Source organism: Phacochoerus africanus, chromosome 3 (genome assembly GCF_016906955.1).
Source record: "Phacochoerus africanus isolate WHEZ1 chromosome 3, ROS_Pafr_v1, whole genome shotgun sequence".
In the NCBI taxonomy this organism is placed as follows: domain Eukaryota; kingdom Metazoa; phylum Chordata; class Mammalia; order Artiodactyla; family Suidae; genus Phacochoerus; species Phacochoerus africanus.
Genome location: NC_062546.1, coordinates 172,871,170 through 172,943,258, shown reverse-complemented (window position 1 = coordinate 172,943,258; position 72,089 = coordinate 172,871,170). Strand labels below are relative to the sequence as shown.

Sequence of the window (72,089 nt, the reverse complement as noted above, 5' to 3'; positions counted from 1 at the left end):
GAAGATGGCCAAAGCCTTCACAGAACCAGGAACCTAGAGGATTTTGAAGGGGTGACTAAGATGTTGCACATGCCCGAAGGAATGCCAGTCTGCTGCTGCATGAGAATGGGCTACATGCTTACCCAGAGAAGTGCCAAGACTTTAATGAAGACATTCATAAGCTAATGCTACTGAAGAGACACATTCTTTCTAAGATAAGATGTCTAGAGGAGTTGCCACAACTGGCAGCAACTTGAAGACAGACAATCTCAAGAACAGAATATGCTTCTCTGGAGCTTAATTGGGAGGAGCCAAGCTGAACTCCTTCTCAAGACCACTACCTGTCTGTTGTGAATGGTTACAGCATTCACAAAATGTCTCCAAGTGGCTAATGGGTAATTCATGGCTTCTCCAGTACAGCTGCAGTTAAGGAAAAATTTACTTCAGTTTGGGCACAATAAGAATTTCAAGACAGAATCTCTGTTAGTCCTGAGTATCTGAACTATTGCTTTGTATGGTAACAGGTGGTTTCTGGGTGGAAACTTGGCAGAGTCTATGCTTCTCTGCCCTGGTGGGCTTCTCATTCTACCCACACAGCCAAGACCACCAACTTCATGTTTCCATGATAAACATGGGGGAAATGGAAAATCATAGCCCATCACCACCATCTATCCCTTGCTTTGCTAAGAACATTTATGAAGACGATTTGAACTCAATCTAAGCCTTTGCCCTTACTCATCCTTGAACCTGAACCACTTTCATGGGCTAATGAAAAGACAAAGCACTCACTAGCGAGGCAAAATATTCAGTGGTTAGATATAGGTACAATTAGAGATCATCACCAAGGTAGTATCATTTATTCATAAGTCACACTCTAACTCCCAGGCCCATCCTATGGCTTGCAATGGGGAATAAACAAGTTCTAGTGTGATTCACTTTCTAGCATAGACTTAAAGGAGGACAGTAAATAACACTCATATTCTACTTTAGGAAATAACTGTTCTCATATAGTGAGCCAGAATTGGGCCCCTAATCATATACTGTGTAAGCTATATGTTGGTTCAGACTAATATCTTCATGGGTATAACTCAACTCTTCACTTTGTGGCAAATAAAGAAAACTAAGCAGTATTTTCTTCTTCATGTGAAACATGCTAACATAAAATATAGCCATAGTCATTTTTAATGGCATCTCTGTTTCTGATAGTTTAGCGTTTCAAGCTTCATTCTTACCCAGACACACACACAAAAATCCCTGAAAATAATTAAAGTTAGTCTTTTAAATTAAAAAGAGGGGGGGTCTGAGAAAACTGGGGCTTAAAAATACTACAAAATGGTTCTTCTCCACTTTTTTTCACCTCCTTCCAGCGTCAGTCTCACATTAACCACTGTAGTTAGTTGACAAGACTACAGTGATTAAGACTGTGTTTCATCTGCAGTAAATTCCAATTTAATCTCACCTTTCCTTTTCACAAATATGTTGGCAATAGATTTCTCTCTCAAAAACTGTACCTCCTATAAGGTGAATGAAGCACAAGTGAGGGCACATGCATGGCCTAAGTGCTGAATACACCCTTGAATATGATTGACAGTTCATATCATTTCAAGGCATCTCAAGCATCATACTTCCTCCAAATCCTCTCAGGTCTTATATGCCTTGCAGATCAAACATGAAAGTAAAATATCCAGATAATTTGGCCACTCTGTGACCTGTGCTGCTGTATCTCTTTATAAGCCTAGACCTATGTACTAACAAAAATGGCAGACAAATTTACCAAACTGAAGAGGGAAAGGAGTGATTTGGGGGTAAATTACCATCAGACAGAATTGGTAATATTATAAAAGATGTTTTGACTCATTAATAAGTGATGCAACTTGGCAAATGCTGAAGGAAATGTAAGAGATTGATGATGAGTTGGTTTATGCATAGTGAGGACAGAATGTTGAGCTGAGAAGCAACACTTGACTGCTTCCACCAAAGAGTCTGGCTCCCAGGGGCCCAGCAAGTCATTATGGTAGGATGTAAAAGTTGTAGCTATGTACCTTTCCTTCCTGCTTCCTGGTGACAAGAAAGAGACTACAAGTTGGAGGACCAAGAAGGAATTTGCAAATAGGAGTTTACTTGTGACTTCTGGCCTCAGCTACAACCTGTACAGAGTTTGGAAGTCATTAGTATTATTCTTATGATAAATAGAGAAGAGGAAAGAATACAAATGCCATGTGTAGTATGTAACTGGACATAAATCATAAGAATGTGTCTCCTGGGGCTGGAGGGGTTCTCTGGGTAGTCAATCCCATCTCTCATCCCTCCTACAAGGAAATTCTCCCTTGGCCTTGAACACCAAGCCTCTCTGAGGAGTATTCTGGGGTCTCTTTAGCAGCCCAAGTCCCAGTGTGTTGCTATGGGGTCCTGTGCACTGCCTTCAGAGTAGAAAACACAAATCCCTTACTAGATCGGGAGTTTCTCAGCTAGCATAACTCCTTAAAACTCTAGTGAGCTGTGAATGCAATCAATTCTGGAAAATTCCATTAGCTCAGAACCAGTGCCAGAAATCTTGGCTAGTAATAATTGGTAAATCTGAGTCCTAATTTTCAGTTTCTATCTCTTAGCAACAAGCTTTGGTCCTCTGCCCAAGCCCCCAACTCTATTCTATGTGTTCATTTTGGTGTCTGCTTGTAAGACTATATGAGACAATTAACTGAAGCAAAGAGGCAGAGCTAATCCATCTCTGGCCATATCCCATTGGAGGAAGCCTTAGTATAGGGCTAGTTGTTACCTTTATTTAGCAGGAGTGACACAAACAGGAAGTATTCAGAAGAGGTTTTCATATTCTTTGGCCTTTCCCTGGTTCTTTATATTGAGAATGAGACAGATATTTTGGCATCTGCAATTACACAAAATACATGATGATCTGAATGTTAGTGGTCTTGGCTTTCTGGATATCCACATATAAACACTATACTTTCTCTTTTTTCAACCCACCAATGTGTCCCTTTCTTTCAGGGCAATAATGAAGCCTGCAAAAGTAACCAATACCCTCCATCATTCTGATAATTCTCTAGCATATTCTCTGAGGCTCCAGGCTTGGTAGGTTCAGAGTCTGAGTCTCAAAATCTCCAAGCCGATCTTTGCTATGCATTGCTTGATCTTCCAGCCCAGGATGGGGAACTTGCCACAGTTCCTTACTCCACCTCACCTCAGGTAATTTCACATTGTGGGGTCCCTCACTGGCAATGACATACTTCTAGATGCCAATTTCTGTGCTGGCCAAACCCCTTTTGCTTCCAAGTAACAGAAATCTAATGCAAACTAGCCTAAGCCAAAAGGAGAATTTACTAGCTCACATAACATGAGTATAGAAAGTTTTGTCACAATCAGATCTGGGGAGCAAAGAGGTTCTTGGATCTCCACCTCTTAGCTCTGCTTCTCTCTGAGAATTGTTTTTATTCTCTTCTAGAAGTTGACCTTCCCCTGTGTGGTGGGGAGAAGGGACTTGGCAATCCCAAAGCCCTAGCATCTGGGAGCCAATATCCCAGCAGAGGGAGAGCCAACTTTCTCAAAGCATCCAGGTATCTGTCCCATAAAAGTTATCTGGTTGACCCCTTCTGGTCATATTCCCAACTCATGAACTCATCCATCTTTCCAGGTGAGTTGCTTACCGTAAAGTGACAGGTCTGAGTAGTATATCCTGCCCATGGCTGAGGGTGAAAAAACAGGTGAAAAATGGGTGAAAAAACAGGAATTTGTGACTAGCAGCCCCCCATCACCATACAGAAGGGGGCAGGAGAGAGTGTCCTGTCTCTGGAATAAGCAGGAAGAGGACACAAGGAAGACAAAAATGACATTAATTCCACTACAATGACTTCCATGCCTCCCTGGGGCTGAGAGTCCTAAACTCACTCATGCACTACCTTGATGGAAAACCCAAGACTCAGAATCCAAAGTATATCAGCTTCTTTAAAAAAAAAATCAAAAGAAAAAATGAGGGAGTTCTCATTGTGGCTCAGAGGTTTAACTACCTGACAGAATAACCATGAGGATGCAGATTCGATCCTGGGTCTCACTCAGTGGGTTAAGAATCCGGCATGGCCCCCAGCTGAGGCATAGGTCACAGATGCAGCTTGGATCTGGAGGTGCTGTGGCTGTGGTGTAGGCCGGCAGCTGCAGTTCAGATTAGACCCCTAGCCTGGGAATTTCCATGTGCTTCAGGTGTGACTATTAAAAAAAGAAAAAGAAAAGAAAAAATAGTCGTGTTACTCACAAAGATGTCTGATGCAGATATTTACATGTGAAGCCTTTGGGGAGATGATGCCAGACCTAGGAGTGTCTGGACACATTGCCACTGCGGGATCTTGCCCTTCTCAGAGGTGGCCTTCTCTCTTAGTGCCAAGTTGGCAAAACACAGGTAATGCATTTCGATCCTTGAGTCCCTCAGTTCACTTTTGCACTGATCTTGTAACTCCTAAGGGGCCCGGGGAACTTGCACCAAGTGAAAGTTTCTATGGGCAGGATCAGATGGAAAGGAATATCACACTGGAGGCAGTGTAGACAAAGGAGAGGCTTTACCCTAGCAAAGTTTACTCAAAGCTCATAGTGGGACAGATGACAGACTGCCAGATCCAAGGAGTTGGCAGGTGACAAGACATAAGTAAAGGCAAGTGGTTCAGGACAAAGGACATGAATGACCCACAAGTCTTGAGACTTGCTGTCTTGCAATTCCAGAAACCTCCTGGGAGGTTAGGCTTAAAGATATAGGGAATTGGAGGCAAAAGTAGGACAATGATTATGCATCGAAGTCATTTTCTAAGTGTCCATTTGCTTTGCACGTTAAAGGTTTTTATGCATACTTCATAGAATATGATTTTTAAATGAAGAAAATGTATTTTGCATAACAGTCTAGAATATTCTTGCCTTAAGCTTATATATTGCTTATTTTTAAACAACTGACACTCTAAATTTCATAGAGGTAATTCTAGTTAGAGCTAGAGGGCTTTATAGAGCACCTAATCCAGTGGTTTTTACACTCTTTTTTTTCCACTTTAAAAAAAAAAAAAAACCTTTTTTCCCCCTCAAATAAAGTATCACAAGAAATTCCAATCTGTAAGATAGTGTCATTCCTTCAACAAATATCTACATTGCAGACACTGGGATAAGCACTAAAAACAGGGATCAAACAAACTCTGTCCCTGGTGGAGCCCAGTGTCCAAGGAGTCCCCTCTCTTGACTCCTGTGCCCAGCCTGTCACCTCCTGCCACAGCTTTGGTTCCCCCTGAGCAGATCCCTGATCTCAGCCCACTCCCTTATTCAGAACTAGGGCACTAAGGTCAGAGGGCAAATCATTCTTATGGCATTTTACAACTTAAGTATCAGAAGCTTTAATTACATCCATTACTTTCCTCTTGCTTTAGACTAAAAAAAAAATCACATTATCTACTTTCCTCTTTAAAAAAAAGGAAGATTCCTCCTACATCTGCCTTCATAATTCTGTTGCTTCAAGTGGAGGCACACAATCCCTTTTTTTTTTCTTTTTTGTATTCTCTTCACGCTGTCACCTTGCTTCTGGAAGAAAATCTGTGTGGGAGAATGAGAGCAGAGTTAAGCTGGCAGAATGAAGAAAGCAAATAATGGTCCTTGGGGTGTAGCAGAAGACTTGGGGGCAAGAGTAAGAGATGCAGGAATGAAATTACAATAAAATTACCAAGAAAGAAACGCTAAGGGGTGAAGGTCAAGGGAAGAAGAAAAAGCCACTCACTGAGAGTTCTACATGGATAATCGGAACATAGGGCATCAGGAATGGAAGGGCACTGTCAATGAGGGCAAGCTAGAGAGGCTGTGGGGTAACGGAAGGAAATATTTGAAATACAGACATGTCCATGGGAACACATTTTCTTCATGGATGGTCTCTTGTCTTGTCATCTTTATGATCAAAGAACAACATTTGCTAATCAAATTTGAGACTGTGACATTGAAATAGAATATGCGGAAATTTAAAATACATTAACTGAGCACCTACCATGTGCCAGTTACTATGGCACACACTGAGGGTCTAAAGGACTAAGAGCTACAGCCCTGCCTCCAAGGAGCTCTCTATCTGCAGAATAGAAGACCCATAATCAAATAAATATGACATCAATGTTGACCATTACACACTCAGTGCCTACTCTGAGCCAGGCACTCTGCTGGACACCTGGGAATACAGGACAGCAACCCCAGACACAGCTTTGCAAGTCCTGATATATTGGTACATGGGAGAGACAGCTAATCAGATAATCACAAAAGCAGTTATGGAATTTCCTCTGTTACAGGGCTGTGACAGTGAGATCCAGAAACTAGGAGAGTTCTGCAAGGGGGCATTTGATCAAGTCAGAACTCAGGGAAAGCTCTCCCCAGCAAAAATCTTAAAGAAGACCAGGGATTGACTGGGCAAAGAGAGGTAAAAAGAGTCTTCCAAGCAGAAGAAATAGCTCCATCAAGGTCAGGGAGTGATGGGAGGCAGTTGAGTGCAAGATTGGTGAGGTGGGGTGCGATCCATGCAAGAACTTGAAAGCCACACATAGAAGTTTTGTCCTTATCCTGAGAGCAATGGGGAGCTGTAAGTCCGTTATGAAAATTCTAGGTAAGAAGCACTGTAGGTACAGAGAGGATGGACTTAAGTCTTCCTAAGAGGTGGAGGGGTCTGAAAAAGTTACTGAGAAGATGTGAAACTTGGGTTGGACATTATCCAATGAATGGGTAGTTTTCTAGGTGATGTAATTGGGTAAAACCATCCCAAACAGTGCCAATGGTATGAGACAAGGAGAAAGGCAATGGGAAACTTGGATACACTTGGGAAACATGGGGCAAGGCACATGATGTTCTGGTTGTGCTGCCATCTGGGGGGTCGTGGGGCTTGAGGGTTGATGAAGTGAGCATTATAAAGGACGGCAAGAAGCCAAACTTGGGCAGTTGAGGCACATGTCAGAAATATGAAGAAAGAAGAGGTCTGAAGGGACAAACAAAACCAGTAGGCCCAAAGAGGCATTGAATGGGAGTCTTATTAGTTTTCTTATTCCTACCAAGAAGTGTCTTCTCTCTTTCCTCTAGGCATCCAGGTAGACAAAATTGACTCAGCAGAATTAGATGTCTGCATTCTGAGAATTTGGCTCTGGCTCTGGGCTAGGGTGAGGGTCAGGGGTGGGGTCCTCAGAATGCCAAGTTCCTGGCTAACTACATTCTCATTTCTGCACCCTGTAGATCTTGTCTCATACTCTTTGCCTTGATCCCAATACTTGGTTGCCTGGGTTTTTAATCTAGGGTTCTCTTGATCCTGTGTCACATGGACTCTGGCTTCTTATTTTCATTTTCTATTTTCCTGTTCCTGGTTTTTTGATCTTTCTCCTTGACTTCCCAAATTCCTGGCCTGTCATTTTCTCACTACCAAATCTGACCTCTTTAGACATTTGGGGCCAGTCAGTACCCTCTGGATCCTTTCAATGCTCTCTCTACTACTTCCCCCACTAATTTCCCACTTTGGTTCCTTCTAGTCAATTTTCCCCTTTTTCCTCCAAGGACCCTGCCCTATGGTGCCATGCTTGAACCATATAATATAGGAGCCACCACAAATTTTTACTACTTTCCAGTGATCCCATGGCTACCCTATCCTGTCCTATACTAATCCATTCACCACTGCACCTGAAACATGTCAAATATGAATTGTCACCACGCACTATCATCCAGTTAATGACTAAATCAAAGAAACAGAAAGCTGATGCTGACGTACAGAGCTCCACACCAGCTTCATGATTCTGGGAAACTGAGTTAGGCTGAATACTTTCTTTTTAAAATGGGCCCTCTTTCTTTTTTATGAAGTAATATCAGTAACATGCTCATTTTACTGGAAGTGCTCATTGAGGAATTGCTACTATTAAAAATTTTAGCAGTATTAGAAATTTACTAAAATTTTAGTAAATTTTAATGTATATTAAAAATATGCTCAACCTACTTAATGTAACTAATGTCGTAAATGTAATGAAAGTACAGAAGAAGGCAATTAATGTGCTCTTTCATTGTTTTTTTTTCCTGATTATTTGGAGTTGTGAGGAATAAAAATTCTGGTATTTTCTTGCCCCGCCCCCCAAAAAAAACAAAAACAAAATAAAAATATATATTCACTTTTTTTGTTTTATATTTCCTGGGATCTTATGGCCACCAGCTAATAAGCCAAACAAGAAGTATATGATAGATCAGAAGTCGGCAGCTTTTCTATAAAGGGCAAGAGAGTATTTTAGGGTTTGTGAGCCACATGCTCTCTGTCACAAATACTTGATGCTGCCTTAATAGAGATAAATCAGCTACAGCAAATAGTGAATGGGTGTGGCCTTGTTCCCATGAATTGTTTTTAATATTACTTTTATTATTATTATTTTTGGCCACCCATGGCATATGGCATTCTGGATCCACAAGCCACAGTGTCATTGGCACCGCAGCTGCAGCAATGCTGGATCCTTAACCCACTGTGCCAGGCTGGGGATCAAACCTGTGTCCCAGTGCTCCAGGTTCATGTTCAATCCTGTTGCACTATAGCAGGTACCCCCCATAAAACATTATTTACCAAAAAACAGGTGATAGGAGCAAGAGTCTGTTGATCTCTGATGTACATGGTGCCCTGTAATATTAACTAATGAATTCATGAATTTATTAATTTTACAAATAGTGATTGAGAACTTACTATGCTGGGTGCTGGGCACACAATGCTAAGACCAAAAAATACACTTCCTGTTCTATAGAGATGACAACTAAGTGGAGGAGATGGATATTAATCAAATAAACATGTGTATAAACATAAAGTGACAAATGTAAGCAGAACTATAAAGAAAAGATATATGGTGCCATTAGACAATTAGACAAAGAAACATCTGTTCACTTGTGTGTTTGGTGGATTTGGGTAGAGAAGTTTCTCGAAGGAAGTGTTGTTTCAACTGAAATCTGAAGGATGAGAATAATTTGGCTAGATTGCAGAATTGTGGAAAGTTTTCCCAGACAAAGGATAGAATATGTACAAAGCCCTGTGATGTGGGAAACATGGAATAGCTAAAGAATTGAGAGAAGACTGGTGTGGTTGAAGCACACACAACATAGGAATACAAGCTTTCAGACATGACTGGGGAGCTTTAATGAGGATTATGGCCATTAACCCAAAAGCATCGGAAGCCAATAACCAGCTTTAAAGCATGATCAGATTTGCATATTGGAAAAAACATTCTTTCACCCGAGGTGTTAAAAATGGCTGGAGGGGGACATACAACATTGCAAGGAGAGAAATTTCCAGTTACAGCTAGATCACTCTTTTTAAAAAGGGAGAATGGGTGGTTTGGTGATTTGTAAGTAAAAATGACTTCTCTGCATCATGGAAAAAACTTTTAAGCTCTTTATGGCCTATGGAAAATTAAGAAAAAAAATGATTTTTATTTCATCAGTGCCAACGTTTTTATCTTCTTAATGTTTCTCTTTCAGCAGCAAAGTACTAGTGAATTTGCATAAAAGTTTACTCACACACAATTCTGGGGACCTACTGACTCAACTTGTTTTTCAACTTGACTTATTTTCCACACATGAAACATTTCAGCTCAGAGAGCAGCCAGGTTATAATAAAGCCTTCCTCCTGTAGTTTCTGCTAAAATATCATTAACCAAAAAAATTTGGAAGTAAATTAAATATTTTCAAAGATTAAAAACTGATAATCCAACTGTTGATGAGGTTAAAAAAAAAAAGAGGAGTTCCTCTTGTGGCTCAGTGGGTTAAGAACCAACATAGTGTTGGTGAGGATCAAGTTTCAATCCCTGGCCTTGCTCAGTGGGTTAAGGATCTGGCATTGCCACAAGCTACAGATCTGCTGTTGCTATGGCTGTAGTGTAGACCCGCAGCTGTAGTTCTGATCGGACCCCTAGCTGGGGAACTTCCATATGCCACAAGTGTGGCCATAAAAAGGAAACAAACAAAAAGAAATGAAGTTAAAAACAAAAGAAATAGGAGTTCCCGTCGTGGTGCAGTGGTTAACGAATCCGACTAGGAACCATGAGGTTGCGGGTTCGGTCCCTGCCCTTGCTCAGTGGGTTAACGATCCAGCGTTGCCGTGAGCTGTGGTGTAGGTTGCAGACATGGCTTGGATCCTGCGTTGCTGTGGCTCTGGCATAGGCCGGTGGCTACAGCTCCGATTCTACCCCTAGCCTGGGAACCTCCATATGCCGCAGAGCGGCCCAAAGAAATAGCAAAAGACAAAAAAAAAAAAAAGAAATAATATTTTTAGGCTTCTTAAATTATCCATAGTCCTTCTAATAGCACAAAAAACTTACTACTGTCTAGAACAGTAGTTCTCAATGGTGGGAGGTGGGGGTGTCCCTCGGGGGACATTTGGCTATATTTGGAGACATTTTTGGATATCATAGCTTGGAAGCGAGGGAGGTTGCTACAGGCATCTAAGTGTTGAGAATCCAGGGATGCTGTTAAACATCCATGATACACAGGAACTCCCCACTTCCCCCAAAAAACAGAGTTATCCATACCTAAATGTTAACAATGATATAGATGGAGAAACCCTGGTCTAGAATAATTTTAATCCACAAACTTCCTTCAATTCTATTTGTTCCAGGTGATGCTATAAAGTCTTTTCTTCCTTTCTTTTTCTTTCCTTCCTTCCCTCCTTCCTTAACCTGAAATGAGATGACTCAGCTTTTGCAGAAGTCATAAACTATCTCGTGGACACAGGTCATCTTTTCTATCCTGGTGTATCTTGAAATCCCCACATGATCAAATCAGTTTCTATCACAGTGACTTGTCTTCTCAGCTTGTCAATCAATCTCATTCACTAGGACTTACTCATCTCCCTGGAGCCATTCCTATCCCCTCTCTGCCACAGCCTTTTAGACATGCAATATAATCTTTATCTTCTATGTATTAAAAAAAAACTTCAATGACTTTCCAAGAAGAAGGTCAAAATCTTTTTGGCCTCTGAGACCCTGTATCATCTCTCTCTGCCCCACAACTTCCTACTTTTCAATTTCATCCTGTGACAGTCCTGCTGCTCAAGTCAGCAAGGCTGGATTCTCTCAGCTTTGAGTATGCTATGCTCTCGTCTGCCTCATAGCCTCTTCCCTCTGTCTGGAATGCTGTTCCCTTTATTTACTTACTTAACTCTTACTTAATCTTCAAGTCTCAATTTAATCATGATTTCTCAAGGAAACCTTCTCCAACTCCCAGACTAAGTACATAGCATCAGCACACTTGGGAATATTTAATTAGTTATGTTGTACCTTTTGTTAATGTTAATAGTCTCCACCAGACTATAAAGAAAACCATGAGTGGGTGTTCAAAAAGAACCTTGCATTTCTAGCTGTTCCAAAGACTTCTGATCTTTTATTTATAACCACATGTCGTGGGCCTAATGTTCCCTCTAAGAAGATAGTGGACTTGGGCAAAATTTGCAAATAATCCTGACATCTCACTGTAGCACAACAAGCCATATTTATCCATTTCAATGCAGAATATTAAGCCTCTAATATTAGCCTGGATGACTGTATTAGATACCTTTTATGACACATCTTGTGTTCTTCTGGACCACTCTTTAGCCATTGTGACAGCAACCAGTTGGTGTAACCGTACCTTAGCTGTTCACATATCTCTAGCTTTCAGCCCAAGGACTGATGTATCACAGGACACCCAGGGGAACTTGTCTGAACTCCAGCATTTGCAGCTTAGAAGTGTAAGGGATTTAGCACCCTGTAGGGCAACTCTTTGTCAATGGTTGATGGAGCTAGTCTTCTCCCACCAGTCCTACTGTCTTGGGCCAACCATTCTGGAATACCCTCTTAGTCTTCTTCAGACAGTCTTGGCTGGGTCCTAGCTACCTACAGTAACATATAACATATGTTAAACATATGCTTAAATGTGATTCCTCTCCTTCCCTCTTTTCTCAATCCATCACTCATACTCTCTGAAACTACTTCCAAAGTAAATTTTCTGCATATAAAACCTTGACTCGGGTCCTTATTTTGTGTGGAAACCAGTCTAAGATAATGACTTTGGGTATTATGGGAAGCATTTGGGAGCAGCCTTTTTTTTCCTTTTTTTTTTTGGCTTTTTAGGGCCACACTTGCAGCATATGGAAGTTCCCAGGCCATGGGTTGAATCAGAGTTACACCTGCCAGTTTACGCCACAGCAATGCAGAATCTGAGTCATGTCTGCGACATACACCATAGCTAATAGCAAGAGTGGATCCCTGACCCACTAAGCTAAGTCAGGGATCGAACCTTCATCCTCATGGATACTAGTCAGATTCATTTCTGCTGCACCACAAGAGTAACAGCTGTTTAATCACACAGCAAGTGAAATCCACCTAGTTCCAGAAATTTGTGATTCATCTGCGGTAAGCTAAATAATGGCCCCCCAAATCCGTCCATGTCCTAATCTCCAGAACCTATGAACAATTTACCTCAACATGATAAAAGTGACTTTTGCATATATGATTAAGATAAAGATGAGTTATCTGCACATAATCCCTTGTAGGGAAATTATATTGGATTACCCAGGTGGTCCCTGAAGGTAATCATGAGTCCTTATAAGAGAGAGGCAGGAGGGTCAAAGTCAAAGAGGAGGCCATGTGATGTTGGAAGCAGAGATTGGAAAGATATATTTTGGAGATGGAGGAAGGTACCACAAGGCAAGAAATTCTGGCAGTCACCAGAAGCTGGAAAAGGCAAGAAAATGGATTTTCCCCTGAGGCCTACAAAAGGGAGTTTTATTTTAGCCCAACGAAACTGACTTTGGAATTCTGACCTCTGTAATTCTAAGAGGTTTTCATAAATTTGTATTGTTTTAAGACACTAAGTTCATGGTAACTTCTTATAGCAGTGATAGAAAACTAATATTTTACCACTTTGAAAGTGATACAATTCAATGCCTCTGTCAATAAAAATAATAGTAGCCAATGATCTTTATTAAGCCAAGTGCTTACTGTGAGTCAAATTCTGTGCTAACAAATTATTCTCTATTCTGCCCTAATTTTCGCAACAACCTTCTAAGGTAGATACCTCTACTGTCCATCATGGTGGATATCATCCCATGACATTCCAGATGCACTTCCTCCCTCCGCTACCCTGGAAGGTGGTCCATAGAGACTGCTGCAACTGACTGCCTTGATCTCTGGCTTCTGGTTGGGTTTGGCCAGCCAGAGGCAGCAGAAGAAAATGTGGAAGGTGGGTAGACAGTGAGTTCTCCAGCCCTCTCCCTCCCAGATTATTGAAGGTTGACTACATCCCTCTCCTAAGGTCATAGGGCATGACAGGTAACTTCTACATAGAGCTTGCTTGCAAGGTCCTGGCTCCTGTTACTGTGGGGATTGCCCCATCACTGTTGCTTTTCCTGAATCTTGCCCACACTTCTGTAAATAACCTTTCATTAAATGCTCCTTAAATCACCCAGTTTGCCTGCGCCATCTGATTTCTGCTAGGGCCTTCCCTGATATTTCCCTTAACTGTAAAATGAAGAGAGACTTGGAGTTATTCAGTAGTTCAAGAATTTCATCCAAGTACAAAATAATCAAAGAATGAGATGAATGGCAGAGGGTTCATCCACTTTTGCTGAAGTAGAGAACATTGCTGATGTTCTCTCAAAGTTGAAGAAAACAAACAAATTCAATTGTTAATGTGTGCATTAATGTGGGCAAATATACTATTGATCACAAGTATATTTAATCTGCTTGCGCTTTTATCAGGCTGTCTCGTTTAAATGTCGTGTTCTTATTTCGTAGGTTCACCATAGGATATTTTTAATAATACATGCAAATTTTGTGAAAACATATCATTTTCTATCTTGTTTTGATCATCTTGACACCACATTTTCCTGTTACACAAACATTTTAGAGTGTGGTTTGTCCTCAAAGACCATGCCAATTGAGAGGAAACGTTTCTATGAGTTGTCTGAGTTATATGGGGCCATTTTTGATGAAGTCTGCAATTCTAGCAGCTGTGTCCTAAATTAAGAAGACGGGCATTTCTCCAGAGATGAACCAATTCATCAAGAACCCATTTTGTACATAATATAAAACTTTAATAATTCAGGCCTATTGGGGGCGGAGGAGCTGGCCAGGCTGAAACATGTTGTTTAAAGAAATGCAGTTCAATGGCTTTAAAATGCAAACAAGAACTTGAACTAGGTAAATAGAATGTAGCCAAGCATAGTTCTTAGGAAATCTACTCAAATGAATAGCTAAGAAAGATTTATAATTGGTGTATCAATTATTTCTATGGGATTGGATGTTTTTATGATGCTTGAGGGTGCTTAAAAAGTTTGTTCTCATAAGTAATTTAAACATTCCTCTTGAAATACTGTTTGCACTATTAATTTATTTAGCAAATTAATCACGGGATCATAACATTTTAGAGCTGAAAGAGGCCTCAGAGAAAATCCAGTGCAGCTCTCTTTTTGCAGTTTCTTGCATCATTCTCAGTTCCATGCTCACAGTACAAGGGCCAGCCTTCCACATGCCCCCTCAATCCAGCTTGGACTCCTGAGGCACTGGCCCTTAGCTAGAGATCGAGCTAGGGTAAAGTGATCTGATCTCCCTTTACCTACAAAGGGATATCAGAACAATGCTCCTCTCACTGATTCCCCCAAACAGAGACTTTTTTCCTCTATATTCTTTCCTACCTTTTTTTTTTTTTTTTTGCCAGAAACTCAGTGTCCCCAGGCTTTATGTTCCATATCTCCCCAGTCACTTTCCCCGTGGAAGACTCTGAGGAAGACCAGCTTCTCATTGTCTTGCCTTGCTAATCTTCTCTCAATATGCACTCCCTGAAATCTCATCCTCCAAAATGGTTTTTGCCAAGGTCATTAATAAAAGAGCTCAAGACTTATATGACCTGACCATTTCTTGGTAGCATTTGGAATGGTAGATGACTTGAATCTCTTTCCTCCCTTGGCTTCTAGTACAGTGGCTCCCTCCCTTGTTCACCCCACCACTCTGACTATTTCTTCCCAGTACCTTTTGTTGAAGCTCTGGTTTGCTGTCATCTTCTGGTCTCATGCTACAGAGCTTCCTGAGAAATCGCAATCAACCCACCACTTCGTCAACTACTTAGAGGCTGTTTACTCTCAGATTTAAATCCCTGGGGCAGACCTTTCTCCTGAATTCCTAATTGCCTGCTGAATGCCTTCTGAAGTTCCACAGGCCCTCCAAACGCAACAGATCCAAAACAGAGCCATTCTTTCCCTCAAATGTGCTCCCTACTCGTGTTTATCCCTCTGTGAACAGCACTATCATTGGGAGTTACTAGAACAGTCCATCGAATGTACCTCATTGCTCTCGAGAAAAAATTCAAACTTCTTAGCACAACATGAAAAGAAGACCTGTGAGATCTTGAGTGACTGCCCACTGCAACAACTTCATCTCTAATAACTCCCTATCAGCCCTCGCATCCGCTCCAGCTAGACAGTCCCTCTCATAACCCTCAGACAAACACTGACTCATATTTAGTGTCAGTTCAAGAACTATCTCCTCTATAGACCTTTCTGTCACCAATTGCCCCCCCTCTCTGGAAGATTCAGTCACTCCATGTGTGCCTTGTCTATGACACTTAACAAGGCATTGTCCTAAGATAAGATTCTGAATAAGGTTATTGCCATTGGGAATAGGAAGAAAGAAGAGGAAGTTCAAAGTCACAAAGAAGAAACAATAGTGTTGGGGAAATGAAAGTTGCCTCAATTAGGATGAACTAAGTAACCTTCCTCAAAAACAGGAGATATTCAGAACTTTTCCCTCACTGATACTTTATTGTACAGGATGATTTCCTGAAAGTGAAATGACTCAATAACTCTGTTTACAAAACAAGTTTTTCTGTGGGTTTTCCCCCCCTTTTGGCTACTGAATTCTAGAAACTGACATCTTTGAGTGCTGCTAATCACAACTCTGGTAGTAAGGAGTAAGTAGGGCAAGGATGTAGATAGGGGAGAATAAAGATGCATGTCCTTATCTGATATCTTTAATCTCTTAAGGCTAGACATGGGGGAAGAAACAAGCAGAATGACACAAGATGCCAAGAACTCGCAGGTTGTAAAAGAGGATTTCACAGAATTAACAGCCCACTGATTGATGGAGGATGGTGTGGTAAGATGAGGCAAAGGATTTGTCTCAGTTAATTTAGTCTCCTTAGAGCTAGGATGGAGTTTCCATGACCCATGTACCTGTGCTCTCTAGCCAAAAATCTAGAAATCAATAAGTTCTCCAAAGATTCTGTGAGTCACACCAGTCTTTTTTTCTTTCTTTCTTTCTTCCAAATGACTTCTAAGACCTCAGATGATATGGCTACAGAAATCAGAGCTCTGGTAGCAAAAACAAATAAGCATTGATATGGCAGTAAGTCCCCCTACCATGTGTATGTGTTGATTTTACTTTATCCTTGGGGATTTAAATGTCACATGTTTCTATACAACTTGTCTGAACTCCTGTATAAAAATTATGAAGTAGGTCTCTCTCATCTAAAGGTACTTAATACATGATTTATGGGTTAGAACTATAAATGTAGGAAAATTCTGGGCGTTCCAGTTGGGGAGTAGCAGAAACGAATCCGACTAAGAACCACGAGGTTGTGGGTTCAATCCCTGGCCTCGCTCAGTGGGTTAAGGATTGTGTTGCCATGAGCTGTAGTGTAGGTCACAGACGTGGCTTGGATCTGGCTTGGATCTGTGGCTGTGGTGTAGGCCAGCAGCTGCAGCTCCGATTCAGCCCCTAGCCTGGGAACCTCCATATGCCACAGGTGCACACCCTCTCCCCCCAAAAAAATTGTGAAATCTAAGCTGAAGAAGTAAAGTCTTCATTATCATGTTTCTCAGATGAACTCTTTTGTCAATTTCTTCCATTACGTAGCAAGATAAATTATCTACAATAAATCAACAAAAGCTGGTGGCTCTTTTGGTATTTTACTGAGGAAAAGGGAGAAGGCTTCATATATGATTAACTTTGGTTGAATCGAGAGTTTTCTGAATGATTAAGAAACTAGAACTTGACTAAGCCAGAAACCATGTGGCCTATAACAGAACACCTTCTAAAGAAAAACAACATAAATTTCCAAGTGAAGCAAACAAATGATTTGTATAACTTCATAATCAGGACAAGAACATGATTTTTGGATAAAATCCCAGAGCCGAGGCCACTCCAGGACAAAGGGGTAAAATGCGTTCGCAGTGACTTTGTGGAAAGAGAAAAATTCTTTTTTTGAAGATGAACCCTTTGGTTTATTTTAATAATGTCTCCATTTCACTCGGGTGAATGGAGGAGAGGAGAGTGAGTTTTGAATTGCTTGCACGGTTAATATAAATGATTTGTATTTATATTTTTTAATGAAAAGGAAAAGAACACAATTCTCACTAGTGAAAAGTGGAATGCTAGTGGAAAGTGTACTAGCATTTTATGGACTCTGGTGTGGGCTAGACACTGTGTGAAAGGTCCTTTCATATACACTCTCACTTTTAGAAATAGTAACAATAATGGAGTTTCCCTCGTGGCTCAGCAGAAACGAATCTGACTAGTATGCAGGTTCGATCCCTGGCCTCCGTCGGTGGGCTAAGAATCTGGCATTACTGTGAGCTGTGGTGTAGGTTGCAGACGCAGCTTGGATTCCACATTGCTGTGGCTGTGGTGTAGGCTGGCAGCTATAGCTCCAATTTGACCCCTAGACTGGGAAACTCTATATGCCATGGGTGCAGCCCTAAAAAGACAAAAATAAAATAAAATAAAATAAAATAAAATAAAATAAAATAAAATAAAATAAAATAAAATAAAATAAAATAAAATAAAATAAATAGTAACGATAATGATGAATTCTACTGGCATAGCCACCATTGACTGAAAACTTCAATGTGCCAGAGAGTGCTAAGCATTTTATACAGTTCACCTCATTTTCAAGGTTTCCAAGGTTCAGCCATCTTGAAGCATATATTAGCACTTTATTCCTTATTGTATTATCTTAAGATAAAATTAATTCAACTTATGAAAGATAACTTCTGTGTCCATTGAATTCCCTCTTTTGTAGTCATAATTAGCTCACTCATAGATAATGACTTCCACACAATCTCAGCATCCCCCATGTGAAGACAGCCCATTTTGTATTTTTGAGGAGACAGGTAGCATGTGCATCCTCTGTTACCTTCTTTTTGGGGTCTTAGGCCCATTGGCTTGGGACTATACCACCCGTTTGTAAAACAAAAGCAAAAGAACTCAAAGATCCCAGGCTGTGAGATCACGTTGGAAGACAAATCCAGATTAGGAGAAAGTAGGTTGTTTAAAGTCTGCTAGTCCTTGAGAATTTATCACCATCTAATTATTTATTTTACTGCTCCAGGTTTGGGGCTTCCCATGAATTCCCTCTTTTGAGTCTTTTGTATCATAGCGTGACCTCAATGGTACATTTAGGTGGAGTGACCACAATAGGATTGGACACACCATTTCTCCCTAGCATTTGGATTTTCCCCCATTCCTTAATTAGATAGTATGAAAGACTCATGGTTTTGGAAGAAACCTTTTGGTAGCTTTTTTAAGAGGCCTCTCAAGGTCACATAGCCAGTTAGTAGCAGAGCTGGAGTTAGAGCCCAGGGAGCAGGTATTTTTCTTGGTGAACAAAACATATTATGGATGTACTTCAGAATCAAAAAGTCTAGCTGGGAATCTCCACTCTGCCACTTCTTAGCTTTGGGATCTCTTGTAATTTACTTAATCTCCCCAAGACATTTCCTCATGGAGCTATGAAAATTCAATGAGATAACATGTGTAAAGTACCCAACATTACACTTCTGTGTAGTCTAAGTGATTGATAAATGTCAACTGCCATCCTTTCCAGGTCAAAGCTTCATGTTTTTGGGCTTTGAGAAATTCCTCCATGGAGTTGACCAAAACCCATAGTTTTCCATTGCCTCTTCCACTTCTAGAGCAAGGAGACCAAGGAGACTAGTGGTAACCTGACTGCCCAGGGTAGTGCCCTTTGATGAATAGTAACCTGAGTGTCAGTTATCACAATGTCAGAACAGAATAGGAGACTGTGCCTTGCCGGGCTTTTGTCCTGAAGCCAGAAATCATCTCAATCTCTGTTAAGGCTGTCCTATCCTAAGAAGTTCTGGTAAATTCCAGGGAAGTATTTGGGATGGCAAGTAAAAGTTTACTGTTCCTGCTTGATAGTTCCCAAGGGTGAGAATGAACCCAGAATATAGTCTGAACTCCCTCTTTGGCCCTAAACCCACTACACTCTCAAATGCAACAAACTACTTGTAATTGAATCCTACTACTTGCAGTCATGGTTTTCCCACTACAAAATATTGTCTTAATTTTAACTAGCAAGCTTACTTCTCAAAATCTAACTGAAAACTTTCCATGCTACCCAAATGTCCTAGATGAACAAACATATAAGCTTGCAGTAAGCTTATTCTAAACTTTTTCTTTTTCCATAGGCTATTGACCCAGGGTACTTTCACATTGTGTTACTTTCCCAGATGTGGGTCTAACTGGATTCTAAAACAGATGTTCCTCATCTTACAATCTTTCACCCTGTACTGGAAGACCTACTCTTTGACTACTAACTCCCCTTAAATCTTCTCCAGGCTGTTCTGGAGTCCACCCCAAAATTCCACATTCCCAATATTTTTGCTTCAGCCACTTGGAGGAAAGGAAAAAAAAAGGTTGAATTAATTAATTTTGCAAGAGTCTGCTATATGTAAACACTGAGGAAAATTCTGTCACTTTGTAGCTGACCTAATGCAAACTACTTAATATTTCTGAGCTTCATTTTCACATCTTAAGAATGGTAATAGCACCCATTACCTAGGGTGGTTTTGAGAAATAAGAGAGAAAATGAATATAAAGGGTTTGGTGTAGTGTTTAGGACATATGTGTAATCAACTAATGTCGGTTCTTAATATTATTGTTATTATTATTGTCAGACAACAGAGAATACGATGATATATAAGACACATTCCCCACCCTTAAGGAGCTTCTGGGATACTTGAGATGACAAGACACAACCATGTGATAAGACAACAGCATTAGCAATATCCTAATAAAGTATGTGATGCTATTATTTGTCAGAAGAGTGAGGGAAAGAATACTGTGGACTAAGATAGAAACTTGAAAGACTTCAGATTGATGGAGTAGTAACAAACTAGAACTCGACCGATGAAGTACCCTTAGGTAGATAGTGAGGGGGAAGAGCATTCCACGTAGGACCAGCAATCATAAGCAACATCCTGAGACAGGAAGTTGCAAGTGTTTAGAAGGCCATGAGTAGCAGGTTAAGTACAGCATTTATCCAATGTGGGTCGGAGTCAGATTAAGAAAAGCATTGAGCATAAATGTACATTGTAGACACTTGAGGGTTTTAGCCCCAAAATTATGGAAACTTAACATGGTAGTAGTAGATGGAGTGGGTTTGAGAGGGAGAGACTACAACAGAAAGTGTTAAAATCCCCTAAAGTGAAGGTGAAGTGCAGAGATTCAGGTGACCTTGGAGATGAAAGGGAAGCCAGATCTGAAAGGGAAGAATTGTGTCCTGATTGAATAGGCAAAGGCAAAGTAGAGTTGGATGTTATGCAAGAAGAAGGAAGGCACAGAGCACTCTAAGTTTTTTTTTGTTTTTTGATTTTGTCTTTTTGCCATTTCTTGGGCCGCTCCTGCAGCATATGGAAATTCCAAGGCGAGGGGTTGAGTCGGAGCTGTAGCCACCAGCCTACGCCAGAGCCACAGCAACGTGGGATCCGAGCGAGCCGCATCTGCAACCTACACTACAGCTCACAGCAACACCGAATCCTTAACCCACTGAGCAAGGCCAGGGATAGAACCCTCAACCTCATGGTTCTTAGTCGGATTCGTTAACCACTGCGCCACGACGGGAACTCCAGCACTCTAAGTTTTTAACCCCGAGAGGCAGAGAGAATAGGGTCTAGTATCATTCATGAAAAAAGAAGGTCATGCATTCAGTCACTTGTTCAATAATATTAATTCTGCACTCTCTGTGTCAGACCCTGTGCCAGATCACTGGCATCCAGAGATGAACACAGGACTCCTTGCCTTCCAGGAAATGACAGTCTAGTCTGAAGGGGAAAGCAGCTTAGGGGAGAAAGATGGATATTTACTCAGAAGGTGATAGATTTGAGAAAACTTAAATGCCATCTAGAGTACTCCTCCCTCAGCCCCACCTGAAGCAAACTGGAAAGATAAGAAAACTGAAGTCCAAAGAAAATGAAATTCACACCTCTTGTTACTGGCAGATCAAACCCAGAATTGAGCTTAGGATTCTTTTGTTTTTTGAAGGGGAAGTGGTTGGTGAAAGGAAGTGGGAAGGAGGAGTTGTAATCCAGCATGTGACCTTCATGCTCATGTGCTTCCAAAGTAGAGCTGGACTTTGATTTGGACTTGAGCTTGACATGTGGAAGGGTCAGAGTTTGAATAAGAGAGTCTCACTGGGATATGCTGGGAGTAGGAAGAAGGGCTTGGGAATCCTCTTTTCCAGCTTCATTCTCTCAGAAACTTCCTTTTAACAAGTTACAGTCTTAAAATGGCAGGTATTTGCAGGTGTGAGGTGATATCTCATTGTGGTTTTGACTTGCATTTCCCTGGTGATTATTGATGTTAGAAACCTTTTCCTGTATCTGTTGGCTATTCATAAGTCTTTGGTAAAAAGTTTATTCATATTCCTTGCCCTTGTTTTAATCAGATTGTTTGTTTATTTGTTTTTTCTATTGTGTTGTCTGACTTCTCTATATATTTTGGATATTAACCCCTTACCAGATGTATGATCTGCAAATATTTTCTCCCATTCTATTTGTCGACTTTTCATTTTGTTGATGGTTTCCTTTGCTGGACAGAAGAATTTTAGTTTGATGTGATCCCACTTGTTTGCTTTTGCTTTTATTGCCTTTGCTTTTGATATCAAATCCAAAAAATCCTTTACAAGAGCTATGTCAAGGAGCTTACCCTCTGTTTTTGTCTAGTTTTGTAGTTTCAGGTTTTATGTTCAAATCTTTATGTTCAAATTGCTTGTGGTATAAGATAGTGGTCCAATTTCATTCTATTGCATATACCTGTCCAGTTTTCCCAGCACCATTTATTAAGAGACCCCATTGTATTTTCTTGGCTCCATTGTCATAAATTAATTGAACATACATTCTTGGACTTGTTTCTGTATTCTGTTCCATTGATTTTTGTGTCTGTTTTTTATGGCAATACTTAACTGTTTTGGTCAGCATAGCTGTGTAATGTAGTTTGAATTCAAGAAGTGTGATGTTGCCCACTTCGTTATTCTCAAGACTGCTTTGGCTATTCAGGGTCTTTTGTAGTTCATACAAATTTTAGGATTATTTGTTCTATGCTTCTGAAAAAGTTATTGGAATTTTGATATGGATTACATTATATATGTATATTACTTTGGATAGTATAGACATTTTAACAATATTATATCTTCTAATCCATAAGTATGGAATATCTTTTAATTTATTTGCATCTTCTTAAATTTCTTTCATCATTGTCTCATGGTTTTCAGTGTATAGATCTTTGACCTCCTTGATTAAATATATTCCCAGATTTTTTTTCTTTTTGATGCAATTGTGAATGGAATTGTTTTCTTAATTTCTCTTTCTGATGGTTCAATATTAATGTATAGAAATATAACTGGGAGTTCCCGTCGTGGCGCAGTGGTTAACGAATCCGACTAGGAACCATGAGGTTGCGGGTTCGGTCCCTGCCCTTGCTCAGTGGGTTAACGATCCGGTGTTGCCGTGAGCTGTGGTGTAGGTTGCAGACCCGGCTCGGATCCTGCGTTGCTGTGGCTCTGGTGTAGGCCAGTGGCTACAGCTCCAATTCGACCCCTAGCCTGGGAACCTCCATATGCCGCGGGAGCTGCCCAGAGAAATAGCAAAAAAAAAAAAAAAAAGACAAAAAAAGAAGAAATATAACTGATTTTTGTAAATTGATTTTATATCCTGCAATTTTACTGAACTTATTTATTAGTTGTAAAAGTTTTTGGTGGAGTTACTAGGGTTTTCTAAATGTAATATCATGTCATCTTCAAATAGAGATAGTTTAACTTCTCCATTTCCAGTTTGGATGCTTTTTATTTCTTTCTCTTCCCTAATTGCTGTGGCTAGAACTTCCATTAGGCTGAAACGGAGTGGGCATCTTTGTCTCATTGTTGATCTTGGAGGAAAAGCTTTCATCTTTTCAACATTGAGTATGATGTTTGCCGTGGGCTTATTGTATATGACTTTTAGTATGTCAATGTGTGTTCCCTCTACACCCACTTTGTTTAGTGTTTTTATCATGAATAGATGTTGAACTTTGTCGAATGCTTTTTCTGTCTTTATGGAGATGATCATATGATTTCTATTTTTCATTTATTAATGCAGTGTATCACATTGATTTTGTGAATGATGAACCATTTTCTTACATCCTTGGAATAAATCCCATTTGATCATGTTGTATGATCCTTTTAATGTATTATCAAATTCAGTTTGCTAATATTTTGTTGAGAATTTTTACATCTATATTCATCAGGGATATGAACCTACAACTTTCCTTGTAGTGTCCTTGTTTGATGTTGGTATCAAGGTAATACTGGCCTCGTAAAATGAGTTTGGAAGTGTTCTTGCTCTACTAATTTTTTTGGAAGAATTTGAGAAGGATTGATATGAGCTATCCTTTAAGTGAAGCCGTCTGGTCTTGGATTTTTGTTTGTTGTGAGGTTTTTGATTACCGATTCAATCTCCTTACTAGTAATCTGTCTGTTCAGATACTCTATTTCTTCACTATTTAGTCTTAGTAAGCTGCACATTTCTATGAATTTATTTATCGCTTCTAGATTGTCCAATTTGTTGGTGTAATTGTTCATAGCAGTCTCTTAGACTTTGTATTTCTGTGGTATCAATTGTAATTTCTCCTCTTTCACTTATGATTTTATATTTTTGTCTTCTTTTTTCTTGTTAAGTCTAGCTAAAAATGTGTCTTTTTTTGATCTTAAAAAAACAACTCTTCAAAAAATCAGTTTCACTGATCTTTTCTATTCTCTTTTAACCTCCATTTTATTCATTTCCACTCTGATCTTTGTTATTTCCTTCTTTCTACTAATTTTGGCCTTAATGTGCTTTTCTTCTAGTTCCTTGAGTTATAAAACTGGGTGTTTATCTTATTTCTTACTGTATGCACTTACCACTATGAACTTTCCTCTTAGAACCACTTTGCTATATCTCATAATTTTGTTCTGTTTTGTTTCAACTTTTATTTGTCTCAAGATATTTTTTGATTCTCTTTTGATTTTTCTCTATCCCATTGTTTTTTTTTTCAGTAGCATGTTGTTTAATCTCCATATATATATGCATATATATATGGATTGTCCATTTTTTTCTCTTAATTGATTTCTAATTTTATGCCATTCAGGTAGGAAAAGATGCATGATGTGATTTTTAATCTTCTTAAATTTATTAAGATTTGTTCTGCGGCCTAACATATGATCTATCCTGGAGAATATTCCATGCACATTTGAGGAAAATGTGTGTTCTTATTTTTGTATGGAATATTCTATGAATGTTTATTAAGTCCATCTGCTCTAATGTGTCACTTAAGTTCAATGTTTTCTTACAGATTTTCTGTCTGGATGATCTGTCTGTTGATGAAAATGAGATATTCAAATCCCTCACAATTGCCATATTGCTGTTAATTCTCCCTTTATGTCCATTAATATTTTCTTTATATATTTAGGTTTTCCTATGTTTGGTACATAAACATTTTCAAATGTTATATCTTCATGTTGGGTGGCCTAGAAATCTTTATGTCATATGGTTCCACCATCTAGCCCTCACTGTTGGGACCACATGCTTGACAGCTTGACAGCTGGACATTCACCTTGTGACATCATTCTCAGATTATCAAACAAGGAAATTAATTTGATGGCAATTTGTAAACCATTAGGGAAAGTAAATTCTTGCTAACTCACTTCTCATGTACTGTTGATTTTTTGCCTCCAAAAGATTCTAAGTTACTTTCAATGACCATGTATTCAATATCTGTGAGAATGAAGACTTTGTCCACCATCCAGATGAAAATCTGCCTCTCCTCTCTTCCATGCTGGCTATACATAAATATTCTCCAAGCCATGTCACTCTGAATTCTTCAATATTGCTCAAATTGGTAAATAGGAAGAACGAGGAGTTAATAGCTATTAATGCTCAGGCTTTGCAAGTTCTTCTTGAGTCAGATATGTTTTGCATCCCCTCTGCCCTTTATAGAGTAGGTGCTGAATAAACAGTCATGTCAGAAGTTGGACAGAGAAAATTTTAAGTTCCAACTCAGAAGCACAGCAAGGTGAGTGTCTTCCTTGTCCTCAGATTTAGTTTGTGCCCTCATGTGAACACAACTGCATACTCTTTTTTTTTTTGTCTTTTTGCCTTTTCTAGGGCCGCACCCACAGCATATGGAGGTTCCCAGGCTAGGGGTCTAATCAGAGCTGTAGCCGCCAGCCTACGCCAGAGCCACAGCAATGCCAGGTCCGAGCTGCGTCTGCAACCTACACCACAATTCATGGCAACGCCGGATTCTTAACCCACTGAGCAAGGCCAGGGATCAAACTCGCAACCTCATGGTTCCTAGTCAGATTTGTTAACCACTGAGCCACGACGGGAACTCCCATAACTTCGCATTCTTTTTCTCTATTTATATTTACATCAGCTTTAACAACTTCTGGAAACCCTTTTCCTCTGAACTCTAGAGCTGTCTGAAACAACCCCTTTATCTACATTTACCCACCCTTGTTGTTAACTTGGGAATAGGCACTCCAGATCTCAGCTGATTTCTGCATCTGCCTAGGTATTTCTGACTTCCTGATGCCCTAGGATGTAATCAGTGGGTCCTCCAATGCAATACTGGGTAATCTCTCCTAACTCCAAATGTTCATATAGCAACCTGGGCAATTACACGGTACAGAAACTCTCATCTTCGTCCTCATTCCCAACCCTAACCTCTCTTGGCTCTGACTCAGAGATTAAAATGTTCTTTGTCTCTTGCACTAAGTTTTTGAATTTGCTAAAAAGGAAAACTATGTCAGTTTTTTTTTTCCAATATAGCTTTACTTAAAATCACTGTAAATCCTTAAAAGACTGACATCTGGTAACAAAAGACAGTGATTACACTGAAATAGTCTATAACATCTCTACAATGTCTTGTGAGAAATTTCATCCAAATATTTCTGGTTTTGAAATTGCTCACTTGTAATTGCTATATAAATCCAGGAAGAATTTCAACTGCCATTTTTAAAGTTTTTTTCCCTTGAAATCACTTAAAAGAAGCTTATACCACATATACTCATCTTCTGTAAATCTAAGAATTAGGAGATTGCTAATTCAAACATATTCCCCATGTAGAATTGCCACAAATAAAACTGCTTATTTTAGTTTGCAAAATCATTACTTTCCACCCATTCTGATACAGGCAATCCTTTTCTCTCCATCTAACTTTCAAAGGGGAAAAAGTCACAATACTAAAAATCCAGAAAATGGACACTTTCAGACTGAAGAAAAACACACTACCTCCTCCCTAAGCAAGTTATCAAAGAGCAGAAGATGGAAGTAGAAAATATCTTGTGATTTAGGTTAGTTCCACATTTAGGTTAGGAGGTTTCAGAGTTTCCCAGAAATTAGAGAAGTAAATTGCAGAATGCCTAATGGTGCAGCTTTAAGAAATATAAGACCTTACCCCCCCCCCCAAAAAAAGAATTCATCTTGCCAATGTAATTTATGATACTTTTATACACAAGTATTGTCATCTCACCTACCTGAGGGAAAATAAGGGCTGAAGTATATGTTTTTAGCAGTGAATTGATAGAGTCTGATAGCCTCCAAAATTATCACCCCATAAGGATTTTAAGAAAACCTAAAATTCAAGTGCTGGGGATAGAGGTAATGATTCTAAAATGCTGGAATAGTAAAAATTACAGGAGTAGAAGAAACTTTAGAAACTATTTTGTAAATGGGGAAAATGAGACCTTGAGTGTGTTTGACTGACAGTGAAATGACTAGTCAGTCACTGTGAAGATAAGTGCACAGACAAAAGGCAAAATGCTCTGAACAATAGGAAAAATTATGTGCAAAGGTTAAAACTAAATGGGATTGGGTATAATTGGGATGGGATGCAGTGGCTTCATCTGCAAAAACCCCAGACTTCAGTCCAGGCTCAACTACAGCACAGGCGCAGCTTCCTCCCCCATGAGTACAAAGAAGTTGGCAACAATGAAAGTGGTAATATAAAGAAACTGAAAAATTCAAAGCTAGTGATAACTATGGGAAAATGAAGAGGTGTGAGGTGTGAAAGCCAAAAAGCTCACAATAATTATGAGAATAGAAAATTGACTAATTTTAAACAAATTATTAGTGAAAATTGTATCATCATATTATAAACTTTCTTTCAAGCATGTAATTAAAAAAATGTGCCCTAACGTCTTTTTTTAAGTGTCACTTTTGAATTCAAGTTTGTCTTTTTTAAAGATTCATATGTTAAATTTATCTACAGCAACACTAAGTACCACTTCTTTAGGAAAGCAAATTATACCACGAAAAAAGTCCTTAGCAAGAGCTTTTGTTTTGTTCTTTGTGGAAGTGGCAACATTTCTAGATTGTAGGTCTCATTTTATCTCTGAACACTGTGTCCTACCTTTGTTATGCCTCTAAGTAAATGTGGCTTGCCTTGGTGCAAGGTGCTTCTCAAGTGAGTTGGGTGGGATGCTTGAAATTATAATATTCAGTGCCTCCTGGCACTAGAGATTGCTGTTGATAAAAAAAAAGATAATTAAAGGAGGGGAAAACCCAGATGACTTCAAATAAGCCTAAACTTCAAAAGTTTCAAAACTCAGAGTCTGGTAATATGAGATAAGGATCTTTTGTGGGCTGAACTTGACTTAATTAATGCTCCATCCCTGCCTTTACCTATAATGCTTTCAAAAAAGAAAAAGGAAATTGTCTTTTGGAAATTGGATAAAGGAAACAATTAGGTCCATTTTGGCCTAAAGAAAAGAAGGTAGAGAAGATGTTTAAGAATATAACATGATATCATGTGAAAGTTGGTGGACTTGTCCTATCAGACATTCAGTAATAGTTACCGAATAGCTATTTTCATTAATGGCAGTAAGAAATTAGTTTAAATTTCAACAAGTAAGAAATATATTTGAGTGAGAAATAATGAAAAATAGCTATATGGGAAACATCTACCACTGAATATTTTAAGAATTGAATAGAAGGCAGGAGAATAGATAACACTTCTTCTCAAGATCATATCACCTTTGAAGTAGGTCAAAGTCCACCTCACATGTCAGTTGCTCTTATAATATCTCTAAGATTATTTCAAGGGAAATTAATATATTTGTTCTTATATGCTCTCAAATTTCTACAAATACATTTTTCATAAAGAAAAAAGAAAATCTTTCTGTGACTACAAGCTTCTCTTGCTGAACCTGTGAGCAGCAGAGGATGGAGGAGGTGGGATGAGAAGCCAGGGAGGAAAGGAGAGATGAAAGTGTCCAGAATCAAAGAGGATCATCATAAACACAAGGAAACATGTGACCATGGAGTTACAGTAGAAATCATGGACTCCACTTCCACCAGAGCCCAAGATGCTCCATCAGGGAGATAGGATTTCTGGGGACACAAATTATAAGATGGAGATGGTAGCTAGCTACCAGTTCCGACTGTTCTACATCATGTTATCTGAACCCAAGTTTTAGAGCTCCTAACACACCTAAAGAGATCACCCTTCCTTGCAAAATCACAAGTCCAAACAGAAAACACAGTTTTTAGAGTTGATTCCTTATTAAATTGGCCAAAATATATTTTCCAAATCTTTGCTTTCCCCCTGAAGCTACCAGAGTTTCCAAAATGTGGGAAGAATAATGACATCTGGTGGAAACTCTCATCTATTAATTCTCTAGAAGATCACCAGAAAAACCTGTCAGTCAAGCAAATCCAAGTCTATTAAACTTATTGAAGTAAGGGAGGACACCATCTTGGCAGCCTCAAAATAGAAAATTCAGACAGGTTAAGCATAGTGTTTTAGGCCCTAGATTGTGTGACTTTAAGATAGGTCTTCCAAAGCAGGAAACTGACTGGGAATCAGCAGAGTTTATGACAAAATAAGTTGATTTGGTGGGTACAGCAGGTAGGTTGTTAAAGCAAGTTTTGATGAGCATACTGTCAGGTATAAGCTATGGAATTGACGTTATAGGTTGGGTTCTCTGTGAGGCAGATTTTGGGGCAATTTAGTATTCAGGATTATCATTAGGGTATGCCCTTAAGATCAACACTTGTGCAATAGCAGGGCAATAAGCCAGACTGGAGGAGGAGAAGACAAACTGTGATGCAGGCTCCACAATTTCAGCTAGTCTCCCATAGGAATCTCTGTTTTTAAAACGACTCATCTGAAGCATCCCCCATTGGGCCATGTCACTGAACATAGGCCACCCCTGGACAGAAGTAGTGGTCAAGGCTACTTTCTGCAGCTGAGGCAATCTTGGAAGGGCATGACGGACAAAGACATTCAGCCAACAGCATTCCTCAGCAACCAGGGCAGAAATCTGTCTTTAAAGAGGTATCTGGAAAATGTGGGCCATGGTCTCATCATACATGAGCACACATTCCCTGAATAAGCAGCTATTATTAGTGCTTAGTCCCAGCACTGTTTAGCAAAAGAATATGAGAATTCATCTTGTCCCATTATTGTTTAACACAGGAACAAGGAATTAGGATAGTTTTCATTTTCAAAACCAGTTCAGCTTCTCTCCTACCCACATGAAATTTGTCTGGTTTCAGAGAAGGAGTTGTCTTTCCTCTGTATCAATTGGGTTCTATTTCCCAACCCTCCTCTCACAGTTTTCTCCACTCCTGTATTACATGTGTTGTTCCTCTTTCCTACAAGTATCCCACTGCCCCTCACTGCTGTCTTAAAGTTTTCCTTAGAAATAAATAAATAAGGAATTCCCTTGTGGTGCAGCAGGTTAAGGATCCAGCATTGTCACTGCAGTGGCTTGGGTTGCTTCAATGGTGCAGGTTCGACCCCTGGCCTGGGAATTTCCACATGCTGCAGGCATGGCCAAAACAACTAAATAAGTAAGTAAGTAAACAAGTAAATACATAAAATTGTATTAATTTGGGTTTGTAGATCTCTATCCATCTTCCTTTTACAATTGTCTTCGCTCAAAAAAAGATTGCTCTTACTGGCTTCATTTCTTTTAACAACCCTTCCAATTCTAATTTGCTATTCTGTTATCCTATGGGAAGTCATTGGTCATCTCCCTTGATATTTACAGGATTTTCTCATATTGACCACCTTCTTCTTAAATCTTACTCTTTTCTTGGCCTCTGGTATTCTGAAAGTTTTCCTTCCACCTCTGACACAAGAATTTCTTTGTCTTGTCTTTTCTTCCTCTTCATCATTTCTCTCAAAAATGAAGGATTTCCCATTTTTATCTTCTCCACTCTAGTTATACTTTCCTAATTATTGATCTCTACTCATATAAATATACTTTCATGTGAATACTATATCCCTGAATTTTTTCAGTATCCAATTTTTGGCTAGAAACCTAGAAATGATTAATTTGTCAGTATTTCAAACTCATCATTTCTAAAGGTAGACTAAACATAAACATTTTCAAGACTACACTTCTTATATTTCCTATCTGTATCCCTATATATAGCCCTATTCTACATAGAATATAGTTCTGTACTGATCAGGGTTCTGTGAGGGAAACAGAAACCTCACCAGTTATTCCAACAGAGAGAATCTAATACAGGAAATAATTTAAATAGATATTGGAGGATTGAAAGGACAAAGCAAAAAGGAATTCTGAGGTAACACAAGGAAAGTAACTCCAGGAGGCAGATACCACTCATAGGGCTATTGGAACAGAGGTAAGAGGTTAGAGTTATCAGAACTCTTGGATCTGGGAAGAATGCTCTGCTAGGCTGGAACTGAGGCCTCAGAAGCTCAGAGGAAGATCCTCTTGATGCCAAGACTCAAACCCTTGTGGAAGGGGTGCAAGTGGCACTGCTGGTATCACTGAGGTAGCTCTATTAGAGGCTGGTCCTAGGAGTGTGGGAAGAAACTGGAAATCAGAACCCACTGCAGCTTCCAGGGTAGAGAACCATTGTAATGACAGTGATGGGAAGAGCAAGCCAAACAGAAAGTAGTGTGTCCCTTCCCTACTTGCCCCAGACCTTATAGGGAGCAGCAGGTAAAACAGAGAAGTGTTTGCAGAGTCTCAGCCCCAGCATCCAAGACCAAGAAATAGGAGAGCAAGTTTGTAGCTCAGAGGTGATAGCTTAATACCAGCCCTGATGCCATAAATTTCTAAACCAGGGATCAGCAAACCACAGCCTGCAGGCCAGATGTTTTAGTAAATAAAGTTTTACTGGAAGACAGCCCTGTTTGTTCATGTATGTATTATCTATGGAGGTTTTCATGCCACACTGGCTGAGTTGAATAGTTGCCGTGAACACTGTATGGACCACAAAGCCTAAAATATGAATCTGGCCCCTTAGAGAAAGAAATTTGCCAATCTCTGTGCTAAATTTCCTAAGTTGAACAACTATATTATCTTGACAACTGATCTTCCTTCACCCTTAATAGAGAATCATCTTTCAAGCTACACTTCTGTATTATTCTTCTGTCTTGCCTCTTTTTCCTCAGTCATCATCTTTCCTTTTGGTCATCTTCTTTCATCTGTCTTCAGTCTATTTACATACAGATTATTCTTTGGAAAGTTCATCTCTGGAAGTGTTTCTGCCCTACTAAAACACTTAAATGCATCCCCTTTTGCAAAAAAAAAAAAAAAATTAATCTAAAGCTGTACCCGGAGTTCCCATCGTGGCGCAGTGGTTGACGAATCCGACTGGGAGGCATGGGGTTGCGGGTTCGATCCCTGCCCTTGCTCAGTGGGTTAAGGATCCAGTGTTGCCGTGAGCTGTGGTGTAGGTTGCAGATGCGGCTCAGATCTCGCGTTGCTGTGGCTCTGGCATAGGCCGGTGGCTATGTCTCCAATTCGACCCTAGACTGGGAACCTCAGGCCCAAGAAATAGCAAAAAGACAATAAATAAATAAATAAATAAATAAATAAATAAATAAATAAATAAATAAATAAATAAAGCTGTACCCATATTTGGCCCCAAACTCCATTTCCTGGCTTGTTTCCCAAACACACACTCAGATCACTGGTTGGTATCTAATAAACTCTATTCTTAACTATCTTTATGATTTTGCACTGACACCTTTGGTTTAAGAGAATCCAAAAATATATTAAAACCATATAAAAATATATATAGCACCTCTACTCTGCACCTGAGTTAAAAACCAGTTGAGAAAAAGACTTTCAATTGAAGTCAGGAAAAATGAGATCAAAATGTTAGATGTGAAAGCTAGGGTGGAGTATGTGGTTTATTCATGCAATAAAAAGTGTGCCCTGATACTCTCTACCTTCCATTCATACCCTACTCAAAAGGGAAATAAAACAATGTCTAGGATCTGTGCCTCACACTGATTCAGGATGGAGAGAAAATAATAAAAATTAGCACCCCTGTGCTTGGAGTCTTGTGATAAATCAGTTCCATTAAATGGATCAATGTGGACCAATAGACGTCTCCAGGAAGAGTGGAGTAAGAAAAAAAGTGGATAAAAGCCAAGGATGTTAGTTTAGGACTCTCACAAAAATTTTTAAAAGACAAATTAAGAAAGGGAGGGGTTTAGTTCCCCCAATTATTTCCCATGATTTTTTTTCTCTTATCCTTTGGGATTCACCATGAATTATATCAACCAAAGGACTGGGTTTCCTCCAAAAGGCAGAAGCCAGCTGTTCATCGAGACAGTCTCATTTCCATTTTCATGGGTTGCTTCCTTAAGACCTCTACTGCTCCTTTGGTATCTTCCTGTGGAAGCATTAAAAATGCTCCCAGAGAGTGTATTGATTAGATTAACTCCGAATCTATGGTATTTCCAAGGCTAATAAAACTTTGCTCCTTCTTCTATTTCCCATGCCAAATGATGCCAAATTACAGTGCCCACTACAGCTCACCAGAGATTAGGCAACGTGATTAAATGTCTGTGCAAATGTATTCTACTCATAAATCTCTAACAACATAAAGATACCCAAACTCTGCATAGAAACTCTCTCTCAGGAGTTCCCGTCGTGGCGCAGTGGTTAACGAATCGGACTAGGAACCATGAGGTTGCGGGTTCGGTCCCTGGCCTTGCTCAGTGGGTTAACGATCCGGCGTTGCCGTGAGCTGTGGTGTAGGTTGCAGACGCGGCTCGGATCCAGCGTTGCTGTGGCTCTGGCGTAGGCCGGTGGCTACAGCTCCGATTCGACCCCTAGCCTGGGAACCTCCATATGCCGCGGGAGCGGCCCAAGAAATAGCAACAACAACAACAAAAAAAAAAAAAAAAAAAAAAAGAAAGAAAGAAAAAACAGAAACTCTCTCTCATTGTGAAATTCCCGGAAGAAACTGAAGTCAAAAGGTTAAATTCTCTTGGCAAGTTAAGGTCCAAACAACTTAACATGCAAAAGAATTAACATCTTTAATTCTTCTTCTCCAAGTTCTAATTCTACTGAGACTCAGCTAAAGGACTTAAGCACAGATATCTGGTGGGGTCTGGGTCCTCTCAACCACTGCTGCCTGGGATTTTTATCACCAAAGTGAGCATAATTTTATGCTTCCTCCACATTTAAAGAATCTAAAGACACTAAGATTAGTGCAATAGTAGCACTGCACTCATGCAATTTAAAACAAGGCAAAACTCACCCCCTAGAAATCTCATCTAAGGCAAAACTATTCCCTGAACATAATACTAAGTCTAGACCCACATTCATGTGGCCAAAGACTGTGGCAATGAATCCGTGGTATGGAAAGGCAGTCAGAGGGGAGAAGCTCTCAATCTTAATTTTGCCAGGGTGCCAGTCAGCTAAAGTTCATTACAATGGACTTAAGCTCAACTGCAATAAATTTCCCATAGGAGGTTAATATCACATCTGAAGAAAAATCCCAGAGCAACTCCCTCTTTTCTTAGAGAGAGGGGTTGAAGACACTGTTGCCTTCTTGGAAAGTGCAGAAGTGTCTAATGGTTAGAGGACCAGTCACAGGTCTTATTTCCATTTCTCTTTGAGCCTCATATTTCTGGTGCCATGTTTCCATACCTGATGGGTTACCTCTTTAGACCATAATTTCCACACCCATTTGTGAGCAAGCGTTTTCATTCTTATGACACCGTGGTGGCTGTTACCCCTACTTCTTAAAAGAAAAATGCTTGGTCCTGTGAGAAAAGGTAGTTTCCCTACTTTCTACTTTTTTTTTTTTTTTTTTTTGCCAGAGTCTTAATCTCAGTAGATCTCTGAAATAAAACTCCTGTAGATGTTTCAGAATGTTTTCCTCCAAAAGGTCTGGTGAAGGCTGATTTCTCCACCCCATATCCCCAATTTATGCTCTCTTCCTTCAGCTTTTAGATAATCCAGACTTTGAGTAGAATGTCATTATGTGCCCTCTTTTTCTTCAATAGTAAGATATGTCTCCAGCAGTTCATTTTTCTCTCCTGTTCTGTAACTTCTTTCCTGAAAGTTCAGTTGAGAGCCTAATGATTAAACCTAATGCTTATATAGATCCTTTATTTTTCACAAATAGGGCTGCCATGATTTTTGGATCCGAGTATCACCAGTTAATGGACATTTGTGTTGTTTTCAGTGTTTAGTTATGAATAATGTTGCTAATATGATATACATACAAGTTTTTGTGAGGACCTATATTTTCATTTCTTTTGAGGAGATTCCTACTAGTGAAATTGCTAACTCATGTGGTACCTTTATTTTTAAAAAGCCCAAACTGTTTTTTAAAGTGGCTTTATCATTTTGCACTCCCACTAACAATGAATGAGAATTCCAATTGCTCCCTATCTGGCCACTCTTTAATTTTAACCATTTCAGTGGGCAGGTGGTGCTGTCTTGTGGTAGTTTTGATTTGCATTTCTCTGATAAATAGTGATGCTGAACCTTGTTTTCACTGCATTATAAATATATAATTATATTTCATATCTTCAAAACAGCAGCAGGCCCAGAGCCTGAAGATGGTCCATCTTACGATTAGCAGTTAGATAAATGGATTATACCTATATTTTACTCAACCCTTATAGGTCCTGATAAGGAGATAGTAGGGCTCTGAAACTTTAGAGACTGGCAGTAACCACTTCTCTTACTCAGAATGCTTACCTGAAGAAACCATAGAGACAAAGATTAGTGCCGGTAAGTTATTTCTTGCTGAAATGATGAGGTAATTACATAACTCCCAGGTTTTTGGCAAAGATAATGATGAATAGAGCTTCAAATAAATGGAAAGAATTTAGCAGGTAGTAAAGGGACAGGGTTGAGTCCCAGAAGTCAGGGATCTAGCCCTCATTTTCGCTGACCTCTGCATTCAAAAATAGTTTTTATCCAGACTTCTTATGTGTGGTTAGAAGGAAGGGGGTTCTTAGAGAAGGAAGAGGCTTACCCCAATGTCTCTTAGGCCAGGAGCAGAGTGGGGCATTGGAAGAACACTGGTCCTAGAGGGCAGGCAGGGGGCTTGGAGGTGAGGACAAGTCTTGGCGAAGAAAAAGAAGAATGAAAAGGAAGCTGAGATTGACAAAACTGCATAGAGGCTTTCCATGCACTGCCCACCCATCCTCCTTATTTGCTCTCTTTAGTCTCCCTGGGTGGGGGAGGTGGGTTAGAGAAGATGGGAGAATAAGAGGAGTGAATGAATGTTTGGAGAGAGGTTATAGTGTATGTGAAGTTGTGTTGGGAAGATAAAGCAAGTGGGAAAATGGATAAGCAATGATGAAAAGTATAATTTCTAGTCTTCTCTGATACTCACTAGAAATGTAACAGTAGGAAATCATTTTATTTCTTTTTTTTTTCTGTCTTTTGTCATTTTAGGTCTGCATCCACCACATATGGAGGTTCCCAGGCTAGGTGTTGAATTAGAGCTGTAGCTATGAACTACACCACAGCACACGACAAGGCCGGATCCACTGAGCAAGGCCAGGGATCGAACCTGTGTCCTCATGGATACTAGTCAGTTTCATTAACCACTGAACCACGACAGGAAGGCCCCATTTTACTTCTTTTGACTACTACAAAGTTTTACCAGGGATCTTTAGAGACTTTGTGGTTGCAGAACCTGTGGAGAGCCAGGTTGTTCTGCCGAGTCTTATAAATACCTTTTCTTGTGATCAGATTTGCTATCTCAGACCTTGCCTTCACACACATAAAACTGATTATTCTAGATATTCGAAAATCTGAACGGTTGGATTTATGTAACAGTTTGCTTGAAATCCAGAATTTAACATAAAGTAATTGTTCCTTTACACGAGGGAGTGGGATTAGGCAGGGCAGAAAAGGGTGGAGAGGCATTTTGGTTATTTTAAATCACACTTTTATTCCTCACATACCAATAGGATTTACTCTCAATGTCTTGTTTGGGAAATATTGGGCTGAATTCAAGCTTCAATTGGCAGGCAATCAATGGTTTCCATATTTCTCATGTTCATTTACTTGGATTTTTTTATATTAAAAGAGGAGTGCCTCCCAGAAATCACCATTTTTTCTGGACTGTTGCTAGGAAATAAATTCAGACCCCTCATCATGTAATACATACCATGGGATGGAGGAAAATAAAAGATCCCCACCCAGATTTCCATTACAGGGGAAACTCTGACCCAAAATAATTTAATTAAGTCTAGCGCACTTCCCACATTAATAAAATGAACAGACATTAAAAATTAATATCGACTTGCTTTAGGATTCTGGCAGTCCCTGCCAGAGGAAACAAGATAAAAACTTTGAGTGTGATGGGGACCCTGTGACCCAAAGGACAGGACAGACAGACTCCTGGCTAAGTAAGGCAATAGAGTCTTTCCTTTTTTTTTTCTTCTTCTCTTTTTAGGGCTCCATTCACGGCATATGGAAGTTCCCAGGCTGGGGGTTGAATCAGAGCTACAGCTGCCAGCCTACACCACAGCCACAGCCACAGCCACATGGGATCCAAGCGAAGCCAGATCCTTAACCCAACTGAGTGAAGCCAGTGATCAAACCCCTATCCTCATGGATTCTAGTCAGGTTTGTTACTGCTGAGCCACAGCAGGAGCTCCAATTGAATTTTTTTAACTCCTGGATTTCAACATATTCATATACAGGTATGGAAATAAATATAGATGGTAATGTGTACATGTATACATATATATGTACCTAGGTATATGGATATATACATGTATTTACATCTATACTTAAATATACATATTACATGAACATATGTATTTGTATACACACACATACACATATGCACACACATTTACATCTATATTTGTGTATATATGGGTTGTGTGTCCCAGTTCTGTACACTGAGGGTCCTGGAACAGGGAAATCTCAGTCGCAATGAGCATTTACTAATGCTTAAATCTTGGCTTCTAAAATCCATTGCCCACTCAAAGAAACCCAAGATCCTTGGAGGAACAACTGATTCTAGTACTGAGGCTAGAAAAACCCAAGCTGAGCCTGGAATGTCTGTTCTGCCAGCAAGTAAGGAAGTGCTGAAAGAATAAGGAGACATGGTTGAAGGAATGGGGTGCCAGTCTGAATCCCTAGCCAAGGATAGAACAATTTAAGCATCAAAATAAAATAAAGAATATAACAAACACTTGCCTACTGAATAAAATAAGAAACCATACACTTAAAAATTGAAAAATGAATAAATTGAAACTTTGAAGAGGAACAGATGGCTTATAAGATGTCAAAGTACCTCCCCATGAACAATTTTTTATTGCTAAAGTGGAAAAGCATTACAGAAGAGAAGCTTGACAGACAGCACCTTAGTCAGGTAATCAAAATAGATGTTATCAGTAATCCAACTGATAGATTTGAGCCACCTAGTAGGATGCAATTAAAAGAACATAACATCACCTCTGTGTTATCTTTGCTAAAGATCAATAAAATGATTTCATTGTGAAAAAACATTAGACTGACCCAAATCAAGGGATATTCTATAAAATAATTGCTTGTAATCTTCAAAAGAGTCAAGACCATACAAGTCTAGACGGAGGAACTGTCCAGACTGAAGTTCAGAATAGAGATGTGACAACTAAAGGCAAAGGGAGATTCTGGAAGGAATCTTTTGCATAAAAGATATTATAAGGACACTTGGAAACTGCAGCCTGATGATTAGGGGCAGCAGTGTGTCCGTGATAATTTTCTGATGTTGACGATTATATTACGGTTATGGAAGAGAATGTACTTGTTCATAGGAAATGCATACTATTCAGATATGATAGGGTATTAGGTCAGAAAATTAGGAAAATAAAAGTCCTTTTGCTAGCCTTCCAACTTTTTTGTGTGAGTGATTGTTTCAAATTTTTTTAAATGGAAATGAAAAGAGCAACTGTTCCAAGCAGTGTTAACAGTCTTTAAGAACAAGGTCAAATTTGCAAGTGCTAGGGTGGTAATCATTCCCCGCCCCCCAAAGAAAACAGAGATATTCTGGTTGCTGAATAGCAAATATTTATTCTTTAGCTTCTTACCATGGCTAAAATCTATTTTATAATCAACTTTTCTTAAAATCAGTCTTTATTTCATAGAAATTGTATCCTTTAGTAATTCACTCTGAAATGTCCAGTGCTAAGAATAAGGATGCTTCAGGGCACAACTTGGACAACCAGGAGAGGTGGGCCATGTGAGGGCTGTTCTTCCCCACTTGACACCCCATGCAGAAGGCTGCAAACAACCCAGAGAACACCTCTGCAGAGCCAGCCAGTTTGTCCAAGTCAGCTGAAAACAGAACACCGTACTTGATTCAAATTACACATTCAGTACTGTACTGTACACATCCGGTATTACACATGCTTAAAATAATATAAGTATGCATAATGACACATCAGGTCTTATTTTTAAAGTAAACTATAAGCGGACAACTACAAATTTTAAAACTACTACATAATCCCATTTAATCAAACTCGAAAATGTTATCGCATTCACATTGGCTGCTTCCAAAGCCTTGGGCATGCAGAATAGGAAGGGGAGAGAATATTTCAGCTAGGAGTAATTACATGTTACATATACTTAAGAATCTTTCTGACCAAATCAAATTCAAATGAAGACTGTCTTAAGGGGCCAGGACCAGTTTCCAGGCTGAGTGGCTTCTAGGAAAGGGAATTATACAGATGTTTTCTGACACATCTGGGCTTTTTCATAGATCCTGGAGGTCCAAACAGCAGGCAGACCCGTTCTGGTCCCCAGCAACTTCAGCCTCTGGGTGCGAGAGCACCTGGTTATCTTGGCTTAGCAGAGTCTCCCAACTCTGGGAATTCCATCCAGGACCGGATGGCTGCTCCAGGCTGATGGGGGCCATTTCAACCTGTCAGGCCCAGAGGCAGCATGGCTCTAATTTGGCAGTGACTTCCAGGAACTGCAGCCTTCAAGCTGAAAGGATCATGGGCTTTACCCAACCCAGGTCAAGGCTTGACAGGGAAAGATGGACTTCTTTGTTTGTTTGCAATTTGAACATCTACAAAAATAGCCTAACTCGTAATTAATAGCACCATGTAAACATAGATAATGATGGAAAAGTATCATAAAATGAATTCGCTTTTGATTCTGAGCAATGTCTCCTACCACTGATGTCAACAAGTCAGCAAAGAAAACCATTTCAACTGAACTGGGGAAAAATAAGATACCTTTCTGGAGCAAAAATATGCTTGTTCAGGGAGAATAGAGGGAAGTTATGGTCATTAGGCTGCAACTCTATAGATAACTGAGTCACAAAAGGAAAAACAGTAGGCATAGCTCCTAACTCAGGGTGTCTGTCAAGTAGTTATGTGGAAGTATTTTGAAAAAGGAAAATTGAGAGCACGCAAAGGCATCTAAACTCCTGGTGGAGGGGCCAAGTGGACTTCAGAAGTTGGGGAAGAGCGCTGTGCACTAGTGCAATGATACGCTATGGTTACACAACCACACCTCAGAAATAAACTGACTACAGTTTGGAAGCATCTCCTCCTATCATCTGATTTGAAAAGGAGAGATCATCCCTACGAGAAGGAGAGGTAGTTTGTTATTGAAATGAAGACAGATTCTGGCCCTTGGTGGCCCATTTGCTTTACAGATTCGGTACCCTTGGCATCTTGAAAACATTTTTGTAGACGTGTTCATTTTACTGGCTGGTGCATTGCTAGAAGCAGATATGAAGACAGGAATTCCATCCCAGTGAGGTCTGTTTGTTGAGCACACATGAGCTGGGCTTTCTCTAAGTCTACTTGCAGGAGGGTATTTGAGAGAACTCAGCAGTACTGAGGCTGACTGTTAAAATCCGTGTTGATGGATAGAGTCACGGGTTGAGACTGAACAAAATGCCAGCAGAAGATGGAGTCAAATCAAGTCCAGGAAATAAGGGAATCTTGCACTTCGAGTTGGAGAGAACTGGCCAACTTGGTTCATGCCCGTGTGCCAGAGTGTACCAAATTGCGGGTCACATCTATAACAAAAACTTAAAACTTAGAATAAATTCTTTAAAGCTCTCCACACGCCAATCCCCTTCAACAAGGTTTGCCCTTTCCTCTGCCTCTTGTAAACACACACACACACACACACACACACACCCCATCCAAACACTTCCTTAAGCAAGACTGAGCACTAATTCCCTATTTTCCATGGACTTACACCCATGGAAATATCACCCAGTCTTAGTAACATTTTCCCTTCCTATAAAATAAAAAACTAAAATGCTAGGCTTTGTGTAAAGAATACTCTTCCCTTCCCAAACCCCAACTTGTTGCTGTACCTGTTGGTCCAGCCTTTTTAGTGGCGTTCACTGCTGCCATGAACATGTATTCACTATTAGGGTCATGCACGCTGGGGCGATATTTCTGCAAGAAAAGTCAGAAACGTGGTTTGGCATCTGTCCTTCCCCATATCCATTCCTGGGGAAGAGGGTATTTGTTTTTACTGTTTTCTATTTCCTCGTTGAAACAGTATATGACAGTGTTATAAGGTGACTTCAGCTCCTAACTTGAGGCTAAGTAGGAGAACAATGTGAAAAGGGCTTTAAGTTAAAAAAAAAAAAAACTTTCTGCTAAATGTCTTTTCTCATTTATGCCTGTACTGTTCCTTCCTCAATAGAGCTGGACTTGGAGAGTATCTTATTCTCCTCCTTCTTTATTCCTCTTTTCAAATTTTCTTCTGATGTAGATATACACACTGCCTGGCCAATGATCATACTGTGGATATACTAAGGATGGTAATATCTTGCATAATATGCAGAGCCTTGTAAGTTCTTTGACTGAGAACCCATATTGTAAAAGACTAAAGAGAATATCCCCAGCACAGAGAGATTTTTGTTATGCTGTTGTTTTCTCTTTCTGCATAGCTTTTCATTGGTTTCCTGTAAAAACAAGGAGTCCTAATAACTTACCACAGTTATTGACTACCTGAGGAAAACTTACAATTAATAAGTTGTTTCATCTGAAGTTTCATCTGCCCTGACTCTGGAAAATTAGAATCAAATTTTCAGCCCAACTGTAATAATTTTTATAAGTTGAAAGCATCTATTTTTATGTTTTAACCTTCCTCCTGCCTTTTTGTCTTTCCATGCCACAATTTGCTTATCTTTTTTGAATAATAAAGATGACATAACTCTCTGTAAGCCACTGAATTATTTTTGGAATGAAGCATCTATAAAGCAAATAAGCCTATGTTCCAAGTTAGCAGTCTAATTAGTAGGCTTATCTGGAGGAAAATAAATCATTTAGTTGTTTATCAAATTACTCTGGCAATAGTAATAGGTACCTTGATGAGTAACAACTTTCCTCAGTAAAGACAGACAATGCTCACCTTTTTTGTAAGCCAACATGTAAGAACACATCCAATAATGTAGACTACAACAAAGGCTGCACATCCTAGAAGTAACCAGAACTTCAGTTGGCAACAAAGCTGTGATTCTGGGTTGGAAAAAAAGATACAGTAAGCAAAACTCTTAGAATCAAATCTCCTTTTCAGTGCTGAATCACAAGTTCATTCACTAAATTTAAACAAATGAAGCTTGTCTTCATTACAATCATGAAATCTAGTAAGGAATAAATCAATAACATCATCTCAGTATGACAGCAAAGAGCCAAAAACTAAAACCTAAAAGATTCCATGCACATATGTGTTTACAAATGTGATTAGTAGAAAAGACTTTGCTATCTTTGTTTTTGCAAAACAGTAAGTAGGAGAAGTAATAATATAAAACTACAAATCCCAGCATAAAACCAAAACCTTAAACTTTAGGTGAATAGAGGAAATAACTACTAAACCATGGTTTTGGATATTTGTCCTAATTTTTTCCTGATTTTTAATGGCATAGGTGTTTTAAAAAACAACACGACCTATTTCAAATTCAGCAGTCCATATGATTAAATTACCTATTACTAATTCATACTAATTAGGAATAAACATTCTTGCATATTTTATCATAAATTATTGCCAACAATTGCCCTAAAATGAACTCAACATGAAAGATAATTATTTTTTAATTGTTTTCATTAATGAGAAAAACCTGTTAAAATACATATGTACTCCTAGGTCTGGCAGATGAAAACAATGTCTTACCATAAATATTCAAATATTCTTTGCTTAGAATATCTACTTGAAAAGGTGGAGGATCAAAAATTGATAATTCACAGATGTAATAGCTGGCATAAGAACTGTCCAAGTTATACAGAAAAAAAGAGACACTGTTATTGGATAACTGAAACTGGCATAAATTCACGTTGGTAATGGACACCGTGTTTCCACTTCCCTTTGTCTTCGTAAGGTCACAGAGTATATTCTTCCCTTTCAGCAACTGCATCTTAAATTGTCGGACAGTATCAGGATATTTGCATACAATCTGTAGACCTCCATCATGAAACATAAACATCTCAGACTTGGCAGAGTCATTGACTTCTCCTGGATTAAAAAAAGAAGAAGAAGAAGAAAAGAAAACAAAGCAAAAGTGACATTTTATGACTTTATTGCCCTATATTTGAACACAAAAGTAATATTTTCCCTTCATAAAGTCACCTTTTTTGCACCATAATCAAAGAACTTCACAACCAAAAAACAGAACATGATGTTAAAACTGAAAAAACAAGAAAAATCCTAGCCAGAGACTTGTTTGTCATATATTAATATATAATACGCAATATATTAAATACCATATTTACATAGTATGAATCAAACAGAAATAGTTCCTGCCCTCTGGCAGATTTCATTCTGGAGACAGATTAGATAAACAACTAAATATATAATGAGGCACAGAATTCATGCTGAGAATGGAGTACTATTTAAATAAGAGTTGATAGGTTCTATTTTTTTTTTTTTTCTTTTTAGGGCTGTACCTACAGCATATGGAAGTTCCCAGCCCAGTGGTCAAATCAGAGCTGCAGCTGACAGCTTACACCACAGCCACAGCAAGACCAGATCCGAGCCACATCTGCAATCTAGTCATAGCTTTAACACCGGATCTTTAACCCACTGAGCGAGGCCAGGGATCAAACCCACATCCTCAAAGAGACAACGTTGGGTCTTTAACTGGCTGAGCCACAGCAAGAACCCCTTAGATTGGTTTTAATTTTGATTGGAGAATCAGATAATGCCACTTTGAGAAAGTGACTTTGAAAATTGAAATTGAAGAAGGGTTAGCACTTTCATGCTAATTTAGAGGATAAACCTCTCCAAAACAATAAGGAATTTTGGGGAAGATATAATATAGGGGGAAAAAACTTTTTAAAGCATGAAATAGCTTAAACTAAAAATGAATAATGATATATAAATATACACTGTACCCTTCTTCTAGGGAGTAAAGGAATCATTTCCAAATGATAGAAATGTGTCTTCTCTGAACCTCATCCATTGAAAACTGAATCAAAGTCTGATGATAAAGGTAAAGCCCCACATATTTGTTTACTTTTTCATTTTTTAAAAGTGTTAAGCTTATAGGAAGTCAAGGTTATTTTTGTGAGCTATATGGGGAACATAGAAGAAAGAAACCTGAATGGCTTTGGCCTGGTTCCAGATTCTGAGTTATTCAGATCTTAAGTTCAAACTACTCTCTGCCTGCCTTTTTTCTTTTTCTTTCTTCTTCTTTTTTTTTATGACAAAGCTTCATGCTGAAATTGTTTAGTAAAAATTATTCGCATTACAGTTTTTAGCTTAAATTTTGAAATCCCAGTTTTTATTCTTCAGAAAACTATATAACAAATGCAAAGAAATTATTAAGGAAAAAAATTGCCTTGCCCTCCTACTCTAGTGAAATAGAAATACTATTTGTGCACTATTGCTCTTTGTTTTCCAGACATGTACTTATTTTATTTAGCAAACCTATTACTTTACATTCTTCTATTGTCACTAAATGTTATGCCATAAACATTCCATTTTATATAGTTACCGTAATTATCATTTTTAATGATTACATAAAAGGCCATAATATTAATGTATCATAATTTGTTAGAGCATTCCACTAATGGTAACTGTTAGGGTTGTTTTCAGCATTTTGACTTTATGTAGATATTTTGACATGTGGTCAAAATGTTTAAATACTGTGATAACACTGTGTATTGTCATGATGCTTTCTGAAAGAAGTGTTCCACTTTATAGCAGGGCTAGCGTTATGCAGGAAAGTTCACTTGCCACAACTCTGCTTATACCAGTGCATTAATGTTATTTAAGATTCACCAGTTACTTATTTTTCTTAATTATTTCTAGACTTTAATTTATATCTCTCATACTACTGAGAAATAGATTTTAAGCTTTGGGATTTGATTGTAAAAATACACAGTGTTCTAGTTTTCACCTATAGCAATTCAGATTATTCAAACTAATTCCCACCCCAAAACACCCAAAATTATTGAATGAAATGTCTGGAAATATTAATCTAAGAGTTTAAGAGCTGGGAAAAAAAAAAGAAGAAGAAGATAAATTACTAGGTTAAATTTGAAGAACCAGAATCCAGAGAGATAAGCAGAGCTTAGAAGTTGCTTTTACTCCGAAGGTATGTGCTGTTTTCCCAAATTCAAACTTTTATTTTCACATCTCAACTCTCAGAGCCTACAAGTGAGAAATCTGGTAAAAGACACTCACAATAAGTTGAGATCACAAAGGGTACATCCTTAGAACACAAGTAAACCAGAAGTAAACCAGCCTTCATGCAGATCGTAGCCCACTTTCAAATCACTTTGATGGTCCAGATAATCCCAATACTTGAACTTTGTTTAAGGTGATTTGGGATTATTATTACCCGTAGGTTTTTTAAAGTAAAAGTGCAAACTATTCCAGGAAGAAAAGATTTACATCTTAGGCCTCAAATTATCACTCAAATAATATTTAATTACAATGACAAGTACCAGCATAAAAAAATCAGGCACACAAGGAAACAAGACAATAACAGAAACAACAGACTACAAAGACAAATACACGGAGTTCCTATTGTGGCACAGTGGAAACGAATCTGACTAGGAACCATGAGGTTACATGTTCCATCCCTGGCCTCCACAGTGGGTTAAGGATCTGGCATGTAGGTTGCAGACGTGGCTCAGATCTGGCATTGCTGTGGCTGTGCCATAGGCCAGCAGCTGTAGCTCTGATTGAACCCCTAGCCTGGGAACCTGCTTGTGATTTCTTGGGATTCTTGAATCTGTGGATTATGATTGCAATCTGAATAACTTTTTAACTGAATTTTCCAGTTATCAATTCTCTGTCTAATATTCTCTTAACCTAGCCATTGAGTTTTTAATCTCAGTTAGTATGTTTTTTTTGCCAGTTCTAGTTAGTTCTTTTTCAAATTAATTGATTTTTTTTCCTTAGTTTTCTCTGCTCTACAAATATTATTACAAGTTTGTCTTTTATTTACTTAAACATAGTAAGCTCAATTGTTTTATTTTGGGGACCTGATAATTCAGATATATAATAGCTTATTTGTTTTTTTGTTTTTTTTCTTAGGGCCGCACCCATGGCATATGGAAAGTTCCCCCACTTATTTATTAAATTGTACTTTTATATTTGTTCATTTTTCTGAAGAGGTGTTTTGTTTTAGAATAAAATAGTTTTAAATGTATACAGAAGAAAAACAATGCTTGATTTATTTCATTATTATTGTTACTGTTTTTGTTATTACTGTCCTTTTATGACAGTGTCCACAGCGTATGGAAGTTCCCAGAATAGGGGTCAAATTGGAGCTACAGTTTCTGGCTTACACCGGAGCCACCAAAACGCAAGATCCGAGCTGCGTCTGTAACCTACACCACAGCTCATGGCAATACTTGATCCTTAACCCACTGAGCAAGGCCAGGGATCGAACCTGCATCCTCAGTTGGAATAGTTGCCACTGAGCCATGATGGGAACTCCCAATGTTTGATTTACTTTAAAAATAGAGGGAACTCCATAAGCAAAAGGAAGGGGGAAAAACTGATTACATGAGAATAGATGCGATCTTAATAAGATTAAAATGAAAGGTGTTTTGCATAGGACTTATTTGTCTGAGAGTACATTACATTGCATTACTATTGCTTTGATGCTAATGTCTTTACTGTCTGCTGCATAAGATAAAATCAATGGGCTGGTTCACAGTTCCTTTAGAAATGCAGAGAGCAACTTTCCTAAGGACTTTAGAATGGCAGCCTATAAACCACAAAGAGATCTTGGAGCAAAAGTGTCTGCAGCCACCTTGTGCACACAAAGATGTAGACGTGTTGTCTTCTATTTCTGAAAAAGATTTTGTCAGCAGTTTTTTTCTCCTTTCGTGCCCACACTATGACCTATGACCCAATGCAAGACAAAATAAAATGGTTGGCGGTGCAGGGTAATGGAAAGGCAATGCTCAGTTTCCCAAGGAAACCAGAGGAAACCACTGGCTTGGCCATTAGAAAGTCTCTGTGACAAGGGTACCTCTCTAGAGTTTGTCTCTTCATCTGTGAAATAAGGCAGTGAGACCAAGACATCTTAAAATTCTTTCCGACATTCAGTCTCTATGGATTCAGGATGAGAACCTATCTGGATGAGACCAGGAACTACCAAAAGAGCAATTACTTTGCTGTTAGGTTCTCCAGAGGAGAAACCATGTTTCCTTAGTACTCTCTCTGTCCCAGCATCTTACTAGGCTATTCCAGGAAGTCAGGTGAAATGAAGATTGATGAGACTATCTTCCTGTTCATAAAAGCACTTAGGTATAAGTAAAATTACCCAAGTTTTTCTTGATTGACAGTGTCAAGCATGTGTGCCATTGACGTCAGAGGGGTAACCAGGGTTTCCAAAGTGTCATTTCTACAAGAACTTCTTAATTATTCATTTTATCATTTTTAATCTAAAAACTGCCTTGGTTATTTTTTTTTATTATTATTAAATGTGGTTATAGACCCGACTTAAGTTTCCAGATACCCAGTCCTTAAGGTTCATCTGGAAAACCATTTGGCAACTCTAAGTCTGCTATTTGAGTGTTTTCAACTGGAGGAATCAGTTATGGCATTTCAACAATTGCTTCATAACTACCTTAGAGAACAGATAAGCTCAAATAACTATTGACAAAATTTTCTTAGTCTCTGGTGCTATTTGAAAAATAAATTCAAAAGGAGCTCATCCCTCTAACCATGACTAAAGCATTTAATGGATAGACAGACAATTTAAGGAAATAGGAATATACTAGTTTCTTATAACTGCAGAAGCAGCTAGAATCTTTTCTGTACCTTCCCTGGATATTCTTATCTCCAAGTCTAATATTCAACCAGGAATAGTGGTGTGATAGGACCAGTTTTCATAGCCAGTGGCTCTCTTGATGGGATGTCAAATCTGTTTGGTCAGTTCCCCTACCATCACAGAAGTAGTTGAAAACTGTGAGGGTCCCCCCCCCCCATCAATCTCTTTCTTCTTGCTCTCCTTCCTTTCTTTCAAGCTAAAGTTTTCTTTACATACCACATGTTAATGTAAAATCACCCTCCAAAATATTCTCTCTCACACTATCTTGGATTTGTCCCTCATTCTCCCTAATACACCATTTCCATCTCCAGTCCCCATAAGTTCTCATATACACTGTCTGTTCATGTTTCAGACATCCTGTAAACACCCCCACCATCACACTCGTGTTTCCTGTAACATGATTCAACCTGTGCCCAGCATCCTACACAGTCAAACCTGGCAAACGTAGAAATCATACCACAAGTTCCTATTTTCCATGTAAGGAGAACTGATGGCCCCAGACAGTTTAGATTATTTGTCTAAAGTCACACCACTTCTTGGGCATGTGCAGGATTTTGAGTCTTTGAAGGACCACTAGCAACAACCCAAAGAAGTATAATGGAAGCAGGCAACCTTGTGTGAAGCTAGAGAGTGGTCCTTACAGATTGAGTCTCACAGGATCACTGTTAAAAATTTGTCTGCATGAAGAAGGTCTAATTTCCTGAACCTGTATGCCCTTTAGAATCTAACCATTTCTCCATCTAAACTGCAATTGGCCAAACCAGCATGGTCTCTCTCTGGGTTGACAAGAACTTCCTAACTTTCTGCTCGCATTCATGGCCATTCACCACTCACTCTCCTCAAAGAAGCCATATACATCTTAGATACATAATCAGAGAGTGTTATTGCCCTGCTTATAAAATATTTGTGGCTTTCCCAACTCAAAAGAAATTCTAGCTCCTTATTCCATGACCTACTCTACCTTGCTAACACTGTTTTATAGAAGTCACTCACTACACTGCAGTCATACTGCTTTTCTTTCTATTTCTCAAAGCAAGAATCTGGTCCCCAAGGCTTTATATTTGTTGTTTCTTTGCCTGGGATGTTATCTCTGATTTTCATATGGTTGCTTCTTACTTGCCCAGCAACCACTGACCACTCAATTCAAAGTGCACCCTAAGTACCTCTCTGTCATATTACTTGAGATAAAGTATCATTGTCTGATTTGTTTGTTTATTTGCTTATTGTCTGGGTATCCCACTACAATATAAGCTTTAAAATCAGGAACTGCTTTGATTTTATTTACTGATCCATTACAAGTATATACAATAGCACCTGGTATGTAGCAAGTCACAATAAATATTTATTGGATGGATGGATGGATGGATGAATGTAGCTCTCAGTGATGTTATAAATCTGGAGACATAAAGCATAGAATATAGTATATAAGAATCAGAAAGTGTTTAAGAAATAATCCAGTTAAGCCTTTCATTTTGAATTTTACATTTAAATTTACCAAGTCAACCTGACACCAGAAAAATGAATATCTTGCCCAGGATTACATAGCCCATAACTGGGACATAATCCCAGGGTTAGCTATGACATGTTGCCTTTCTTCTGCAAATAAGTACATGCAAATATACAATCAAACACAAATGACACCTCCTCAACAAGGATGTCAGATTCTAATGAATATTAATCCATCTGAGCTTTAAAGAAGCAGGTTGTTTAACTATTATAAATATCTACCAGGTTCGTAAAGACATGTTTAGATGATTGACTCTTCTCTTGGCTCTTTGGTATCTACAGAGGGGAAGACAGGTTTAAAGCTGGTTATTATCTGTATCCTTCATAGTAAAGAATTATTAAATTTGCCCAATATATGTCAGGACTGGTGCACCTGGACCAAGGATTGTTCTAATACATCCAAAACTTTCAAAACCAGAGCATGTTAGTGATTTGTAACAGAAACACCATGCTATAACACTGAGCATTTAAAGCATTGTTAAAAACACAAATAGAAATATGTTCTCTGGAATCTTGGTGATGGGTCTTAAAATCTGAATAGTAAGACTTACTTTTGGGGAGTTCCTTTTGTGGCTCAGCAGGTTAAGAACCCAACTAGTATCCATGAGGGTGTGGGTTCAAACCCTGGCCTCGCTCAGTGGAGTTAAAGATCTGGCATTGCCACAAGATGCGGTATAGGTTGGGGGTGCAGCTCAGATCCCAAGTTGCTGTGGCTATGGCTGTGGCATAGCCTGGCAGCTACAGCTCCAATTCAACCCTTAGCCTGGGAACTTTCATATGCCTTAAAAAAATTTCTTTTTAATTTTTAATAAGACTTACTTTTGGTTTTGCTACCATATATTTTTACTTCTTGTTGGTAGTGCTAGACTATAAAGACTCTAAAGAACAGGTACTGTATCTAAATCACACTAACTACCAGGTCTAAAGGGTGCAATCCTTCCAATAGAAGTTCAAAACTATTAACTGCTAGCTATGGTTTTTATAACATTACTGTTGATATCAATAGACTAATATTTCAAGAATGAAATCAAAATCTTTATATTAGATGATTTCTTTAGATCTTCAAAAAAATTTAAAGATAAAAACATTTGCATCTTCTTTGGGGGGATCTGTTAGAAAAAATCTCTAAAGAAAAGGGTCATTCACCTGAGAATTGCACTATGGTTCAGAAGTTTATTTGCCTATTGATTTTCTTAATACCTAAACTATTTCATTTCTTCAGTGTAAGATTGTCTTGCTAACATCCATCCTGCCAGGACTCTTTATAAGCAGTTGCATTAGGCCTGGTTGAAAATCTTTTGGCAAAAACACTTAGAGAACCCACACAGTGCAGGGGGTGCGAGACAATTCAGCAATTTGACTTTATTCTCCTTAACTCAGACTTTAACCACAAACCTCCACAAAGGTCTCAGAGTGATAGAAAGATAAGCGCTCCTGAGTTTGCAATTATTGATAATGCTTATTAAAAGTATTTTCTGTAATCCAACAATGATAAGCTTTAGCTTAACATAGCACACAAATAACAGGCATAGTTCTAAATATTGAAATGTGTATATTAGGGTTTTGTTTACGTAGAAATTTTGGCATTTAAAAAAATATGCTACTACTTTTTTCACCTTTCATAAAAGCACTGTCATTTCTTATGCATCTACCAGCTACAACTTTTAGAATCCCAATTAGCAGATTTTTATATATGCATCATTTCTATATTTACATTATTATTCAGAGGCATTCATAGTCTAAAGCAGTGATTGAAATCAGTAGCAAAGGGAGGCAAAATAAGCCCAATCCAAAGTTTTAACACTTGTGGAAAAGAAAGCCAAAAAAATGTGAAGAAGAAACGTAAGCATAAAGTCAAAAAGCCAAAAGAGTATACACACATACACACACATGTGTGAATTGTTTTTATTCCCTGAGGAATTCTGTAGAGAGAGTAAAACAAGCTTTGGTGCTCTAAAATGTATAATTTTTTTTGTAAATGAAAGATTGATTTTCTTCTCGTAAAAACCAACTTGCTTTGTGAAAATGGAAAAATCCAGAGGTGTTATAAGACTCTCTAGCAATATTTACAAAATAATTAAAATAAACTCTACTCCAGTAACCCCCACTTTTTTCTCCAGCCCTTCCCTTGACTCCAGTCAGTCCCTTATTTCCAGTTTCCTTTTAACATCTCTATCTGGACATCCCCGGCACATCAAGAGTAACATTCCCCAACTGAACTTAGTATTCACTCACCAAACCCAAGTCCTGTCCTTTAAGTCAGGAGGCACCTCAGAACCCCAGAGTCTTCCTCATTTTTCCTTTTCTGACTGTCCTGATAGAATTGATCACCAAGCCCAGTTGACTCTAGGTCTTGAATTCAATTGATTTTCTCCATTCCCATTGCCAATCCAGGACCTTTCACACTTTCCCTCATCTGTGGAAGCATCTTCTTGACTGGCCTGCTCAATAGCAGTCTCTCCCTCTGAATCCATCCTCCATGCTGTTTCCAAAATTGTGTTTCTAAAAAGCATTTCACTCTCCAGCATACAAGCTTCTATTACATTTTTGTATATGAGGTTAAAAAAAAATCAGTTTTCTTAGCATGACACAAAACGCTTTCACAATCTCAGGGGCTATATACCTTCAAGCTACACTGAACTTTTTGGTCATTCTTTTCAGAGTGTTACTTCTGTTCCCATAGACTAGAATATCCTACTACTCCTTTATCTGCTTGGAAATCCTCATTCTTTCTTTAGGAACTATTTTAATTGTTCCCTGAGACCCCTATATCTATGTTCTCAATAAAGCTTTATTTACGCCAATATATTTATAATGTCTAAGCTTAGACCATAATCATTTTTCTATCATTTAATCACAAGCTTCTGAAGGATAAAGATTGTATCTTGGTCACTTAACTAGTCCCAGGACTTGCAATATAGTAGACACTCAATAATAATAAATGAAAGAATGAGTAGAAGAATACGGAAGCTGGTAACCAACCAGCATTTACCAGCTATGGCTGGTAAATGTTCTGGAATGGGGTGATGGGATGAGCAAGAAAAACAGAGCAAGAGATCCTATTTACTGGATAATGGAGATTAATTATTTCTGGGTCTAAAGGCAAAGACTCAAACTGAATGATACCCCCAATGATTCTCTGAAGCCTAATAAGTCTGGAGTTATATAAACATCTAAGCTTTCAAAAGCTTCCAAATAATAATTGCAACTTATAAACATTGTGTGCTTCCCATATATTAAGGGTTTTAAATGCATTGCATACAATATATCATTTGATGTTCACAGCAGCTTTTTACATCGTATTTTCTATTTTTAATCCTTATTTTACAGATGAGGAAACTGAGGCTTGACTAACTGGCCCAAGGTTATAGAGGTAAAATGTAGCAGAGCCATAATTTGTACCTAGACAATTTGAGACCAGAGTCCACATACATAAGGAGCCCCTTAGTCCAATAATCTAGTCCAATCTCCTAGTTTTATAGACACTGAATCACAGAAGCTAAAGAGACTTGCTGAGAAAAAAAAAAAGTCAGAATGAAAGAAAGAAAGGACTTTTCACATTAAGCTAGATTTGGAAGTTTGTTTCAATTTCTTTTCCTTTGAGATATATTGAGTATGAAATTGTCCCAAATATTTAAAGTAATATTCACATTGGTGATACCTATGTATTCTATGATTTAAGAGGTCATCATATACCATATAATTAAATAAGTGCCAACAGGGACTACTTGGAAAGTTTGCTTCAGTTCCAGATAGTACAAAATAAACAGAACTTGAACTGTGAGTGCAGTAGAGGTTTTGTTTGCTTGTTGTTGTTGTTTTTCATGAATGGATTTGGGGGGGACTGAACCATAGGAGAATATAAATGTTGGCTATAAAAAGTCTGATTTCTCACATTCAAAAAAGTTCCATTTAAAGGATACTTCATTGTTTGTCTAAAGTGCCATATCTATGGCATCATAGCTCAGACAAACTAAAGTCTGAACAGAAGTTCAGACTCTATCAGAACAAGTAGTTGACTAGTCAAATGCTTGAATCCATAATCTTCCTTGCTGACAACCTGTTTTTTCTTAGCTTTCCCTCAAGCAAGGCAGATCCAGGCATCAATATGTTATGCATGAACCAGAAGAGGTTCATATTCTAATTTCTATCTCTTTAAACTCAGTCTCAATCTGTTTCAATCAATCATGCAAGCCAAACTAATGAAAAAAAAATACACTTTGACTAACAGCTTTCATTTGTGTTACATATTTTCTCCATACTTAAGTTCTACTTTCCAAAACATAATTCTGAATTTTCCTAAGAGGGTATCGAATGTCACATTCTTACTTTACTTGGAATGACCAAAACGTGACATTTGATAGACTCAATTCATTAGACTAACAGTAGCACAGAGATGCCATTTATGGAGTTAAAGTGGCCTTTTCTTTGGATATTGAAGGCTGCAAATGATACACGTTTGTGTTTGCAAATCTTAGTAAGTCTTTTTACATAAAATTCATTCTTAGGTTAGGGAAACAGCATAAACTGTGGCTTTTGGTCAGTTTACAACAGTAAATACTGAGGCCAATTTTTTTAAGTCAAAGAAATCTATGGATATTACAGTGAGCAAAACTTTGATGAGAATTTATGTCCACCCTACACACCCATAGTTTGTTTCTACCAAGAAATGGGAATATGCCGCTAGTAATTTAAGAACTATAACATTCCATTTCATCTGAGGGAGTTGTAAACAGCGATGGAAAGTTATTAAAGCCATTTTGTTCACTAATGATGAAAAAACAAGGGTCTCGAGATCTTATATGAGAATAATAGGCATTTCTAAAAAGAAGGAAAAAAGACAAAGATAGGACTAAACAACTACTAGGAGGAAAATATCCCTGAAATTAAATTTAAAAAAGAAAAACTAAAGTCTGCAGGTTGAAAAGGTTCACCCAGTCCAAAGCAATGTTAATGAAAATACACAGAACTTGGCATATCCTAATGGAATTTCTGAATTCCAATATCCAAAAGAATAGCCTACAAGATTCTAGAGAATTTTTTAAGTCCTTTGCAAAGGAATGAGAGTTGGACTAGCATGGAACCATTCACCCGCAACCCTAAAAGCCAGTAGGCATGGATGAATATCCAAAGACTATTAAGAGAAAAGGCTGAAGTCCAAGAATCTCATTCCTGGAAAAGATATTAGTCATCCATCAGAGTAAAAGGAAGACATCTTTATACATGCTGGACTTCAGAGAGTTCAAGGGATCCGAAGAAAATAATGGAAGTCTTCTGATCACTGAGTCAGAACAGGAAAGACAAGACAGGAGCAGATGATAAGAATGATGCTGCCCCTGAAAAGAAGGGAAGTGAGTGTAAAGAAAGAACTCTTGAACTAGAAGAGAAATACTGTCTGAGGAAATTTAGCAATGATCTGCAACTACAAGTTTTTCATTGTCTCAACAAAACCCACGTATGTGGCAGGGGTATACTAACAGGAAAGCCTGAGAGTGGGACAAAAACACTCCAAAGTTCTTGACATGTTGAGGAGGGGGAGATAAACACACCAAGCAAGGCCATTGTCATTATCTCCTTTACTGCAATAATAAACAAACAGACATTCAAGTAAGATGCTCTGAACATGATAAAGACTTGGCCAACCAAGAAATGTAGTCGCCCTCCCAAATTACAGAGGAAAGAGGGGAGTTAAAAGAAACCTCCTCATACCAACAAAAATAAAAGAGACTATGACAACAGAGGAAAATAAATAGAAATGAAACATAATATTGAAGGAATAAAATCAATATGGTGTTACTGTGCTGAAGGAATATGGCCTAAATTAATCTATTGAAAGCAAAGACAGGCAATTTGGATTTTTTTAATTCAATATGTGCCCTGGAAGGACATGCTGTGAGGGGCTAAAAGGTCAGCTTACATCCACAGATCTCTGTGCTCTGGGAGGAGGAGAAGGGAGATGCCAAAGGGCTGTTTTCTTGAGGTGACAGAATTCAGGAATCACTGCTTTGATGCCTAGGTGACAAGAGCAAGGTTCAAAATAAGCCTGTTACCCTCCTAGCTTCTGTCCTGAATACAGCATGCGACATGCATTATTAAGCACCACCTGACATTGGTCATTCCCTCTCCACTGCTTTCAAAGTAGTCTTTCCAAAACCAGAATTCATCAGGTCATCCAGATGGTCCCCATTGCCCAGAAGATCCAGAAGCTGCTACTGAGAACCACCAAGCTTTCTAACCTCTTAACTCACCAATCAAATAACAAAACTGGTGAGGATGTATCCGTTTTGAGATTTATGGTCTATTTCATTTCCTCAATTTGATGCGAAAAGAATGTGAATCTTGGAGTCAGACATCTGACTTCTAATCTTGGTTCTGCCACGAATCACTAGGTAACCAATCACTTAGCCTTTCCTGATCCGAGATTCTCCAAACAAACTGAAAATAAGAATGCCTTCTACCTCTCTATGGGATGAAAAGGCTGACATAATGAGGACAATTAAAAATATGCCAAAGGAAAGGACCTGCAAGAGCTTAGTTTATTTTAGTTTGACTCTTTGCTTTGCATTGAAAGCCTTTAAAATGGCAGTTGCTGAATAAATGCATTGTGATGATATTTTAAATGTAAAGGTTGCTAGCAATGTCCTCTCTCTGTCTAGCCATTCATGCCCCAATTTTGCCTCATGTCACACAGGAAAACAGCTTGTCACATGGCATGGTTTTCTGTGTGATGAAGGAGAACAACAGTTTTATTCCATCAGAATCCAAGATAGATATCATTCCAGAAGTACAATTTATTCATCATCTTAGTCTGGCAACTAAAAACAATTTCTAGTTATTAGGCCGGATCCACTGTTTCACAGCAGAAACACCATTGCTAATTCAAATCTCCTGAGCATAATATCACCACTTAAGTGCCCAAATGGGTTTAGCACATTGGGATGCTTTTCAGCAGCACAAACGAACACTTCAATGACTTGAACCGGTGTTCTTGGAAGATAATCTGAAATCCTTCACATGGCACATAGGGTCTAACCTTTTCTTTCCTTTCCAGCCTCACCTAGCACCGTCCCCAGCCTCTGCTCTCTCTGTACTCAGGCACATCCACCTTCTTCCAGCCTCCGGACTGACTTCCTTTCTTTCTACCACAGGTCCTTTGCACTTACTCTTCTCATGATATGGAATATTCTTGCCTACCCTCCAGTCACTCTCCCATTTACTCCCATTTGTCCTTCAATTTCTTTTATTTCTTCTTTTTATGGCCTCACCTACAACATATGGAAGCTCTCAGGCTAGGCGTCAAATCAGAGCTGCAGCTGCCAGCCTACACCTACACCACAGCCACAGCAACACCAGATCCAAGCCACATCTGTGACCTATACCACAGCTCATGGCAATGCCAGATCCTTAACTCACTGAAAAAGGCCAGGGATCTAACCCACATGCTCATGGATACTAGTCGGGTTCTTTACTGCTGAGCCACAATGAGAACTCCTGTCCTTCAAATTTCAACTCAAGTGTCACATTCAGAGGAAAGACTTGGATGAACCCCAGCCCCAACCGCACCTCCATACCCACCCACACTACTCAGGACTTTTCCTGACATCCTCTAATAGAACTGCCTATAAATGTCATGCACTCATGGGATTATGATAACCTATTTTTTATAATGATTTTTATTTTTTCATTTTACCTGATTTACAGTGTTCTGTCAATTTTTCTGCTGCACAGTCACACATACATGTATACATTCTTTTTTCTCCATTATCATGTCCCATCCATTCATGGGATTATGATTCATGTCTCTCTCCCAACCACTCAAGTAGCTTCCTGGGGGTAAGGACTGACCTGGTTTTTCTCATCATTGTACACACAGTGGCCAGCACAGAACCTCCTGCATGGCAGGTGTTTGGTGCTGAAGTAATGAATTAGTATATGAGTGAATGAATTAATTAATACCAATTCCAAAGCGATTCCTCTGTTACTCATGCTGCTGGAGGATTTCATTGGGTTGTAGAAAAGGCACAGTTTAATAAACAAGCAGCCCCAACCTGCCCTTGGGACTTACAAGTAGACTCTAGTTCCTCATTCCCCTTTCCTCTTTATTTATGCACATTGAAGCCACCTTGAGCCACCACAAGATTGAATATTTGACCATTACATTTTTTTAATTATTTGGAGAGAAAAATAAAGTCTATCTTTTGTGCCATTGCAAAAATTCTTTCTAAATAAGATAATACCTACTAAAAGTTTTGCTTTCGCTTCTAGTGTTAATAGAACTTCACGATTTAATATAATTTCACTTGCTTTTTCCCAGCCTTAAGAACATGGCTCCAAGTTAAAGATAAAACAAAAATAATAGGAAATGTACCAAGTAAGAAACAGCAGTAACACATGTATTAATTTCATCATAGGTATCATTATTTATATTGCTCAAATAGATTCTGATATATACGACCTAAGAGAAAGGATTGAGGACTTCAGAGTAATTTTTCTGATGTCTACAGAGGCTAGGGAGTGGTTTAACATTGGTCCACTACTTCTTGACCTTTAAGAAGGACACATTGACATTAATGTCAAAAAAAAAAAAAAAGAAAAAGAAAAAAAACCCAGCAGCAGCCTGGGCATTTCAGACAAAAGACTCCCCAGATAAGATTAAAATCAAAATCCTTCTTTTCAAAGCCTTTCCATTTTATTTTCTCCTTCAGAAAGAATTCCCAGTTCAAATGCCAGGACTACTTAATTTTCATTCTGTTGACACAAGTCATTTTGCCTTTTATCTTTCTCTGAGAATAGTAAGCCACTCTTCTGCTTTAACCGCTAAAAGGTAACTTCAAGTAGGTAATTTAAAATTTTAATGATCTGATGAGACATTTTTCTTCATCTTAAAACAATGACATAAACTCCCTTCACTGTAGGCTTGGGCTCTTCTATAATCGTTCTTACTTTCTTAAAAAAAAAATTCTATTTGAGGCTTCAGTTTTCTACCTTTGATTTTTCTTAATGTTCACTTGAATTATAACTTAATAATAAATATTCAATAGGCCACTTACCCATTAGAACTTCAACTTGGAAGCAGAAGAGAAAGAAATACCAGAGATCTGACTTCATGTTTGCCAGAAACAAATTCGATTCTCTCCTTCAGTGTTCAAAGCTGACAAAGAATTCATATTCTCAGCTGTTTTCTATTTTCTGGAAAGGAAGTGGGTTTTGTGGCGGTTGATGTAGTGTCACACTTACCATCAAGGCAAGGAGGTGGCTCTTAATTGATGTCAGTGACTATATGGCATTATTACTCAAGGGCGTTAAGCTTAATCCATGGATTATTGATGATTTTGAAGACAGAGGATAACTTTACCCTCATTCTAGTTCCAATAAACAAATGAAAGAGATAATGCCTATACTTTATAGAACCATTCTATTCCTCTGAATCAATAGTTATTGGGGAATAATATGATCTAAAATTAACCACATGATAAATAACATATATTTTGACACATTTCTGTCTTATGGTATTTGCCCCAGAGATAGAAAGCCTTTGAAAGAGGACAAGAAATAAATGAAAGTATTACGGAACTTGAAATGAAGCAACATAGGTATCTGAGAAAGAATATTTACAAAGTATTCATTGAGGATTGTAATTTTCCAAAGGACGGAGTCAGTTTTAATTTAACTTAAACCCTGCTTTGCATAGTAGAGCAAAGTCTGTCAAAACCAAGGATTCTGCCCCTATAGCCTCAGATGAAAGTAAGAAAGTTGAAGAGCCTACCCATGGTCTCTCTGTCCTTGCAGAGAGAGTAGACAAACACAACAGTAATAATAATATAAATAATTACATTTATATATAATTATGTATATAATGCTTCACGTGAAATAATACATGTTAATGCAAAGCATATATAAAATTAAATGTATAATAACATATCTATTGCTTATAAGATATGGATATAGAATTTCCCACTGTGGTGCAGTGGAAATGAATCCAACTAGTATCCGTGAGGATTGAGGTTCAATCCCTGGCATCACTCAGTGGCTTAAGGATCGGCATTGCAATGAGCTGTGGCGTAGGTTGAAGACACGGCTCAGATCCTGCATTGCTGTGGCTGTAGTGCAGGACGGCAGCTGTCGCTCCGATTCAACCCCTAGCCCTGGAATCTCCATATGCCACGAGTGTGGCCCTAAAAAGCAGAAAAAAAAAAGATATGAATACAGCTAATATTATATTTCTATTATTTCACATTATTTTGATAGATTACTTATATATTTATATAATGTTTTATATATATATATATATGTATTGATTCATTTAGGTTTAAAAAAAATGTCTTTTTATGGCTGCATCCTTGGCATATAGAATTTCCTAGGCTAGGGGTCCAATCAGAGCTATAGCCACCGGCCTACACTGTAGCCTCAGCAACACCAGATCTGAGCCATAGTTCATGGCAATGCTAGATCTTTAGCCCACTGAGCAAGGCCAGGGATGGAAACTGCATCCTCATGGATGCTAGTTGGATTCTTAACCCACTGAGCCACAAGGGGAACTCCTGTATTAATTCATTGAATCCTCTTAAGCATCCTATGATGGGACTACTAGTATCTCCATTGTATAGATGAGGAAAACTGAGGCACAGAGAGGTAAAGTGCCTGATCCAAACCACTTAGTAAGTAGCAGTGCTAGGATTTGGAGAGTGGGGCTCCAGAATCCTTACTCTGAACCAAGCAGGCAGAGCCATTCATGCCAAGGCCTGCGGAGCCTACTAACCAGAGGTCAGAACCAGCTTCTAGGATGATGGACCTAGGCTGGTTTCGGGGACATAACAGGGCAAGGTCAACTCTCAGCTTGCAGTACTTATATTCAGGTGAGAAGCTGAAATCAGCAGGGCAGGGCAACCAAGGGTTCAGCCTAAAATGTCCAGTCTCCAAAGCAGAATTCAGGGTTGGGGCTATAAAGGAGCAATTAAAGATTCTGGACCAGAGCCAAAGGGTTCCAAAGGTAGGAGTCTGACCCTGCAGTAACTTCCAAAATGCTGAGGCTTCCTAGGTACTTTTTTTTAGGGTTCCTGGGCCTCTAAAATGGGTGTAAAATAAGGTATTTGAAGTTTGGAACCTGAGCAATATAGACCTGCTACCCCTACTTCCTTCCTTTCCTTCCTCTGTGCTCCCCGACCCCCAGCATCAAGAAGAAATGCTTCCAGACCCACTGTCACTGGACTGAAGTCCTTTCTCAGAAGAGACAGGAAGGAGAGAATAACTGAATTTTTCTAACCCAGTTGTGGCCTTACTCTGGAACTAAGTGTGGTGAGATTTTACTTTGTTTGATAGAAGCGACTACAAATTCTAGAGCCCAGGTGCAGTTATGCTGAGGAAAACTGGGAGGAGTCTAACAGCGACTGTTTTTCGAGTGCATATTGTGTGCCAGACACTGTGCCTCACAAGCATCATCTCATCCAGTTCTCACAACGCTCTATGAGGTAAATCTTATCATCATCCCCATTTCGCAGATGAGGAAACTGAGATTTAGAGAGATGAAGTACATAGCCCAGGATGGCATGGCCAACAAGTGATGGAGCCAGGTCCAACACAGGCAATGAAGCTCTGAGTTCCATACTCTTAGTCACCACAATATACTCACACGATTGTCTTCAATGATCTAGCCAGAAATTACTGGTAATATATGGGGGAGTTTGCCTCAGATTTTGGTGGGAGACACTTAGGTCCTAGATGAAGCTCCAAAGGATTTGAATGCAAAAAAAGACTTCCTAAGAAAATTTAGGTGCAAGGTTTCTATCTCAAGAGGAGAAAAGTTACACAAATAATGGTAGGGTTTCACTTAAGTTCTGTTGGCAATGCATGTTTCTATTTGATTGGAATCTGTTTACTTTTCCCAACCGACTTCTCTGTGTAAGACACTTGGTAGAAACGGATCTAAAAGCGGAACAGGCCATGCTTCTCTGGAGATGGAGCCTTATGTCAAAGACCCTTCTAAGGGATTCTTCCTGTGCCTCCTCTTCTCAAAAATCTTACTTCAGAATACAATTACTGTGGTTTTCATTATTCAAAACTACTTTTCATGTGCCTGGAACTGGGCAGAAATTTCCATTCACCCCACAGGAAGCACTTTTTGTTTGCTTTAATTTTTTTTAAATTTTTCATTCCATGACTTAAGAGAGTTTTGATTTGTATGTGCAGATGCCTGGGGTGAGGGTGGAAATGGAAAGTCTGTTACATTAAAGGTGCTTTGTTTATTATTACTTGCCTTGTGGGGAGGCTGGGGAGAGGGTGTGCTTGCTTTTCTGAAGTTCCACAGGTGAGTATCTTTCTTTTGCTTTGCTTGAAACTTATTAAAAGCAACAGTTACATGTGTGGGGAAGACCACACACCATGGCCACCTTTGAGTCCAAACAAAAAGGCCAAAAGGGACCCCAGGGCATCTCTGTTTCGCCTGAACTTGGCTTGCCCATCTGAAATAGAAAAGCATTGGAAGAGAAGCGTTCTTCCTAATCAAAATTTTTCTCTTCCTCTGTCCCCTGTTGTTGAGTGATAGATACCATTGCCCAGCCAGCCAGTAACCTGCACATCAGCCCTCTCTGCTTTTGACTACTTCACCAATAAGCCCTAGTATTCTTCCTAGCTGACTGCCAGGTCATTTTTCTTTCTCTCTTGCCTCCAGCATCTCTCTCCTGATCTTTCTGTCCTCACTCTTGCCTGCTTTCCATCTGGCTCCACACTACAACCAGGTAAATCATCTTTGTAAAATGTAAATCTGATATATCTGCTCCCCTGCTTAGCACCCTCCCCTAGCTTCCCACTAGCCTCGGATAAGGCCCAAACTTCTTACAAGACCCTCTACAACAGCTTTCCAGTGCAATCCCATCTCTAACCCCACCTGTTCTTTCTTCTTCCTGCACCCAGTGCTTCAGCCACATCGAATAACATATCATTCTCCAAAGACCCAGAGCCAACTCTTCCTCTAACCACCAGGAGCCCCCTTGTCCCCTGCTGCCCTCCCCACCACCTCAGCCTCCCTTCTTCTGCAGAAATCCTACCATTCTTTACAGCTTTGCTTACACACCCATCAAATCATCAAAGAAGACTTTCCTGATCCATTTACCCCAGAGCCAGAGTCCATTAAGTGGTTTTTCTTCATCTTTCTAAAGTCACTCTGTATCCTCCATCCTAAAACTCATCACACTATTGCAATGGCCTATTTGGTTTCCCTAGTGGATTGTGAGCAGAGTCAGGACAAGAATGAAGATGGCTTCTCTGCAGCCATGTCTTCCATACCCCACACAGAGCCTTGGGCATAGTAGAGTCTTCCATAACTATTTCTTGAATGAATGAGAGTGTGAAGAATCTTTGACTTTTGAAAGAACCACATTACCTCAGGAACACTCACCAATTAACACCTTCCTCTTTGAATGATAATCTGAGAGCAGAAAATTATCAAAATGTATTTTTTATGAGCCACATTTGAATGGATAAGCAATGAGATCCTGCTGTATAGCACTGGGAACTATATCTAGTCACTTATGATGGAGCATGATGGAGGATAATGTGAAAAAAAGAAAGGATATATGTACGTGTGACTGGGCCTCTTTGCTATACAGTAGAAAATTGACAGAACACTGTAAACCAGCTATAGGAAAAAAATAAAAATCATTTAAAAAATATTTGTATTTCACATTGAATTAATTCAGTCATATAATAATCATCCTGATTTATCTCTTCTCTGCTCATTCTTAATCATCAAAAGAACATTCCATTTTAACAGCCAAATAATATTTCCTCATTTAAAAGTTACTCATTCATCCATAAAGCCCAGAAAAAATAATTGCACATTTCCATTAATGGTGAAAAAAATCATGGTGTAAGATGTGACTATAAGGTGGTATTATTGATATTTTTAACAAAAATATCCCAACTTAGTCACTTTGGCAGGAAGGTCTTCATTCTGATGATGATTCCATTGTTCAAAACATCATAAAGCAGGGGTTCCCCAGTGGCTCAGCAGGTTAAGGGTTTGGCATTGTCACTGCTGTGGCATGGGTAGCTGCTGGGGTGCAGATTCCATCCCTGAGCTGGGAAATTCCACATGCTGTGGGTGTGGCCGAAATCATAGAGCTTCTCTCTGGATCCCATTCCCTCCAGAATCTCCAGGGTTCTGGTCCCTCGGTCCCACCTTTTGCTCCTGGACTGCCTTTCTATAGCTCTTTCCCTTCCATTATAAACATGCTAGTTCATTAACACATACACCGTATCTCTTCAGATCCTGCAACCATCTGAATCAACTTCTCTCCTTTCTTAGTAAAGAGAGGTCCACACTCAGTCTCTACCCTTCACTGTTTCCTAGGTGTTCCTCAACCCACTGTATATTGGTTTCTGTCTCTATTATTTCAATGGGACTGCTATCCCTAAGCCCACCCATGACCTGCACTTTGCCAACTCCAACCATCACTCTCCATCCTTCCCTTCCTTGACCTCTCTGAATTATGATTACTTTATGTTATTTTTTTAAATAGTAAATTAAATATGCTTTAATTTATAGTAAATTTACAATGCTGTGTTAGTTTCAGGTGTACAGTAAAGTGATTCAGATATATCTATATCTATTTATATAGATATATAGGTATATAGATAGATAGAGATTTGCCTATTCTTTTTCAGATTCTTCTCCATTACAGGTTATTACAAGATATTGAGAATAGTTCCCAGTGTTATACAGCAGGTCTTTGTAGTATTAGTTACCTGCTTTATATATAGCAGTGTATATATGTTAATCCCAAACTCCTAATTTATCCTTCCTCACACCTTTCCCTTTTAGTAACCATAATTTGTTTTCTATGTCTGTGAGTCTATTTCTGTTTTGTAAATAGGTTCATTTGTATCATATTTTTAGATTGCATTTATAAGCAATATCATATATTTGACTTTGTTTGACTTCCTTCACTTAGTATGATAACCTCTAGATCCATCCACGTCGCTGTAAATGGCATTTACATTATTTTTTTCCCACAAGTTTCCAACTTGTTTATTTTGTTTTATTTATTTATTTTTTAATGACCACATCCAAGGCATATGGAAGTTCCGGGGCCAGGGACTGAATCCAAGCCATAGCTTCAACCCACTGTGCTGGGCCTGGGATCCAACCCACACCTCCACATTGACTCAAACTGCTACAGTCGGATTCTTAACCCACTATGTCCTGGCAGGAATTCCCCATTGCATTCTTTTCTGAGTATTCTTCCATTGCATATATACTTACTTAACCTTGGAAACAGATTAAGAAGAAACTCTTGATTGAGTTATTGGAACTAAGAGCTGTTCTGCTCCTTTAGGTTACTTCGCTGCCTCTACTCTGATCTATTGTGTTGAATAAGGCCTAACTCTCAGAACGGAACCTTTATCCTCCTAACTTCAAACATTTCATCAAAGCCCCTCTGTGGTCTACATCACAGTGACTGGCCAGAATCATTGTTCTCTCCTTAACCTCCGTCTCTCAGATCCGTTTCTTCCTTGCCAGTTCTAATTCCTCTCTCCTCCCAAATGGTGATGTTGACATTCCCCAGAATGTGAGCTTCAATCCTATGCTTTCTTCTTTCTATATGCTCACCTAAGTAACCAAGCAGATCATACCACTATTAAACAATTAAATGGGCTGACATACCAGCACCATTTTTCTCGTGTGTGACTTTTTTTTGTTTGGATCAGCTTAAAAAATAGAAATTTATTGGCTTACATTTCCAGAGACTAGAAGTCCAAAATTATGAGGTTGGCAAGGCTCCCTCTGAGACTCTGAGTAGAATCCTTCTTTGCCTCTTCCTAGCTTCTGAAAGTTACCTGAAATGCTTGATATTCCTTAGCTTGCAGCTACATTGCTCCTTTCTCTGCCCCGTCCTCACTGTGCATTCTTATGTGACTTTTAGCCTGATTCTGAAAGCTATCCAAAGAATATTTTCTTTCAAACATCCATTCATAATAACAACTCTTACCAAAGTGTGTATAGAGGGAACATACCTTAACATAATAAAAGCCATTTACAACAAACCCACAGCAAATACAGTACTCAATGGAGAAAAGCTGAAAGCCTTCCCACTAAATTCTGGAACAAGACAAGGATGCCCACTCTCACTACTGTTATTCAACTTAATACTGGAAGTCCTAGCCTCAGCAATCAGACATACAAAAGAAATAAAAGGTATCCAAATTGGAAGAGAAGAGGTAAAATTGTCACTGTATGCAGATGACATGATACTATATATAGAAAACCCTAAGGACTCAACCCAAAAATTACTTGAACTGATCAACAAATTCAGCAAAGTAGCAGGATATAAGATTAACATTCAGAAATCAATCACATTTCTGTATACTAACAATGAAATATTAGAAAAGGAATATAAAAATACAATACCTTTTAAAATTATACCCCAAAAAATCAAATACCTGGGAATAAACCTGACCAAGGAGGTGAAAGACCTATATGCTGAAAACTGTAAAGCATTAATCAAGGAAATTAAAGAGGTTTCAAAGAAATGGAAAGATATTCCATGCTCCTGGGTTGGAAAGATTAATATTATAAAAATGGCCATACTACCCAAAGCAATCTACAGATTCAATGAAATGCCTATCAAATTACCCATGACATTTTTCGCAGAACTAGAACAAACAATCTGAAAATTTATTTGGAACCTCAAAAGACCCAGAATTGCCAAAGCAATCCTGAGGAACAAAAACCAAGCAGGAGGCATAACTCTCCCAGACTGCAGTCAATATTACAAAGCTACAGTCATCAAGACAGTGTGGTACTGGCACCAAAACAGACATGCAGACCAATGGAACAGAATAGAGAACCCAGACACCTACAGTCAATTAATCTTCAACAAAAAAGCAAGAATATAAAATGGGAAAAAGACAGTCTTTTCAGCAAGTGACGCTGGGAAAACTGGACAGCTGATGTTAATCAATGTAACTGGAACACACCCTCACACTATGCACAAAAAAAATTCAAAATGGCTGAAAGACTTAAATGTAAGACAAGACACCATTAAACTCCTAGAAGAGAACATAGGCAAAACATTCTCTGATACCAACCTTATAATCGTTTTCTCAGGTCAGTCTCCCAAAGCACAGAAATAAAAGCAAAAATAAACCAATGGGACTTAATCAAACTGAAAAACTTTTGCATAGCAAAGGAAACCATAAAATAAACAAAAAGACAACTTACAGAATTGGAGAAAATAGTTTCAAACGATGTAATGGACAAGGGGGTTAATCTCTAAAATATACAAACAACTTATACAACTCAACAGCAAAAAAGGCAGCAATCCAATGGAAAAATGGGCAAAAGACCTGAATAGACATTTCTCCAAAGAAGATATACAGACAGCCAACAAGCAAATAAAAAAACGCTCAGCATCACTGATTGTTAGAGAAATGTGAATCAAAACTACTATGAGGCAACACCTTAGACCAGTCAGAATGGCCATCATTAATAAGTCCACAAATAACAAATACTAGAGAGGGTGTGGAGCAAAGAGAATGTAAATTGGTACAACCACTATGAAAAACAGTATGAAGTTACCTTAAAAAACTATACATAGAACTACCATATGACTCCGCAATCCCACTCTTGGGCACATATCTGGACAAAACTTTCCTTGAAAAAGACACATGCACCTGCATGTTCATTGCAGCACTATTCACAATACCCAAGACATGGAAACAACCTAAATGTCCGTTGTAAGATGATTGGATTAAGATGGGGTGTGTGTGTGTGTGTGTGTGTGTGTGTGTGTATACACAATGGAATACTACTCAGCCACAAAAAAGAAGAAAATAGGAGTTCCCATCGTGGCACAGTGAAAACAAATCCAATTAGGAACCATGAGGTTGTGGGTTCAATCCCTGGCCTCGCTCAGTGGGTTAAGGATCTGGTGTTGCCATGAGCTGTGGTGTAGGCAGACCACAGACATGGTTCGGATCTGGTGTTGCTGTGGCTCTGGTGTAGGCCAGCAGCTGTAATTCTGATTCAACCCCTAGCCTGGGAACCTCCATATACCATGGGTGGGGCCCTAAAAAGAGAGAAAGACAAAAAAAAAAAAGAGCAAAATAATGCCATTTGCAGCAACATGGATGGAACTAGAGACTCTCATACTGAGTAAGTCATAAGGAGAAAGACAATTACCATATGATATCACTTATATCTGGAATCTAATATATGACACAAATGAACTTTTCCACAGAAAAGAAAATCATGGACATGGAGAACAGACTTGTGGTTGCCAACGGGCAGGGGGAGGGAGTGGAATGGATTGGGAATTTGTGGTTAATAATGCAAACTATTTCCTTTGGTATGAATAAGCAATGAGATAATGCTGTATAGCACTGGGAACTATGTCTAGTCACTTATTATGGAGCAGGATAATGTGAGAAAAAAGAATATATATGTATGTGTAACCAGGTCAGCTTGCTGTACAGTAGAAATTGACAAAACACTGTAAACCAGCTATAATGGAAAAGATAAAAATCATTATAAAAATATTTTCTTAATTTATTTTATTGAAGTGTAGTTGATTTATAATATTGTGTTAGTTTCTGCTATATAGCAAAGTGATTCAGTTATACATAAATACATACTCTTTTTCACATGCTTTTCCATTATGGTTTATTACAAAATGTTGACTGTAGTTCCCTGTGCTGTCAATAGAACCTTGTTTTTCAAAAAACATTTTGATGTATAATAGCATTGTCAAAATGACCATAACCTTTCCCAAAAGACTGAAACTGAAAATACTTGCAAAATCAAAGGCATATAGGGGCCAGGCAGATTAAAAAAAGTGAATGAAGTGATGCTGGTATAAGGCAATAGGAAGTGGTAGAAACTGGGGCAAATTGGAGAGCATACGGAAGCAGCAGCCAATCAGATACAGCTTACATTACTACAAAGGAATACAACTCCAGTGTAGCCATATCTTCTGCTTTTTTCCAAATATATATGAAAGTCTAGTCTTTGTAGGAAATATACCAATATTAAAATTTTGCAACTTATTCAAAAAATTTAAAATACAGTATAAGCAAGCACTCTGGGAGGCAAACAAAGCATATCCGAAGACACACTATGGTTTAACCTCTGCGTTAAAGGATGACACCCATTTGGCACTACATACATATGCGTATAAAGGCAGAAGACCCTTCTTTTAGACCTAGAATCAACATTTACCAGCTGTGTGGCCCTGAGCAATATGCCTTACTTCTCTGAACAAAAATTCATTCATTTATAACCTCAGAGAATTCTTGTGAGGACCAAAAGGTAATGGATATGAAAGTTCTTAAGACCTGATGCATAATACCTAAAAATATAGATATTATAATTTTTTTAATTTCATAACTTTTCATATATTTTTATATTTTAAAAATATATCATATTTTGGCTCATCTTGAATAATTATACACAGAATCTGGATTGGTGAACCTCTTTCAGAAAAATATAGCATTACTATAATTAACTTTCTTTGGATGGCTAACTCAAAGTAAGATGTTAATAACCTCTTCCCAGTAATTAATGTATTTTTAGGATATAAAATGATAACTATAAGCCTATGAAATTCATTTTATTTCAAAACTGTTTTTTGCTTCTTTCCTTCTTTGCAAGTACCTTAAATGTAAAGGTAGTTTCTCTCCAATTTCTATTTAAAACTTATTTCTATTTAACCCAAGTTTTCAAATAAGTTAGAACACAACACTAGAACTTGATAGAAATTACAGAGGTTAAGTCAAATTACATTAGGTTTCTTGTGTTGTGCTTCTTATGAATGGATGACACCTACTGGCATAAACTGAAAATTTACTTTTTAAGAACAAAAATAAATGTTCATCTTTTAAGCCAAAATAAAGAAAAGAAAAAGAAAACCACATTCAGTAGAGTCCAACACTTTCAAAATGTAATTGCCAGAGATCTAAGTTAAAGATTCCATGGAATCATGAGAAAATGGTCATGACAGAGTAAGCTTAAAAAGCAAGTTATATATAAAACATAGCTATAAGTCTAACGTTTAAATTTTTTATATAAAGATTTAAAATATATAGAAACTATACATAAAACATTGAAAGTACAGGTACCAGAATATTAATTTGTGTTACAAATGATTAGTTTTCCTTTGTGTTTTTCTGCACTGTTGCAAATTTTTCCTATTACCATGTATTATTCTCATAATAGAAGTAAACAAATACCGTGTTTTACGTGTGTGTGTGTGTGTTTGTGTGTGTGTGTAATTGTTTTTTCTTTCCTAAAAGTTTCATGAAATTTCCCTATGCACGAGGAAACAATATCTAAGGCACAGAAAATAAAAGTGATTAAAAATCTTAATAATGAGCTTTAAATTTTGGCCCGGCAAGGCCTCTGATTTGTTTACATTTTTGTTTTTGTTCTAATATCCATTGTCACCTAAGTATTTTCCAAATAAACCTGAGAGTCACAGACAAATTTTCACAATTCTCCCTGTTTAACCTCCCCACCCCTCAAATTCCATGGGAATCTTGGCTTAATACAATATTGAGTGCTGAGATCTCCATCTTACTACTTCTAATCTTGGAAGCATCCTACAGCCTAGAAATTCAAAGTTTTCATAAGCCATTCTGTTTTAAAAGTCAAAAAAATTTTTAACACCTATCAAGCTAATCACGTATTTTTTTAATCAATGTTCAATCTTTATTTCTTAATCACTCTTTCATGTCTTGAGTAGACCTTGGGAGCTATGAGAAATTGACATGTGATGAGTTTTCTCCATTCTTAACTGCTGAACTACTTAAGAGGGAGAGGACCTTACAAAATCTTGTGGGGGTCAAGGGAAAATTAAATGAGCAATAATCACTAAGACAGGCAAATGAGTAGCTATTTAGGATCCAAAGTCAAGAAAAATCAGAGATGGCTGGGAAGTTTGATGGAGAAGGCAGCAGAATGCCTTGATGATGAAAGTAGGTAAAAGAGATGATAAGAGACAGAAAATATATTATTTCACATTTGTATGGTGTGGGACAGTTTACATGATATCTACACACACATTATATGTTAAAATCCAAGAGTTCCCACCCTGGTACAGTGGGTTAAGAACCTTACTGCTGCAGGTCAGGTTGCTGCATAGATGAGGGTTTGATTCCCAGCCAGTGCAGTGGGTTAAAGTATCCTGCATTGTCACAGCTGTGGCTTGGAGTCAGTCCCTGGCCCGGGGAACTTCCATATGCTGAGGGTGCAGCCATTTAAAACAAAAACAAAACAAACAAAGAAACAAAAACAATTATTTGTCCAGAATAGTTATTATCATTCCCATGTTGTAAGAATGGAAACCTGAGTCTCAGAAAAGTTAAATGTTTTGCCCAAATTAGCTAAGCTAGAGTCAAAACTCAACTCATATATACTCAATTCTAAATTAGGGCTTTTAAAAGTATCTAGAAAGAGAGAAATAAAAGTACTATGCTTATAGATTATCTTGGAGTCTTAATTCTATTTCAGTCTTTCAGAGTTTACTTCGTCCTATGCCTAAAGATGTAAATAAACTTGGACACAAACTCTCCTCACAAAACCATGGATTATTTGCCAGATTATAGATTCACTGAAGTGCTGGACCTATTTGAAGTTACCTTTCATGTCATTTGGTGTAAAAATGCTTTGGCAGGTATGGTTATAAGGCCATGAAATTCTCAGAACTGTCATGACAGCTGTACTAGATTTTTCATCAAGACACTGTGAGCCCAACCTGAACCCCCAACTAAAAGGATGAGCACTTTCCTCAAATGGTAAATTGAATCAAAATCTCCAAGGGCCGGGGCCGGGGGGAGGGGGAGGTGAGAACTATGAGGAAATTGTTAGAATGATACTAAAGTTCATCCAAAAAAGTTTGTTTATACTAGACCTGCCACATATTAAAAAACATATGATAAAGTTATAATTCGATCTCTTAATACTGGTACAAGACAGGCAATTTGATGGAAAAGATGATATATCCAGAATCAGGCATGTGTGTATATAAAAATTTAAAAGCAGAAAAAATACTTTAATAGGGAGATAAAAATAAAATATAAATAAGAGAAGTTATGTTTTTATTTTTTTTAAAAAAGCGTTAACTTGAGCAAGGCTATCTTAGTGTGAGGAGAAGAATACATACATGTACGATGTTAGAAGAAAAGAAGAAAAATACAGATACTAATGAGATTTTTTTTAAAGAAAATACAATGTCCAATATATGTATTTTTTAAAATATGTATTATTAAATGGCCAGTTTTATTGGAAAATTGAAACAAATTGAAAATTTAATAGATTTAAGCTTGGAAGAAAATAAAAATGCAACCAAGAAACTAGCCTGCACGAAAGGGTGAACTCAGACTATTCTATAAGCGAGTTCCTTAATGACTTTCAAAAAATAGATAATTCTCATGTTCTGGACCACTAGAGGTAAAGATCGAAGAAATTCAGTTTATTTTCGTGAATCTGAGATAATGCTAATCTAACAAAGTTAACTCCAAAAAGATTCAGAGACCAACTCACTTATGAATACAGATACAAATATTGTCAGGCAAATACTGAAAAATATAACCCAATGACTTATTAAGGGAATAATCCACCATATGGGATTTACTCCCTAAATGTAGGGATTGTTCAATATTAAGAAATCTAGGCGTTCCTGTCGTAGCTCAGTGATTAGTGAATCCGACTAGGAACCATGAGGTTTCGGGTTCAATCTCTGGCCTTCCTCAGTGAGTTAAGGATCCAGCATTGCCGCAAGCTGTGGTGTAGGTCACAGACGCA

General features: G+C 38.5%; 1 protein-coding gene across 2 annotated transcripts; it reads right to left on the bottom strand.

Moving 5' to 3' along the window:
• Positions 1 to 38,569: 38,569 nt before the first annotated feature.
• ICOS (inducible T cell costimulator) lies at positions 38,570 to 58,488 on the bottom strand. 2 transcript variants are annotated; one of them, XR_007134067.1, is made up of 5 exons: positions 58,345 to 58,488; positions 42,670 to 43,008; positions 41,911 to 42,017; positions 40,862 to 41,095; positions 38,570 to 40,555 (listed from the first exon to the last, which is right to left on the bottom strand). XR_007134067.1 is itself a non-coding variant. In XM_047773302.1 (5 exons), the coding sequence occupies exons 1-5, from the start codon at positions 58,400 to 58,402 to the stop codon at positions 40,515 to 40,517; spliced, it is 630 nt and encodes a 209-aa protein (XP_047629258.1). In that variant the 5' UTR covers positions 58,403 to 58,482; the 3' UTR covers positions 38,570 to 40,514. The 2 variants fall into 2 exon arrangements, 1 of the variants encoding a protein (XP_047629258.1); XM_047773302.1 differs by having other exon boundaries at positions 40,862 to 40,946; positions 58,345 to 58,482.
• Between the last annotated feature and the right edge of the window lie 13,601 nt (positions 58,489 to 72,089).

Coding starts and splice junctions, on each gene's coding strand:
- ICOS (XM_047773302.1), bottom strand. CDS start 58,402: ATGAAGTCAGATCTCTGGTATTTCTTTCTCTTCTGCTTCCAAGTTGAA. Junction 42,018..42,669: donor AGAATATTTGAATATTTATG/GTAAGACATTGT, acceptor TTTCCAACCCAG/AATCACAGCTTTGTTGCCAA. Junction 40,556..40,861: donor TAAAAAGGCTGGACCAACAG/GTACAGCAACAA, acceptor TTTTTGTTATAG/ATGTGACCCGCAATTTGGTA.